Consider the following 72089-nt stretch of genomic DNA (forward strand, 5'->3'; position numbering starts at 1 on the left):
ATACTATCAGAGAGTTTTATGATTTTAGGTCTTTTTTTCTATTAATATTAAGTAACACAGGTGGAGATGTGAAGCCTGGAACAAAAAAATGTGAGGAACTTCTACTGTGCCTGAGGTTTCCTGGAGGTGACATGCCATTTTTATCTTTTCCTTAAAGATATTACCTGGAAGATATAAGGTAAACTTCAGCTATAGTAGGTTCATAAGGAAAAAACAGGTGACTAGGAGATACCTCCAAAAAGAATAATACTGTCCCTTGTGTTTGTCATTTACACTGAGTTGAGAGGCATAAAAAAACAATGACCAGATAGGTGGTGAGACAGGTTTAGAACAAAATATGTTACAGTTCTGGTTTTGGTGCTGGCCAGATGCCATTTTAGGCTAAGTTTCTGTGGAATTTCCCCTGGGGACAGCCCCACTGTGCATTAGAAATATCCCAGTCAAGTGGCCTTCCAAGAGTGGGCATTAAATTGACCACTCAGAATGGCAGAGAGCCATTTGGCTTGAAGAGATACTCCAAACATTTATTATGGTGATTGATGTTTTTAGTAATTGGATAATTTTTCCATTCATTAAATCCAGCAAACCCCTATTATACAGTGATAGGCTTCTAATACTGGTTCTGGTTCTTAACTCTAGGGGGGATTTATTAATTAATTAACTCATTCATTTTTTTAGCTGTGCCGCATGGCACGCAGGGTCTTAGTTCCCTGACCAGGGATTGAACCTGTGCCCATTGTGGTGGAAGCATGGAGTCTTCCAGTGGACTGCCAGGGAGGTCTCATTGTTTCCTTTTCTATGAATTAAGGGAGATGGACCAGACAATCTCTGGCTAACAGCACTGGAAGGGAATTTAAACTCCATTCTCCCACACCATAACAGCCTACTCAATTTGGAGTCCTGAGGCTGTGTATCTCTGTAAGTATTACATACCAACACTCTCATCTACTCTATCCAGGTTCATTTCTTTCTATTATTTATTCCTAGATTATAGTCAGTTTAGGGGGGCTGTACTTTGAGTAAAAAAAAAAAGTTTAACAGGGTGTATTTGTTATTTCATAATATTTCAAAACACACCCTGAACTACAGAAAATTTAGAGAGTGGGAGGAGTGATGAGCTAAGTCAGGATGATTCCAAGTGAGAATGAAGTGTTCAAGTCCTAGGAAACTGTCAACAGGAAAGTTAGAGCCCTAACTCCTCCACTGCTCATTTGTTTACCTCTTGGAAATAGTGATCTAACGATATGCTCAGGCTTGTCTTCAAATTGAGCCTTGAGCTAAGCCAGAGGCTCCTAGTGCTGATCAACTGCTGGGAAGTAACCTTGGTCCTTTTAGTTGTTCAACAGCCTTGCTGAGGCCATCACGTTCAGGACAGTGAAGGGAGGACTCTGGTGTATGCTTGCTAATACCAGCCTACTGTCTGAAAAGTCTGCGTGGGTCCTCACTCACTGTACAACAAAAGGAAGTATGGACAGGCTGGCACATATCTGACACGATTGCAGGGGAAAACAAGCAGGCAAATAGCCTCTTTAGTTATTAAGTAACATATCTGCTTTTCTAAAATTAAAAATATATATTCTCTTAAATGTCAATTTTCACTTTAGTAAATTTAGAAAAAAAGCACTCCATAGTCACCAAAATCCCATTGTCCCTGAAAGACAAAACATAAGACCTTCTTTTGACTTCTGAATTTTTGAATGTGTGTGATAATAGGCCATTTAAAACACCCCTCTTCTGATTTCACAGTTTGCTTAGTACCATTTTCTATGTAGATCTCTTGCCTGCTAACTTCTCTGAGTACAAATCCCTTGGTTTCTTCTGCTGAGGAGGCATCAGGTGTTGCCAGTATGAACACAAATAACCATTTCATCTTCAGCCTAGGCTGAAAACCTAGGGGTAGCCTTTGTAGAGAGTGAGGCTTCTCACCTCCTGCTGCTGCTGCTGCTGCTAAGTCGCTTCAGTTGTGTCCGACTCTGTCTGACCCCATAGATGGCAGCCCACCAGCCTCCGCCATCCCTGGGATTCTCCAGGAAAGAACACTGGAATGGGTTGCCATTTCCTTCTCCAATGCAGGAAAGTGAAATATGAAAGGGAAGTCTCTCAGTCGTGTCCGACTCTTCGAGACCCCATGGACTGCAGCCTACCAGGCTCCTCCGTCCATGGAATTTTCCAGGCAAGAGTACTGGAGTGGGTTGCCATTGCCTTCTCTGTCTCACCTCCTAGCTCTCTCTAAAACTCTACTGAATGCATGTCCTTTTAAGAAATGTCTTCATTTTTTTATTCTCTCCCTCCTCTGAGCTCTGAAATCCTTCATGTGTGCATTCCCCGTGGCACTTACGGCCCCTGTCCTGGAAAAGGAATCTCTCCCCCATGCTTACTTTTGCACTATATATTCCCTGGAGACCCAGCCACCCTAGCTTTTGATTCCCCATGGTTTCCATCACAAGGACCCGCACAGAACTACCTAATAAACATATTCTGAATAAGCACCTGTTTGTTCTTGATTGAATGCTGAAAAAAATGTGTCAGTTTGTTCTTAAGAGAATAGTTCAACCTCAGGGCCAGGCAAATAAAAGGGGTTCTAGGCCATTTCCCACTCTGCACAACATGTTCCCACACCCCTCATCTAAGCCTCACTGTTTTCAACTGGAAGGTTGAGAATTAGAGAAAAACACTTTCCTAGCATTATTCTTGTCCCAGGGGAGCACAACTGCCACCCAAAACAGCACTGGGTGGCATTTATAGCTTCCCAAGTGATGTGGCTTTCCAACCCGGTGGAGGAGGGCTTGTGATGGAGTCTCTCACCCTCGGTCCTTTCTTCAGGGTTGAGTGTGCCAGGGGATAAAGATTTTCTTTTGGACTGACAATGACGACCCAGCATTAGTTGTATTCTAATTTTTTGAACTTTAAAATTTGTATGTAATTTCAGCCTTATGGAGAAATTGTTGAGCAGTATAAAGTTTCATATACCTGTTACCCAAATTCACTAACTGATAGTTCACCCCCCTCCCCAAATATACAGTTCTACCACATATGCACATGTATCTATGCCAATTTCTGTATTTGGATGAATAATCATGAGTTCATGCTAACTTCAATTCCAATCTTAAGAGGTTATTCTAGCCTCACTCCCTTTCCATATTTGTAATTAGCTCACATGAGTATGGTAAAAATTAAAAGATAAACACTTTAAAGGGCTTCTTTGGTGATCCAGTGGTTAAGGATCCACCTTCCAATGCAGGGGATGTGGGTTCGATACCTGGTTGGGGAACTCAGATCCTACGTGCTGCAGGACAACTAGAGAGAAACCTGCATGCCTCAAGTAGTGAGCCCTCAAGCTCTAGAGCCTCTGTTCTGCAACAAGAGAAGCCCTCATGAACCAATGAAGAGCCCTTGCACCACAACGAAGACCCAGCAAAGCCAAAATTTTTCAAAAAGATGCTGCATGCTGCAATGAAAGATTCTGCATGCCCAACCAGAACCGAGGGCAGCCAAACAAATAAATAAAAATAAATATTTTTTAAAAGAAAAATATCTTTAAACAAGACTATAATAGTGTCTGGAGTATTATAGGCATTCTATTAATTTTAGATGAATGAATAAATAAAGAGAAAAGTCATTAGTAAAGAGTTCATTTATTTAAAAAAAAAAAAGGTAGAACTAGTCCCAACTCAAGTGTTTCAAATGAACTATTATAAACATTAATGGGAGCAATTTTGTTCTTAGTTATGAAAGGTTTAAGAGAAATGTTCTTTATAGTACCAGGGATCCAAACAATGGAAGGTTTTCCAAATGATGAGAAGTATACCAAGGTTTCCAGGGCCTGACAGCATGCTCACTCATATAGAAACAATTACAATTTATTTAGTGTTTACTCTGTTCTACATTCTGTTACTGTATTGACTGATTTAGTTCTCACAACAACCTTAAGGGGCATTTTTATTATTGTCCATATTTTATAGATAAGAAAACTGATGAGTAAGAGTTAATCAACTTGCCAAAGATTCCAAGCAACAAAGAAGTTGGAATTCTGTCTGTAGATGTCATGTTCATAACTACTATACTATAAATCTTTCAAACAAATGGATGACATGGGATGATGAACTATAGAATATTCAACCTCCTGAATGTATTACTACCAGCAGTACTTATCTGGTGTAGATTTTTCTGTTACTTAATGCAGTGGATAATTTTGAAATTGATAAAATTAAAAGGCATTTTCACTCAGGAAGGCAGAAGAAAGGCACCTAAGTAGCTGAATGTCTGTCAGGTGTTTCGTTAAATCTAGATGTTTTGATATTTCAACATATTGGACTTCTTGCAAAAGCTGTGCTACACTAAACACAGCTTTTATATGCCAAGCATATTATCTGCAGGGCATATCCACACAAAGATATATGGTACGCACCCAATTATAAACAGTTGCCCTGCCTTGGAGGGCCTTGGAGGTCAGCCAGCCGAAAGACCATTTTCCTGTCATATACGGAGGCCCAGGGAGGTTAAGACCAGTCACACAAAGCTGATGTGTGGGCTCGGTTTCAATGGCGCGCTTTTCATTTCCTCGGGCTACCTAATACATTCGCTTGCATTTTCTATTTGTGTCTGTGTGCTTATTTATGCAAAAGTAAATGGGCCTGCTTCACGTGCTTGGGACGTAAACCACGATAAAACAGAAAAGACGGTCAGGGCCCTGCGTATCTGGCCAACCCTCAGGCCTATCTGGCCAACTCAAGACGAAACAGCAGCCCCAGGTCAGAGGACACGCCAGGCCCGCCCCTGGTGTTCCGCGCTTTCGATTGCGTTGGCCAACGCGCTGTCGCAATCCTCCGTGTGGGCGGTCGGAAATCAGCCACCCGATGACACAGCTCCCCGACTAACTCTGCGGTCCATTTCGGGAAAGAGGGGAAACGCCCCGGGCCGCGGGGCCACTGGGCTGACTAGGAGCCACGGGAAGGGCCCTCGAGGGACAACGCGGTGAAGTCATGGCGCTTAGAACCTGAGCAGTATACCTTCGCGGGCCTCCGGCCTCGCCCCCTCCATCGGACGCAAAGGACGCCCCTCCTGGCCTCAGGGCCCTGGGGGGCGGGGCCGTTTGCTGACAGGACCCCGCGCCGTCCCCATTGGGCCGGAGGATGAGTGACGCGGAGGCCCCGCCTCTCCTCTCCCGGCGCTCCTCCCCGCGTCCTCTGTGTCGCCAGCGCTCAGGGAGCTGACGTGTCGCGGAGAAGGGTTGCGGCTCCTCCCCGCGCGGCAGCCACTCGTCGCGAAGACTGAGGGGCGGGGTGGCCGGGGCCGGCGCTCCCCCTGGCCCCAGCTCCCGGCCCGCCCCGCCGCCCCGGCCCCCCGGATGAAGGTATATATTAGGAGCTGGCGCTGGACGCAGATGAGTGGCCGCGCCGAAGGAGCCAGAGCCGGGCGGAGCTGCGGTCGCGCCGAGAACGGTGAGGGGCGCCCAGCCCAATCGCTGTCTCCTTCTCCCGCCATCCTGGAGTAGACGGCGGGATTCGGGAGCTGGGGCGGTGGGGGGCCGGTGCCGCCACGCACACGCTTCCGAGGCCTCGCGCGCGACGTGGACACGCGGTGCACGTACGTGCACAGAGCCGGCGTCTGGGCACACGCGGAAGATCCCGCCTCACACCCACACCGCCTTCTGTGCCCCGTGGCGCTTCTCAGCCCCGGCTACCTGGCCGGGAGCGCTGGCGTGAGGGGGCCCCAGAAGGGCAGGGTCTGGAATAGGGGGCTTGTCGTGCGGTTGGGTGTGGAGCCTCACCTGGACCTGGACGGGGGCCTTGAATCAGGCCAAGCTTGGGGTGGGATCCTACAGTGGGGAGAAGTCGTTGTAACTGTCCCATGGGAGCGAGTTGGGGTGTCTTGAATATATGAGGGAAAGACTCCGAAAGCGTTGACAGTACAGTAAGGATTCGAGTTACCTGTGGAGGACCTGAGAGTGGAACAAAACCTACTTGAGTGGAACAAAACCTACTTGCCGCTTTTGTTTTAATACTGGTAATGGGAGAGGGTTGAAATTTCTGGCTTTCCCCTGGCTTGGCCAAGCAGAAAGATGGGATTGGAGGGTTTAGAGCACACATGTGCTGAACATATGGTTTCCTGAAGATTTTATTAAGTTTGGCCTGACCCTATGCTATATTTATTTGTACGTGGCTTACGATATCTGAAACCAGGTAATAGTGATTATGATACTATATATATGTTATTACGTAGTGCCTTTAGTTTAAGGTCTTTGTGGTGAAATTAGAAAAATGAAGGCAGTTTCTATTCCTTCACTGTTGCTGGGCTGGCTCCCTTAGCTAAGGCTAACAAAGATTTAATATGCCATGCTGTGGAGTATTTATAGGATTCGATGGTTATGGCCCCTATGTTTTTCTAAAGGTTTGAGAGGTTTACTTACCAATTTGGGAGGCATAATATAGCAGCAGAGAAAGGAGTAGGAAGGAAAGCAGAAAAGGAGCGTGAAGTGCTAGATATCTTTTATTCCTGCCTGCATGTGTTCAGTCGGTCAGACTCTTTGGGACCCCATGGACTGTAGCCCACCAGGCTCTTCTGTCCATGGAATTTTCCAGGCAAGAATACTGGAGTGGGTTGCCATTTCCACCTCCGGGGATTCTTCCCAACCCAGGGATTGAACCTGTGCCTCCTACATTGGCAGGCAGATTTTTCACCCCTGAGCCACCTGGGAAGACCAGATATCTTTTATGCTAGGGTTTAAATTCCAATAAAGGTATATTTACTTCCCTCATAGCTCAGTTGGTAAATCATCTGCCTGCACTGCAGGAGACCCAGGTTCGATTTCTAGGTTGAGAAGATCCCCTGGAGAAGGAAATGGCAAAACACTCCAGTATGCTTGCCTGGAGAATCCCATGGACAGAGGAGCCTGGTGGGCTACAGTCCATGGGGTGCAAGAGTCGGACACAACTTGGTGACTAAACCACCACCAAACCACCACCACCAAAGGTATATTTGGTAATGGTGGACTACTACAAATAATGTCATTGTTATTGATACCGGTGCGTTGGTATGGGCATATCGGAAATTTTGTCATAGTTTATAGATCTTCACCTTTTTCAGACTTTGGTTGTCAAAATAAAAATCCTAATCTAGTCTCTTATTCGCTGCTGCTTACCATTACACACATGCACACACCTCTTATCAGAATCAATGGAGGAATTGCTATGCTTTTTGTGGCATGGAGGTGCTTATATCTGGTTCCTCCTGTGAAGTTCCTCTCCTGCTGTGCTGCACATTTCCTTCCTCTTCCATGATGGCATATGAACTGTTTTGCACAGTGAGTCAGGTATAAGAACATCAAATGTGTCTATATTTCTGAATAAAGAAAGTCCAAATTACTTCTTTTTCTTGCCATCTCTGTTTTACACACACACACATACACGCGTAGACATCTACACAAAGATAACAGAGTCTTTTTTTCTCCTGTGAGGCAATACAGCATGATGGTTAAGAGCATGCAGTTAGGAGTCAGGCTGTCAGGATTTGAGTCCTAACTATCACTCTCCTGGTTTTGGACTGTCGGCAAGTTATCTCTGTGGCTCGGTTTCTTCCTCTGTAAAGTAATCGCAATAACAGGACCTAAGGGTTGTTTTGAGGGTTAAGTGAACAGCTGTCTATAAAGCCGTTAGAACTGTGTTTCTGTATATCTTAGTGTTTGTTGTTATTGCCCCTTCAGGGGACACCCAGATGTAGGTTTTCTTGACCTGAGTTCGTAAATGGTGTTTGATGCTTCATAGTCTTCATCAGGTAGTGAGGATTATTGATCCCACTTCACCGGCAGAAGGGAACAGTGTAAATAAGCAATTTAACTGAGCGGCAGAATTTTGCTCTGAACTACCTTTTACTATTCTTAGAGGAGAAGATAGTTGGCTTTTTCTTTGGTAACTACTTTCCCTCCGTCCTTTACATCTAAGTTAAGTAATTATAATGCAGTGATGATTCTTTACAGTATGTCTCAAATTATCCTTCTCACTTTTATTTCCTCCGCAACAAATCTGGTTCCTCTTTGGTTTTTCATACCTGCAGATGTGTTTTAATTTGTTTTCCTGCTTCTAGTTGTCTCTCCATACAGTCTCTTTTGTGTGATGCTCTTTTCTCTCATGTCTCTGAAGCATGGTGGCCCGGCCCTGTTAATAATCTCTGTTGGCTTCCTGTTACTTCGGTTAGATCTAAATTCCTTTGCTTAGTTTGCAGGGCCCTTCACACGTCAGCCCTACCTTAAATCATTTCCCATCATTCTACACAAAACTTGAACTTGCTTGCCGCTCTCTGTCCTGTTCATGTGTACTTCTCGTGGACACCAGGCTCTGCTTATTTCCTTGTTGTTGTTTTTAGTCACTAAGTCATGTCCAGCTTTTTTGGACCCTGGGTACTGTAGCCCGCCAGGCTCTTCTACCTATGGGATTTCCTATGCAGAATACTGGAGTGGGTTGCCATTTCCTTCTCTAGGGAATCTTCTCAGCCTAGGATTTGAACCCATGTCTCCTGCTTGGCAGGTGGATTTTTACCACTGAGCCACTTGGGAAGCCCACTTATTTCCTAATCTTATCTATATAATCTATGCTCAACCCTTGAGGCACAGCTAGATCATGCTTCCTTTGTGAACGCTTTCTGGATAATGTCTGTCTTCTCTTGCATTTATCTGTATTAGGTAAGTAAACGAAATATTTCCTCATTCTCTTTTTATTGTATGAAATTTAACATTTTGCTGGATTATCATGGAATACTCTTAAAAAGCATTGTCTTATCCCTTGATTGTTTTGTGTATATTGCTTGTCCTTTAGGGTTCAATTCTTAGAAAAGATGGACTTATTTTATTCCTTCTTTGCAGAAGTTGCTTTTGAGATAAAATTGTATTTTTTTATGACTGTAGGTGTTTCTGTCTCCTTGATATTGTTGTATTCTGAATTCTCTGTTTCTGTTCTTAGAGATAAAAGGAGAAAGGTTGAAAATATTAAGCAGTTAGGTATTCTTTCAGTAGTAGTTAGTGGTCAGAGGAGTGTAAAGAGGCAGCTAGAGCCCTGGAATCAGACTACCTATATTCACACCCCAGCTGCACGAGTCAGCTGGGTGCTTTGCTTCTCTGTGCCTTGGTCTTCTCACCTGTAAAGTAATGATAATAGTAGTATTTCTGTCATGTGTGTGTGTGCTCAGTTGCTCAGTCGCGTCCGACTCTTTTGCGACCCCATGGACTTTAGCCTGCCACGCTTCTCTGTCCATGCTGTTTTCCAGACAAGAATACTGGAATGGGCTGACAGTTCCAATTCCAGTACAGGGTAAAACACTTCATTAGGTTAGCATAAAATTTAAGTTATGCCTTTCTTTGTTTTATTTCTTGTTTTCTATCCCAGAAAATATTTATGTTCAGTTTTCAAGTTGGCCAGTGCGCCGGGATAGCCAAGAATAAATCGCTGTATAACAGGCAAAGATAAAGGGCCGTGTGTGTTGTGCTGAGGTGTGCTTAGTTGCTTTAGTGGTGTCTGACTTTTTGTGGCCCCATGGATTGTAGCCTGCCAGGCTCCTCTGTCCGTGGGATTTTCCAGGCAAGAATCCTGGAGTGGGTTGCCATTTTCTTCTGCAGGGGATCTTCCTGACACAGGGATTGAACCTGTGTCTCTTGCGTCTTCTGCATCACCAGGTGGATCCTTTACTACTGCACCACCCTTGGAATAGAGTTGTTGAAAATAAAATGGGACCACGTAAGCAAAGTACTTGGTGCAGTGCCTGATATATAAGAATAATTAACATTGTTTTACAAGTTTGGTCTCTTATGAGTGTGATCATGACGGAAAAGCAAAATTTCCTTAACATCAAGTGTTTAATTATTATTTATTTTAATTTTACTAAAAAAATTTTTTTGGCTGTGTTGTGCTGCTTGCGGGATCTTACTTCCCCAAGTAGGGATTGAACCTGAGCCCCAGCAGTGAAAGCACTGAGTCTTAACCACAAGGGAACTCTCAAGGTTTTTTTTTAATGTACTCATTTTTAGCAGGAAAAATTTCCTTAGGTTTCAGTGTTGGACTTTGACCTGCTGTTGATTCCTTTTCTCTTTCAGGTTTACAGGTGCAGAAATTACACCTCTGTTGTCACAAAACTTGGCTATTAGAGCATTATGAATGTTAATGACCTCAAACTCAGGTTGTCCAAAGCTGGGCAGGAACACCTGCTGGATTTCTGGAATGAGCTGGAGGAGGCCCAACAGGTAGAACTTTATGCGGAGCTCCAGGCCATGAACTTCCAGGAGCTGAACTTATTTTTCCAAAAGGCCATTGAAGGATTTAACCATTCCTCCCAGCCAGAGAAAGTGGATGCACGGATGGAACCTGTTCCTCGAGAGGTGCTGGGCAGTGCCACCAGGGATCAAGATCAGCTGCAGGCCTGGGAAAGTGAAGGTACTGAGCCGGGAAAGATGAGCTGTAAGGTTTTTTATGAGATATACCATTTAATGGATTTAAACCCACTAAAGTAACTTGAGTCACATCACTAATATTTTGACTTCCCTAAGACCTTAAACCAGGTGACGAATCCAGAAGTGACAGATTGTGTGGCCAGGACACTGTGGCTCCTGTTGCCAGTCCCTCCATTCTCTTTTCATTTCTGGCGCCTCAATTCAGTCACTCGGTCGTGTCCGACTCTTTGTGACCCCATGAACCACAGCATGCCTGGCCTGCCTGTCCCTTACCAACTCCTGGAGTTTACCCAGACTCATGTGCCTAGTTCATGGTTTTCTCCTTCAAGTCCAAAATTAACTCCAGTCTCTTTCCTTTCTCATTATCTGTACTACTATTAGATTTCCCTTCCTGGAGCACAAGCTAAATGTTTCAGTTCATGCTGGTTTACTCCAAAAACCTTCCCTAACCCAGCCCTGGCTTGTGTATCTAGTCTTGTCTTTTATGTTTCTCTCTGATTCTACTGCCCCACACATTTCAGGTGGAGCCCGTAATTCATCTTTCTCTGAACATTCTGTTATGCCTTTCCTGCCTTTGCTCGTGCTTGTCCTTAGCTGCGTCTGGCCTTTGCACCTTCTCTATGTGGCTGGATCTCCTTGTGAGGCTGCCCGTCTCCTGGAGCTGTGTAGTGCGGTGGCTCATTCTCCATGGATCATCACAAATAGTGTTTGGTCCATCCCCTTTTTCAGTGTCCCAGGCTGGAGTTATTTGTGCACGCTTTTCTTTCATTCTTTCCTATAAGGGTTGTTTATGTCTGCCTTCATTGTCATAATGTAAACGTTTAAAGAGCAGCCCATGTCCTCGTTTCTATGTATATCCATAGTATTTAGAACAGTATTTTGCAGTTATAACTTGATTGATAAATGTTTCCTGAATTACTCCAGTGCTTTTTCCTCTAAAGAGTATCATAAAATCTGTCCCCATAACGAGTACTAATGAATGCTTTTGAAAATGGTAAAATAACTAAAATTCAGTTTTCCTTTTGGTGGGGTTAAGAACTGTGGTTTTTTTTTTGTTTGACCACTTCCAATTTGCCTTGTAATCTACTACTCTGTAAGTACAAGTGACTAAATGTTGCAGCCCAGCCCTTGAGTATTTGTCCATGCTTCTTGGCATATCTGGACCTTATTTCCTCAGCTGTAGAAAGAACAGGCTGGAGTAATACTTTTCTTTCCTTTTTAAAAATACATTACTGTATGGCAAAAATATTAATAATATCAAAGTAACAGAAATAACTGTAGAGAAGTTGCTGATAATCTTATCATATCTGTGCTTTTATTTTCCCCCATTGCCACCTAGTAGTTAGTAATATACATATTTACTTTTATGGATATGATTTATAGCCTGTATTCACAGTATACTGTGGCTATTTTTATTTTGTCTTTTGCCCTTTGGCACTCTCTGCATCTTCCCAGAAAAGAAACATAACTACCATTATCAAGCTTCTTCTGTACCATTATCTTCATGTCTTTCTCTGGGCTTACAGATTTATTCTTTCTCAAACTGTATTCTAAAGCAGTCTAGGGTTTTGACTGCTGGTGAGACTGTTTCATGTGGGAAGGGCAGGAACAGATGCTAAACAGTAGGTCTCTAACCCCTTCATGTCCCCAGTCCAGGAGCAGTTCTACTTTGACTTATTTTGATACATAAATAAAGCTTGATACCTGAGATTTTATTTAAAAGGGCTTGGAAATTAAAAACATTGAAATAATTGGATGATCTTCAGGGAGGGTCCTTTCAGATTTTAAAATGTTTGTTAGTGTCTAATGTAACTTCTCACTTAGAACAGGGCTCTGCCACTAAGATGTGAGAGGGACTTGCAGGCAGATCCTTCTGAATGGAGGACTGTGGTGACACTCTGACGCTCACTAACTTTGGATTCATTAATCCTTCTCTCCCTCCCTGGGTTTCAGAAAGGCTTCTACTTCAGACCAAAAGCCACACAAGGCCTTTCTTACCCTCTGGTATGCCAGCTGCCTATATTTCTCCTTGTGGTTTTATGGGGTTAAAGTCTTAGAATTAACTCTTTGAAAAGATAAAACTTTGACCTTGTATAATGGGGACCATGAGCAGCAATGAAGACTTCTTATACTTGGAATCTATGTATAATTTAATTCTTCTTATGTTGGAATCTATGGAACAAGCCCAGTGACCTTTCATTTAAATTAAAATCCGGAACGGTTACAAGCAAGTCTAGTATAAGAAAGTACAAAGCAAACTTCCTTTTGGCTTACCGTTAAGGGAGCAATAGTTAATCGTGGCTTCAGCAGTAGGGGTGGAGAAGGAGACTTTGGAACAGACGTTACATCCTTTTCGCTTAGAAACTACCGTATGTGTGCAAAGTGTGTAACAAAATGAAGTTTCTTCAGTAAATTATCTAAGGAAAGAGAGTTCCATTGCAAAGATTAGGATGCTTTATTTCAGACAATAGGAGATTATTGATAATTGTATCAAAGAAACTGGGCCCCAAACCCCGCACCCTTGCTGCCCCTGCCCCATCCCAGTGCCCCAGGAGAGGGAGAGTAAAAGCATTCTACAGTAATTTCAGAGTGTCTGGTGACTACTGACATCAGACATTTTAACACCTAGGCTGGAAAATTTTGCTGAAGGATGAGTACGTAAGTGACCACTGCGGTCCTTACTGAAGAGAGTTCTTGTTTTAATTTAATTCTTGAAGCACAGAAAATGAAAGGTTGAGGAGTCTGAAAAATCTCTATCTTATAAACTCAGATCTTGAAAGAAGTAATTTAGAAGCTTCCATGAGAATATTATTTTAGAAAGGATACTTACTCTGGAAAAATATATTTGCTTAAAAAATTCCATTCTTTATAAAAGCAACCCATGCTTAAACTGAACACAAAGCAATCTTCTAATTTTATGTTATAATAAATTAGTAGTCAGTGTTAGCCTTTTTTTTTGCCTATGAGACATTTAAAAAATTAATTTATATAGCATTGTGGTAGAAAAGTAAATGGGTTGTTTAGAAAAATGTATTAATAACATCATTTCCTCTACATTTTTGAAATCTAGTGCTCTGATATTTCTAATAGATTTGTTTTATTTTAAAAGTCACACATATTTTGGAGAGGTTGGAAAATACTAAGAATTACAAGAGAAAAAAGATAAATCTCTGCTGTCTCACAATCCAGAGATACTTACTAGTAATATTTTATAGTATTTTCTTATATACACACACATACATTAGGTTCATAGTTTATGTATAGTCATGTAGCCTGCTTAAGAATTTGTTATTATGAAGAAATTTCAAGCTTATTTGGAAACAGATATTTGGGGACAAAAAATAGTATAATGAAATTCCACATATATATCACCTTAATTAAATAATTTTCAAAATTCTGCTTCATATATCCTTCTTATTTTTCTCCGCTATAGTATTTTAAGGCAAATTGCAAACATTATGTTATTTTTATCCTCATAAAATTTAGTATGCATCTCTTAAGTACAAGGACATTTTCTTCCCCTAATTACAATGCCATCATTATACCTAATGAAATGTATAATAATCCCCCAGTATCTAAAACCAGTTCAAATAGAGATTTCCCTTGGTCTACTTTTCATTCTTAATATTTTGGGGAAATAGTTAATCTATAAAATAATTGTTTAACCCGTGAAATGTGATTAAAAATGAAACTCTTAGAACACCTCCTCTCTCTTGTGTCGTCTTCCTTTGTTTGCACCAGTTGATTAGCCTATTTACCCCACCGCTTGTCCAGTAGTGCCGGCAGTTTAGACAGAAAATTCTGATGATGCTCTGTTTCAGAAGCACCTGTGCTAGCCTCTTTGTTTCAGGCACATGCCCAAATCAAAGAGTATGTCTGAGAGGAACTAGTCCAAGCAGGAAGTTATCCAGGAAGCAGTTGACCTGGGAGAGGCTGCTGTAAACTCCTCTCTGTTTGCTCTAAGTGTTACTAGGAAAACTGTTCAGACTCTGTTGGGCCCACATGCCTGAGGAGAGAGCTCTACCCGTGTCCTGGAAATTGCTCACTCTGGCTTGATTTCTTTCCTCTTTTCTTTTTAAACCTGTGATTTGATATGTGTTAGGTCCTGACCTCTGTGGGAAGGTAATTAACTCTCGTGTTGTATAATGAAAAGATGGGAAGGATGATATAGTACTGTACTTTCAAGTGTTTTCCCATATTTTTGTGGAAGTTTTGAAATAAACATTCATAATTTCCTAATTGTCACATGGGTTAAGTACGTTTTAAGGCTGTTTATAAAAACAGTCAACATTTTTCAGATAGGTACAGTGCTGCCTGTATAGAATTAACGTCGTGACACATACAGTTTGAAATCATTTGTATTGCCATGTAACTACGAGGCTTACAGAATTTTATTGGCCTACTTAATTTCAAGAAATATTTGGTCTGTCATAAAGCAGATACTAATTTATGCACTACACACTTTTGATAAACAATGCAGTTTTATTGCAGTAACATGGATCAAGTAGATGAATACTTCAGCTCCGCAGGATTTGATATTGTTAACAACAGCTATAGCTGCATTTAGTTCTGGAATTGCAGCTGGCTTTAATACTCTTGGGACTGCTTTCTTTCCTCTTGTTTTTCTCTGTCTGCTCATGAGTCAGATGTATAAACAGGAAGAAGTTAATGCAGACACCTTTTTATCACAAATATTTATGAATTGTGTTATAATTCATTAGAATAGTTGTGGCTAGCTGGAGATGAGTTGTAAATGTAGATCTGCCTGTAAATATACACCTGGCAAGCATGGTGTCAATGCTATTTTTAAGACATAGTGATTATATGGGTTATCAGGTCCTCAGGTAGAAAGAAGAATTAGAGAAAGTATGGAGAAAGAATTGGAGATGTAAAGCAACTATCCTTCAATAAAAAATTACTTAATTAAAAAAATAAATAGATGAAAAAATCAGAGAAAAGAATTGGAGAAAGTGTGGCATTGGAGGGCTTAGGAAACAAACACATGCCATTTATTTGAATGAAGGAAGAGGCCACTACCAGCTGTTGGTTTGCAAAGCTTTAAAACAGAACCATTTGGAAATCTGGAATGAAGCAGTGGTTTAGGGAACTGATTCAAGGAAGAGAAAAGGTTATGCAGTGATAATTTTGATAACTTGTTAGAACCTGGGGAAAGTGCTGATTGACGTTGGGTGGCCATCAGGCGAGCTAGAGCTGAGACGGGGAAGTGACTCTGGAAGTGTGGCTCTTACCTTTTATGGGTAAGGCAGCTGAGAGGAATAATGTAACTTTGGACTGAAGGTAAAAGTGAAAAGTCAGGAAGGATGACTAGAAGCACATTAACAGTTTGTTGTTTAGTTGCTAAGTCAGGTCCGTTTCTTTTGTGACACCATGGACTGTAGCTCTGCAGGCTGCTCTGTCTATATGGATTCTCCAGGCAAGAATACTGGAGTGGGTTACCATTTCCTTCTCCAGGGCATCTTCCTGACCCAGGGATCAAACCTGTATCTCCTACCTTGGCAGGCAGATTCTTTACCACTGAGCCACCAGGGAAGCCACGTTAATAGTACAACAACTTAAAACACATGTGCTCTATAAAGAAAATAGTACAAAAAGAACAAAGATCTTTGTGTCCAGAATATTTATCTGGGACTTTTGGGGAACACATTTAGAAATATTTTTGATTCCAACACCTTTGGTGGTATATGAGGGTTGAGACAGTAGTAGTAGTAATAGTGTTAGTCATTCAGGTGTGTCTGATTCTTTGCGACCCCATGGACTGTAGCCCACCAGGCTCCTCTGTCCACAGGATTCTCCAGGCAAGAATACTGGAGTAGGTAGCCATTTCCGTCTCCAGGGGATCTTCCTGACCCTGGGATGGAACCTGGGTCTCCTGCATTGCAGGCAGATTCTTTACCTAATGAGCCACCAGGGAAGCCTGAGATACTATTGAAAAACTTTTTTTTTTTTTTGGTCTCACTTAATGTGATTAGAAGGAAATGTCTCAGATCTGCTGGGTTAAAATATGAACATATTGTATATGTATTATATCTGTTTTCTAAATTTTGAAGAATTCTACATTCTGAAGTAAGCTTCTGAAATAAATCTAGTTTAGGTAAGGATTTGTGGACCTGTAATTTTAGATAATGCTTTTTGGGTCAGCGACGGCAGAGTTAAATTTATTTCCTAGAAACCATGGTTTCTTTGGTAACTGAAGAAATAACCAAATGGAAAATGGTTTTCAGAACTGCTTTATATGGTTCCCTGCTCCCTTCAGATTGCTTCATCTCAGCCAGTCTTTGTTACATGGTGGTAGTAGGGCCTGTTTAAAGGCAACACAGAGCTGGAATGCTGTTAGAAATTCAGTCTTTGACAAATTTTGCAGAATGTGGGCTCTTGGCCACCTCAGCAGCTTTTCCATGTAGGGTGATGGGTAAGATATTTAAGAAAAGGCAGCGCAACTTCTCATGAATTCAATGGAAGAGAGAAGGAGGGGCAGGAAGGCAATAGGAATGACCGTTATACAGCGCCTAGAAGTTATGGTGCTGTATAGTATATCCGTTAACTGTTTGGGTGTGATAAGAGACTGCTGGAGGCAGTGCAGTGCTGGTGCATAGGCCTTGGAGTCAGGTTCTCATCCTGATTCACACTGTTTAGCTGTGTGACCTTGGGCAAGGTCCTTAACTCATCTGAGCCTATTATGTCTAAAAAGGGGAAAATTATACTTACCTCTTAGATTATAGTTACTGTAATAATTACTGGAGTCTAGCATTACTCTTGATATTTTATTTTCAAACTCTAATGAGGTACAGTGAAATGCTGTGGAGAAAACAAGGACAGTCTCATAATAAGCAAGGAGGAAAGAGAGAAGATTAGTTCTCAGGTAGCTAAGCTCTCTGCTTCATATCAAAGGTGAAAACTATGGAAATATCTAATGTGCTTTTAAATTTTTTGATTGAAAAAATTGCCAGAAAGTTCCTGCATAATATCCGTGGCTATGCTTAGTTACTAGTGAAGGCAGGTTGTAGAATCAGGATAGTTTTGATTTTATATTAGGTTTATTAAGAATATTTCTCTGAGTTCACAGTGTACTAGTATATTAGCTGTAGGAAAGCCTAGGGCTTCCCTGGTGGCTCAGGATGGTAAAGAATCTGTCTGCAGTGCAGGAGACCTGGATTTGATCCCTCTGTTGGGAAGATCCCCTGGAAGAAGGGAATGGCTACCCACTCCAGCATTCTTGCCTGGAAGATTCCATGGACTGAGAAGCCTGGTGGGCTACAGTCTATGGGGTAGCAAAGTGTCAGACATGACTGAGCAACTGACACACACACACAATATATCAAAAACATGTAAGACCAAAAAAACCACACACACACATAAAGCATGAAGTTGGTAATTTAGACAAACAAAAAAAACTGATAAGGGCCACCACTGCCCCCTCTGGCTTGACCTACAGTTATGGATAATGACCTGCCTCATTCACAGAATTTCTGACAAGTTTAATAAAAGTATGAAATTCAGAAAATAGAAGAAAACCTATCAAGCATTGCTTTATCACATTTGACCTTTTACAGGTTTTCTAGCTTCTCAGAGATCCACTCTATATGTTACCTCTTCCCGCAGGTTATTCTACGTTCTGGTGCTGAAACTGTCCACCTTAGAAAGATGAGGGTAGTTCCTAGAAATGGTATATGGCAAGATTTTATTTTTGTTTTGTTTTTTTCAAATCCAAACTGAGAGCCTCTGTCTTTTAATACCATTTTTAGTTTTATTGTTTCACTTGCAGTTTCACAAGAACTCTGTGTTTCGCATCCTTCTGAGCTGCAGTAGATGGCCCATTCACAAAAAAGGCATTGTAAACAATTTTATTGAAGTATAATTACATGCAATAAAATGCACTAGTTTTGTGAGTTTTTAAAAAAGTTATACATCCGTAACACTACCACCACAATCAAAATATAGAACATTTCCATCATCCCACAGAGTGTCCTAATGCCCTTTTGCAGGCATGTTCCCTAAGCTCATTCAGTTGAGTTTGGTTTCATACCCGGTGTCCTGACATCAGAGCCTGGCTTCTTAACCATTGTTCTACACTGCTTCCCCAACTCAGGATTTCTTGTCTTTCCATTTACTGGATGGTAGTCTCTCTAGTATATTTACATGCTAATTGATTAATCAGTTATTATTGATTGATTTGTAGGCTGGAGGTGATTTAATAGCATCATCATTCATCCTGAAGTCTGGGGATCTTCTATCCTTTTTCTTGACCTGCCACAACTAATAAGTTGTCAGGTGCTTGTAAAACGTTTGCAACGTCTCTTGGTCTTTGCCTTCAACCTTATCAGAATAACAATTATTGGATCATTACAGTATATTATTAATTATCTGGTGTTTGGTTGGATTATATAAACTTCATTTTTTAATAATAAAAGTGTTTTTATTAACAATGTAGTCATCCACGATTACTTGTGAATTCCTTGTTCTTATGCCTTATGCAGTTAGGGGGACTCTCTGCAGCTACCTTTGTATGTGTAACCCTAAAGTGTTGAATTATAGAATGATATAAGTGTTTTCTTTTTTAGGACTTTTCCAGATTTCTCAGAACAAAGTGGCAGTTCTTCTTCTAGCTGGTGGGCAGGGGACAAGACTCGGTGTTGCATATCCCAAGGGGATGTATGATGTTGGTTTGCCATCCCATAAGACACTTTTTCAGATTCAAGCAGAGCGTATCCTGAAGCTTCAGCAGTTAGCTGAAAAATATCATGGCAGCAAATGCATCATTCCATGGTAAGATATATCTCATTATGGGAGAGTGTCTGAACATATATTGGCATATAATATTCAAAATGCATATATACTTTATTCATAAGCAGAGGTGTTTCCTGTTACTACAGATTTTCTTGGGAGCTGTACTTTATATGTTAAAATCAATATGTATTATAGCTAGGTGGATAATCACTATAGCCTTAATGAGCAATATATACTTATTTCCAACTTTAACTCCCACCTGAGTACCTTTGGATCCTCAGAGGGTTCTCTCAGTCTGTAAACTTCATACTGATTGGTAGTTTGTCTGTGTACAGAGTTTGATTGAAAATCAGTTTCCCTCTGAAATTTGGAGGTATCGGTCTATTGTTCCAGCATTGCTTTTGAGAGATCTGTTGCCATTCTGATTCTCAGTCTTTTTTTCTCCCTTTTTCCTCTGAACGCATTTGGAGTCTCTTCTTATCTTTAGTAACTGAAATTTCCTGATGATGTATGGATCTGTTTCCAGTCACTGCTGTGGGCACTCAGTGGATTCTCTCACTCTAGAAACTCATGTCCTTAAGTATTGGGTTATCTTGTCCTCCTGAAACCCCACCCTTTTGCCCCCCCCCCCCAAAACAAAACAAAACAAAACAAAACAAACCTGAAAGCCTCACTGATTTCTCTGCTGTGGGCCAAACTTGGATTCTGTCTCTGCTTTTGTGCCAGCTCTCCAGGGCCTATCTCAGCCATTGTTCATCTTCTGAACACCAAGAGATTATGGGAATTCTGCTCTGTTTTTTAAAAGGTTTTGATTTAGCTCTTGAATCTGTTTCTCAGAGCAGCTTTGGAAGTTGTCCTGTTTTGAGGGGGAAACCAGCTGTGTGTTTGAAATCCCTGAAGTAACTAATCTTGTTATTTTAGCCCCAGGCGACTAACAAAGCTCTGCTGGTTTCTCTGTCTTGCCTGGTCCAAGCTCAGATTCCTTACCACTGGCCTTTGCCCCAGATCAGCAAATACCCCCAGGAAAAGGCAGCTGCATATCTGAAGGTCTCCTCTGAAAGATTCTCACTATCTTAAATTTTAAGTTCTAATCCATGTTGCTTTTATGGCTCTCTGATGCCTTTAAAAATAGGCTTTTTATAATTACCTCAGCTTTTCTAGTTCTTAAGAAGGATATTGGCCAGTTGTAAACTGTTTTTTGTGGGTTTTTTTCATCTTGGTTCCCTTGGGGACTTTTGAGGGACATCTGTGTTTTGAGTGGCCAAAATTCTACTTACAAGCCTTAGTCTCCCAACTTTCATGTTGGATTTTCTTCTCTTTCTTTCTCCTCACAACTCAGAGTTTATTTTTCTTACTTGAAACAGTTTAGTCCCTTTTCATTTGAATCATGATGCCCAAAGATTTTGTGCCCAGAGTTCAAATATCCAGGATAATTTGTTAATCAGGCAGATACTGACTGTCCTGGGAAATTTTATAGTTTTCTTCATTTTTTTCATTTAACAGGTATTAAGTGAGTACCTGCCTTTAGGTACTGGGAATATATCAGTAACCAAAACAGATAAAAATCCCTACTCACACATAGTTTACATTTCAGTAAGTAAGGGCAAAAGCTATTGTAGTCGATAATTACAATTTTAGATAGAATTTTTTTCTCTTTTACTACATTGGCATGGGTTGGATTTTTGTGACAACAGAGTGTATACTTATACTTTTATGATTGTAAATAAAGGGTGAGCAGAGCCCAGATGTCATTTCAAAATTTTAGTAAAAAGAACCGTAAGAGGTAATTAGAATGTCTTGCATTTATGCCTTTATCCCTTTTATTAGAATAGGAGAGATGTTGACTTCGACTATACTTTTCACAGTTCTGAAATGTTTTCTTGAGCCTCTGTTGCAGGTTCTCTGTTACAGGAAGTGTGTTTTAATATTGTGTTACAGAGTTATTTTACAGCTCAAGCAGCAGAACTTTATTAAAACAGGCAGCAGATAGTATACTCCGGAGACATGGGAGCGGGCCAGCCCCCAAGGAGAGGCCACAGATTTATTTTCTACATAAGGATTAATGAAGTTGCTAGAGGAAATTCCCGTTGGGTAGCAACCAATGCTGCCTTATTCAGGAAAGGGATGAAGGAAATGAAAGCAATAAACAGTGCTCTCAAAAATTTTCTTTGTCTTAGGAAATAAACTTTATTGTGCCCTAATTCACATAGCATTATTGCTTAGAAGATCTGCTTTTCTCTTGCAAGGTATATAATGACCAGTGGCAGAACAATGGAATCTACAAAGGAATTCTTCACAAAGCACAAGTACTTTGGTTTAAAGAAAGAGAATGTAATCTTTTTCCAGCAGGGAATGCTGCCTGCTATGAGTTTTGATGGGAAAATTATTTTGGAAGAGAAGAATAAGGTTTCTATGGCTCCAGGTTTGTAACTGTGCTTACTTAATGGTGAATAGAAATATACTTAACACAGTTCATTGACTTTTTTTGTTTTTGGAGTATGGTTGATTTACATAGTGTAGCTCATTAAGTTTTGATTTTTTTCACTACGGTGATTTTGATGTCAAAAATTAATATTTTGCTTAACATAATTAAATTTGTCAGTGATTTTAAAAAATGGAAATGCCCATGGGTGAAATGAATATGCTTTTATACTTCCTGTGCTCTTGACAGCAATTTGAGCGTCATTCAGAGTACTTATTCTCTTTACTCAGTATTTTATGTACAGTATTGTTCATAGCCTCATTACTTATCATAGTGAAAAATTGGAAACCATCTGCTGTTTAAAAAATGAGGCTAGATTATTGTTTATCTGTAGCATTCATTCTTAAACAGTATTAAAACAATCATTTGTAGATATCAAATGACGAAGTGAAATAGTTGTAGTAGGTTAAGTAAGAGAATGGAAAATACAGAACTCACAGATTCTCATCTGTGTGACTCACTTCTTGGAGAAAAGGGTGAAAGGAAATAAAAAATAGTATTTACAGTGATGCTCTGCAGATGTAGACTTTTATTTCATCTCTCTCTTTTTTTTTTTAACCTCTACTTAATTCTTTTTAATTAATGGAAGAGTTTACTATTTTTAGCTTAGTTTTGTGAAATTGTCCAATTTTTTTGTCAACATTTAGGCTGTAACTGAGGTTGTTATGGAAGAAGTATATTAAAACAGCACTAAAAATAGATGGAGAAAGAAGAGGCTTTGACCTGTATTTAATTTAATTCACCATAGACCTTCATATTAATTTGCTTTCTTAACAAATCATTTGGTATAGATGGTCATATATTTTTATTATTGAGGTGGATGAAATTGGCAGTGTTGGGGATGTAAATACAGAGCTAATTTGAATCATGCAAATAAAACTTGAAATATTATAAAATAACCATTGCCTGATAAAGAATTTTATGTTTCACTGTGTATTATGGGCCAGATTGTTAAAAGGACTGAGTTAAAAGTATGTTCTTAAGGATTGCCTAGTCTTATATTAATAATGTTATTCTCTGTATACTTACGGCAAATTATCTTTGAAATCACATAGTATAACTGTTTGACCTCTGAATCCTTACTTATGGATACTCAGTTTTTGTTGGCCTTGTTATGTAAAACTGGTTTTTAGAGATCTTCTGCCCTGTTTAGAAACACTGAACTATATTTGACTTACCTTCATAATGAGTTTTGATTTGCTACTAACAGGCAATTTTTTTTTTTTTCCCCCGAGATGGGAATGGTGGTCTTTATCGGGCTCTTGCAGCCCAGAATATTGTGGAGGATATGGAACAAAGAGGCATTTGGAGCATTCATGTCTATTGTGTTGACAACATATTAGTAAAAGTGGCAGACCCACGGTTTATTGGATTTTGCATTCAGAAAGGAGCAGACTGTGGAGCAAAGGTAATGCCTTTCTCAACTATAATGAGGCTTTATGTGGTCTTTCTCTTGTCAGTATATATGTTCCAGGAGTCAAGCTAGACTTTTTAGGGTGATGTGGATATTTTAGAACCATTCATCTACAGTAGCTGAATTGTCCCATACCTACTTTTTCTTTAATTTGCAGCATTTGATTCTATAAATAATGGTGTATACTTAGTTTATCACAAGTAAGAGTTTACAATGTGTGAGGATGATTTGTAAGTACCTGGAAAAGTGAGTGGTCATCACTGGGTCTGGGATGGACTTAATAATATCAAGTTGTTGGATTCATTAATATCAAGTTTCTTCCTATGGCAAAGTTAATGGAGTAGTAAGTAAAAGAAATATGGTAGAAATAGCACATGAAGACTTCAGCAAGGCACTTGACAAGGTAACTCATGATAGTCTTGTGCATAAAGATGGAAATATGCAGACTGGGGGAAGGGAAGTTGCAGACATTAAATAACTGCTTGAGTGACCACAAACATACTGATACTGAAATAGAGGGAGGTTTGTAATGCCATATAACAAGACTGTCCTTGCCATAGTAATTTTTAGCATTTTTTTCTTAGTTGCATAGATGATAATATAAGAGACTTGACTTTGTGACATGAAGGGCCTTAATAATACTTTTGGAAGATTTTAAAATGCTAATGTAAATATTACTTTCCTGGAAATCTGTAAAGGTATCAGGTCTCACTGAATTAAAGTATAACACAATCCTGATCAAAGTCCCAAAGAGACTATACCGTGGACATTTGAAAAAATTATTGTAAAGTTTAGAAGAAACATGTAAAGACGACCAGGAAAATGTTGAAAAAATGATAATTAGGAAGGAAGAGCATTAACAATCTATCAGCTATTAAAATGGGTTGTAAATAAAAAGTAACTAGGAGTGTAGTGCTGAAACAAGAATAGAATGACAGAATAATGGAACAGATAATCAGAAATGAACTCACATATATATAAGAATGTACTGTATACAAAGGTGGCATTTCAAATCGCTGGAGGGAGATTAATGGGAAACTGGCTTAAAACTAAGATGTCTCCCTCAGAGCTCATATCAAAATCGATTTCAAGTGGATTACAAAGTGAAAAAACATAGAAGAAAGTTAAAAATAATTTTATTTATTTACTGCAGTTAGTTGATTTACAGTATTGTTGGAATAATTTTATAATCAACATGAAGGGGGAACCTTTCTGCCAAAAGCAAAAGTCAAGTATAGGTTTCTGACAAAAGCAAATTAAGTTACATATAAATTTTAAATATATGAATTTAAAAAGAAGTGCTGCCCTGTTGGTGGGAATGTAAATTGATACAGCTACTATGGAAGACGGTATGGAGATTTCTTTAAAAACTATGAATAAAACCACCATATGACCCAGCGATCCCATTCCTAGGCATATACCCTGAGGAAACCAAATTGAAAATGACACGTGCATCCCATTGTTCATTGAAGCACCATTTACAATAGCTAGAGCATGGAAGCAACCTAGATGTCCATCAACAGATGAATGGATAAAGAAACTGTGGTACATATACACAGTGGAGTATTACTCAGCCATAAAAAGGAACACCTTTGAGTCAAGTCTAGTGAGGTGGATGAACCTAGAACTTATTATGCAGAGTGAAGTAGGTCAGAAAAAGAAAGATAAATATTGTATTCTAACGCATATATACGGAATTTAGAAAAATGGTTCTGCAGAATTTACTTACAGGGCAGCAGTGGAGAAACAGACATAGAGAATAGACTTATGGACATGGGGAGAGGGGAGGAGAGGGTGAGACGTATGGAAAGTGTAACACAGAAACTTACATTACCATATGTAAAATAGATGGCCAACGGGAATTTGCTGTATGGCTCAGGAAAGTCAGACAGGGCTCTGTATCAATCTAGAGGGGTGGGATGGGGCAAGAGATGGGAGGGAGGTTCATAAGGGAGGGATATATGTATACCTATGGCTGATTCATGTTGAGGTTTGACAGAAAATAGCAAAATTCTGTAAAGCAATTATCCTTCAATAAAAAAAAATAAAACAGAAAAAAAGAAGTGCTGCCATAAGAGATGTATCTTTGTTTGGAGATTTTCTGTTATAAAGATACCATTTCAAAATTAATCTACAAATCTAATGCAAAGTCATAGAAGCTAAAGTCTTAAATTTACCAGTATAAGTTTTGAGAGATTAAACTGAGAGACCTAATAAGACTTCTCCTAACTCTCAAAATAAAGGGTTTAGTTCACTGATTGAAGATGTCTGTCCCTTTCAGTACTTTATGAGTATCTGTGCCCTACTGTAAACAGCTATTGAACTGTAATAGTGTGTTGAATTGTACTCGCTGAGGTTTGCTCCACCTCGGAAGATTCTAGGTTTGGCTTTCAGTCCTCCTGCCTGGTCTGGGGTGGGGCTCAGCTCTGAGTGGTTTCAGGGTTCTCTCCACTTTGGAGAGCAGAAGGGGGAAGATCAGAAACTGACTCAGCTGTGCCCTGCTAGGGGCGCCCGCTGGTGACTGACAGCAGCCCACAGTTCCTTCAGAACCGCTCTCCCCTCCCCTAACAGGAATAGTAGGTTAACTTTTTAAAGCTACTCAGCTTTGAAAAGCAAAACAAAACTGTATTTCTGACTTTGTTCCACTTGGTGTCACTCTTCTTTCTAAGATAGAAGCTTAAAATTTTACTGCTCTGAGCTTCAGCATGTGCGTGCTCAGTCGCTCAGTCATGTCTGACTCTTTGTGACCCCATGGTCTGTAGCCTGCCAGTCTCCTCTGTTCATGGAATTTTCCAGGCAAGAGTACTGGAGTGGGTTGCCATTTCCTTCTCCGACTCAGCTTCAGAATCAATTTAAATTCTAAATGATTAGAGAATGCTGAACCTGGGAGGGACCTCAGAGATCATCTGGTCAACCCCTTTGATCTAGAAATGAGTTCAAGTACTTAATAAGTTCCAGGCTCTAGGTCCATCATCACATTAGCAGAGGCAGAATTAGAAATGTTTCCCAACTCTTAGTTTTAGTATTATATCACTTTAATAAATCAGTTCTTTAATTATGTTTTTGCTGGCAGCTCAAAAACCTTTGAATTGGTCTGCTAACTTTTTTGAGTATTCTAATCATACAGGGATGTAAATATAACCATTCTCTCTTTACTGCCAGTGGGTCCTCTAGGACAAATCCGTTCTCAGTCTTCCTGCCTGTTCTGTGTCTAGCATATAATCTAGTGGTCTCTCAAGGAATGAATAAATAAATATTCAGATGCAGCTGAGATATTAAGAGAATGGTAATTTAAAAAATTTGAGATGTTAGAAACCATTTATTTAATCTGTCCTCCACCCTTTTAATTTAAAAAATCATAGATGTTAAAATATACTTTAAAAAACACCTAAATTAGGGAGTGATTCATAAAGGGTAGTAGAATTCTTTGCAGAGAATTCTTTTTAGTTCTTATTTAATAGTCTCCTGCCTTGGGGAATGAAGTATTTTTAATGAAGTGAGAGCCTTGAGAAAAGACTTAGTGGAGTGGTTTACAAAGGTCCATGGCTGAGAGAGTAGGAATGATTGTTAATTTTGTAAAACACTTATAGTAACTTTGAGGTTAAAGTTATTATTTTGAGCTCAGCTTTTCAGGATTTAACTTGTCGGAAGTCAAGAGACCTCTTAATTCTATGCTGCATATCTTTTCTGTAGAATATAACTGACTTCCAACTTCATGTACTTTACAAATGCCTTCTTTTGTAATCTAGACTTTTACAGTATTTGGAGGTTCATGTTGTTATAAAAGCAAACCTTTCACTGGCGGATTAACACTTGGAAAGTAAAGTATGAATATGCTTATCTTTATTTTCCATGGCTGGTCAGGAGTAGGGTTATATAGAAGTGATTGGAAAACTAACCTCATGTGTGTGTGTGTGTGTTTTAATATGGATAGGCGGAATCTGTCCTAGATGCCCTGTCTACTGAGATACCCACTGTATAGAATGTAAAGTGGGAGGTGGTGATGGCTTGATAGACTGGAATTGGAAATAGGCCCATGATTGGTTTAAATCCTTTTGCTGTATGTTTCTCTCAGTTTTATCCACCTCTGTGGTAGAAGGATCCTTTTCATTGAATGCCGTGCTTCTTTCAGGGTGGCAGACAGTGGAACTGCACCGCAGGCCTGCGTGCGCAGTAGCCCAGCCTCACTGGGCCGCACTCAGCGCCTGTGTCTCTAATTGCAGTGTAAACGAAGCGCTCAACAGTGACTCCAGTTGTCTGCAAGGGACTGACTGGCTGTATTTATTTTATGAAATCAGTTGCTGAAGAAAAGCTTTAATTTCGTTGGTATAATTTCATGTATACTTTGGATAGACTTCAAGTTGGGGACAGTTTTTTCAAAATACTCTGGAGTATGCTGAATTGTTAATAGAACAAGGCAAAACAAATATTTTCAAATCTTCTAATTGTTTGATTCTTTTGCTGGATATTCATCTCGTCTGAGGCTTGAGTTTTCTATTAGTGCATTACATAGGGTTCCTTTATAATTGTATTCTAAACACTTAATTTAAGTCAGTGATACGTAAATAGGGTGGTCGGGTATCAGAATCACCTGTGAGGTTTTTTAAAAAAATTAAATACTCTTATGTTTTCCCTCTGATTTTGACTAAACACTTTTCTCTCAGCTCCCTCACCATCCTAGAGCCTTTGCTAGATTATCAAATCACTGGTTTTCAGACTTTAAAAAGCATAGAATCTCTTACTTCAATAAAACCAAGCCTGCAAGACATAAATGGGAGTGGACTTTTCTGATTCAAGTTGGAGTGGGAACCCTGTGACCTGCCTGCTCTAACCCTGCTGCCATCTAGCCAAGTGCCTGAAAAATAAGGAATTTGCTATATTCATGAATGAAAATGAAAGCAACACCGTTTTCAAATGAAATAATGACTTGTGCAGTATAAAATGAGAGGCAAAATGCCCTACTTCTTTTGTCTTGTGAATCTCAGAGAGATTTTGTTTCATTTATTCTCAAAGTAGTTGAGTATGACTGAGGATCAATTCAATAGTGAAAATATATTAGATGCGGGGATGTAGTTATTCACAGTCCAGTGTGATTTCTTCTGGGCCCTATGTGTGTGATGGAATTTCTTCTCTGCAGTTTAGTTAGTTGATAAGTAGGAGGGAGATAATTTACCTCTTTCTATTTGAAAAGTAGTCTATCAAATATATAGATGATTATCTAAAGATTCCTCTTGATTTTATACCTTAAAGATAAAGTAAGCAGAACTGTAAACACGATCTTGGAAAATGACAAATCTCCAGCGTAGCGCCTGATCAGATTTCTTTCTCTACGGTTTTCTTCCTTTGGTGGATAGGTGGTGGAGAAAACAAACCCTACAGAACCAGTTGGAGTGGTTTGCAGAGTGGATGGCGTATACCAGGTGGTGGAATATAGTGAGATTTCTCTGGCAACAGCTCAGAAACGAAGCTCAGATGGACGACTGCTGTTCAACGCTGGGAACATTGCCAACCATTTCTTCACTGTACCATTTCTGAGAGATGTTGTCAAGTATGGGCAAGATGGGGGCTTTTAAAAACTTTATTTATTGTTAATCAAAAGCTAAGTCACCTGAGAAGTAGGAAGAAACTTCAAATCCATAATTCATCTTCCTTCCTGAGGATTTCCTTTATCAGATAGAAGTTTACTTGACACTGCGGTTGTTTTTAGTAAGCTATCTCACCAGGTGCAAACTTGTAGCAGCCCGTTCTCCCTGTGCGTTAACTGGAGTCCAAAGCACTTCTGCCTGTTCTTCTCCTTCCCTCTAGCTGTGCTCAGTTCTGGTGAAGTAATGAGTAAGAAAGGCAGCACCCCCTCTCTCTATCACAACTGGAAACCTCAAAAAACACACATATCTGCCCTATCTCTACGGAATCAGAATTTCTGAAGGTCTATGTAGACATCTGTATTTTTTAAAAAGCTGCCCACGCAATTTAATTTAACTGGTTCTCTGACTAGCATTTAGGAACTAGTAGATTGGAAAGTAAAGGAAAAAGAGCTTGAGACCAAGCATGGAAATCAGCATAGTGGTGTCAACTAATAATAAAGAGTTGTTTTAGCCCACCAGATTTTTAAATGAAGGACATCCTCAATATCTGATTCTTTACTTGATTGCTTTTTGGACATTCAAGATGACTGCCTACTGTTTAAAAAGTTACTAAGCTTTACCTTACAATTTCAGCTCCAGTTCCACAATATTTCCTGCTGTGCTTTTTGTAGCTGTGTTACTAATTCACCCGTAGTAACTATAAATACTCATCTTTTCATCTAACACTTGACAGGATCCCAATTGGGAAAATTGGGGCTGAGAGTGGAACATTTTTATATAAGACATGGAAATTATGGGAGAGATGTTGTTATGAGTTGTGTGCATGTGTATTTTTTTATTGTAGAGATCATCATTTGATTTTGTAAAGAAATGAATAGGGAAATCTGTTTATTTAATATTTAAATATGAACTGAAATTTAATGAATGCCCTTCCCTTTGAAAGCCTTAGTACTTGTTGATGCCTTAGCTCCTGAGTGTGATTATCAGATTCTCTGGCATTTTAAATTTGGAAGGTGACTGTCTTTTTTTTTCCTCCACAGTATTTATGAACCTCAGTTGCAGCACCATGTGGCTCAAAAGAAGATTCCGTTTGTGGATTCCCAGGGACAGCTAGTTAAGCCAGACAAACCAAATGGAATAAAGATGGAAAAATTTGTCTTTGATATCTTCCAGTTTGCAAAGTATGTTTCGAATAGCATCAGTAGGATTAAGTATGTCTTGAGATGTTGCTTTTTGCTCTTCTAGGCAGGACACTGTTTTCAGAAAACAGTTGACAGCAGGTGTGTCAGCATGGTGTTTCGACTGTGAGTATATAGTTTAGCTTCATTATTATTCTCTAGTATGAAACCACCAATGCAAGAATATGGTTTGAGTTGCCCATGAGTGCTTTTTAAAATTTTTCAATTATTGTATTATCTGGCTGTCCTGAAAAATTGTTAAAGTCTCTTACTTTGGCTGAGAGACAAACAAGGTTGAGATAGAGAATTGGCCCATTTTGTGGTTAGGAGGCCTTTACTGGCCTATGAGTAAATGTTTCAGTGAGAATGTATTTAACTTATAATTGCTCTCTGTTCTCTTGATTAAAGATCACATTAACTTGAGTTGATGTTTGTGTTATATATATATTGTTGGGGAAGGAAATAATTTCTCATTTTGTGTGGAGAAGATAATTCCAAATTTATTTCATCCAAGGATGAACATTATTTCTTTCAGCATTCATTTGAAATTGCATTAAGAGAGACTGTAATTGAAGACCAAAGGCTTAGCTATGCGGAGAAAAGTCAGAAGCTGTGTATGCAGTTTTACTTCATAATAAAGCAGTGTTTGTATGGTTTCACTCTAGGAAGTTTGTGGTATATGAAGTATTACGGGAAGATGAGTTTTCCCCGCTGAAGAATGCAGACAGTCAGAATGGGAAGGACAACCCTACTACTGCAAGGCATGCTTTGATGTCCCTCCATCATTGCTGGGTCCTCAATGCAGGGGGCCACTTCATAGATGAAAATGGCTCTCGCCTCCCAGCAATTCCCCGGTAGGTTGATGTCTTTGCTTCTTTGTGTGGCTGCCTCCTGTACTTGTCCTCTTGGGCTTCTTTCTCCTCTATCTCGGATGTATTCCTAGAACTTTTAAAAGAGCTAAGTATTGTTGTGGCAGTTGATGATGTGAAGTAATGAAGGCTTGGCCCCTTACAGAGAGAGCAGTAGCTTTGCTTCCCCTGAAAGAGGAACCTTCTAAAGCTTTTGTTTTTTGGATGCCCCTCTACCGTATCAGTGAAATGACTCCTACTAAAGAATGGTCAGAAGGTAGTTCTTTTGCTCTGCCACAGGATTAAAGACCATCAGCAGCCACTATGCCACAGGGAAAGAGGATTGATTATTGCTGCCCATATATCTGTGGCCTCAAGTGTTATCTACGAACCCCCCACTCCAAAAGACCCGGCACCCACAGGCTGCCTCTGAGACATACGCACACTTCAGTTCTCCTTGTGGCACTTTCAGATTGCAGAGGGAGGTGCCAGGAAGGGATGTGCATGCTACTTACAGTCACTGATACTCAAACTGTTGAAATGTTTAGGATTTTAGAAGTTAAAAAAAAAAGATCCTTGGAGCTATTCAAATATGAGATAAAGTGCTTTTCAGCTGTCTTATATTTTATGATAAAACCTCCCTTGATACTTAGAATTCCCCCTTTGTAAATCATTTGATGTTTCTATGTTTTTGTCAAAAACGTTTTGCCATAAAATTTATAATTCTTAAGGGATAAAAAGACTATGCACAAAGTGCTAGAATGCCTTGTTAATGTTTGAACATTGGGTATTGGAACTTACTGGGTTTAACTGTTTTTATTAAGAAGGAGCAGTGGTAGACTGTCTCAGTCCAAGGCCACTTTCAGGCTCTGTCTTGTCAACAAGCTAGCTCTGTGGCATGTCAGATGGTCCTCATGCTTCATCTTTGACCATTGACGTTTTTTGTTGTTGTTGTGGGTTTTTTTGTTTGTTTGTTTTTCCCCCTCAGATCTCCTTTGCCAAGTTCATAATTTACCGTGAATACATGCCTTTCAGTCAAGTATATTTTGCAGTTCCACTTCATTTTTGTTGTTTGGTTTGTTTCCATTCCCATTAATGCTTATTTATTCCTACATAGCAGTGCTACACATGGAAAGTCAGAGGCCATCACAGCTGATGTCAATCACAAGTAAATATACCAGCCTGCCTGCAGTGCATGGTGGTGGGGCTGTGCTTCCCTCCATACTAACTGGCGTTGTAGTTTAGTGCTCTCTGCCTTTTGGTGGTCTGGGGGTGAAGGGTTGAAGCTGTGGTGGGGTTATTGCTTACTTGGTGGCAGGTCTCTGTCTGGATGGCACTAACTCAGAATCTCAGTGCATGCTGGAAAGGGGAGCATGCTTTTCTAAAGACTCTCACCATAGGTTTTTGAGCCTGTACTGACAAGTTTACAAGTGAAAGATAAAATCTAGAGCAGGTCACAGGACAGGAAGAACAAATGTGAGCCCAAGTACCCTTTTTAGCATAAGCATCAGCTGGATAAAAATGATATTCTATGGATGTGTCTTACTGAATTAGATATCTGCTCTCAGTACAAAGGCTAACTGTTCCTGACATATTGGATGGCTCTTAATGTGGAAAAACTGTTCTTTTGATTTAGTTTCATAGTAACCGCTCCATTTTTGGTATCTGTGTTTATTTTAGTCAGTTATTATCCTGCTCCTAAAGAAAGTACCTTTCTGTCTTAACGGTTGATAATTTTTAGCTAGCAGTAGCATGTACCCTTTCTTATTTGGGTACTGACAAAGTTTGAAAAAGCCATTATCTTTATAGCCAAAGAGACAGCTTGATATTCTTATTACACTTAGAAAGTTATTTGGTTTAGTTTGAATTTAAAATTTTTAGGATAATTTAGGACATGTGTACAGAGCCAAGGATCTGGAGATGGCATTTATCTCAGAAATAGAGTAGCAGGGATGTCTGTTTTGTTGGTATGTTTTTTCCTGCCTGTGCCACTCATCCTGACCCTGCAGAGACAAGTCCCTGTGAGTGGCAGGTGTTTCCGGGATGCGGCCCTGGACATAAGGAAGTAGACTCAAAGCTGGCTAGTTCTTAGGGCAGCTGTAGGTGACTGTTGCCCCTTGTGCCATGGCAGCTGGGACAGAGAGCCTTTTGTCATTTTCTGTCCCATCCATCATGTTTAATATGTAGAAGCAAGCTGCTTTTACAATTTGACAAAATTAAGTTTTGATCCTGAATTTCCTTTTCATTGAAACACAGCTTTCAGTCTGTTAAGTGAGATAGCTTCTTAAGGATACAACTGAAAACAGCAGGGAGCGATCCCAGCTAAGATACAAAGTGTTTTAAACGTTATTTAATTCTTGTTTGAGTTCTTTATTTCACACTCCCTCACCCTCATTTACTTCATTTGTAGTCATTTCTTGAATAGTTAAACTGAAATCAAAGTTTGGCCCCAAATGAGATCATGGACTTAAGAATAGGTCTTCCTAAATTCTTAGCACTAAAGGATACTCTCAGAGAATAGAAAAAGATTATTTAAAAATGAGAGATGAAAGGGAAGTATTTTTTTATAAAAGTGGGAAGAAGCAGCTTGGAAGTATTCTGAAAGAAGGGAAGGCAGGATGCTAAATTTTGACAAAATGACATTATTTTTATTTATCACCTTACACCTGCTCAGCAGTGTTAGCTACCAAAAGGATGCTTGACTAAAGAATAGGGGACAACTAATTTGCCTGAGATTTTACATTTGGTAATGGTAGCTCCTGTCTTTTCTGCTCTCTGGCACCCAGCTTGCTTAGTTTTGTGGGGGATATCTGTGATATGGAAGGGAAGTTATATTCAAGTTGTTTACGTGTTCCTTGGGTTCAGAAACACCTTCAGTTAATTACTGGCACACCAAATCCTTTAGGGGTTCAGGTGGGACTGGGCTATATACATCTTATCAATGGAATGGGCCCTCATTTTCCCATCTGGTTTTATGTGACTCCAAGCTGTCCCCAGAGGGTCTGGACCAGACCTCTTGAGCTCTTTTGATAAAATCTGACACACATCTACATCTCAGGCTGCGGAGACAAATACTCCATTTCTTAATTCATCTTTTACTTGAATTAGTCTCCCATCTGTCTGCCCTCATAGTTCATTTGTTCATTCAGTCAACAAGCATTTGCAGGCCTGCACACAGACCTTCAGGTACTGAAATCCCAGGGGCTGAAGGAGCGTACATAAGAGAAATTAGTCATTTCTTACAGCCTCCTGGGAGAGTCAAGATGCACATACATTAAAGTAAGTAAATCATCAGACCGTGATGTTGTTTATGTGTTAAATGTGTGGTATAAATAGTAATTACCCTAGGAGCATGTGACTTATCACATATCTAATAAATTTATTTATTTGTTTTTATAAATAAATGAATGAGAACAATCACTGTACAATGCAGTGGTCAAAGGAAAGTTGGGGCTCGAGTTAAGTCTTGGAGGGTAGGTATGATTTGGATAGTTAAAGGGACCATAGTTGAGAATGACTTGCAATAATCTAAAGTGCCTGTGTCTAGCCTGGCTTGACTGGGAAGTAGCAGGCAAGTGAGTTGGAGTAGGGTATAGAGTGCCTGGAAGGCTCACTAAATGGTTGTTTGGAGAAAGATTGGGTGTGGCTGACCTCAGAAGGTCTCTGATTTTATTGACCCCACCAAACCCTCAGACTTACATATTTGGTGAAACAAAGGGGAGCTAATGGTTTGAGGCTGCAAAAGGCTAGATTTTTTGTGTGCTCTGTATCTTACTGGTAAAATTCTCAAAATGGTGAAAAATCTCGAGGTTAGTGACTTTAAACATACTAAAAGCACTCTTAATTGACTTTTGTGTTACGTAATTTAGGAACTCAGTATTGCGAGTGGATGTAAATGTTAGAGTGTGATCTAGAGGAAGCAAGTGGTGATTTCAGCTTTGCCATCACTGGGGTGCAGTGAAGGGACTTTGGTAAAAAGTAACAGTGAAGCTCCCTGAAACATTGAATAAGTCAGCTCAGCTAATCTAGGAGATGTGGGCTGTACTGGGAGATAATCTAACTGACCTTTTAGTCCAATTAGAATTTTCCGCAGTGAAGGAAATGTTCTATATCTGTGCTCTCCAGTTTGGTAGTCACTAGCTGTTCATGGCTACTGAGCACTTGAAATGCGGTTATTATGAATGAGAGACTGAATTTTGAATTAATTTTTAAAATTTTAATTAATCCAAGTTTAAATAACAGTATGTGGCTAGTGGTCATTGTATTGGACAGGGTAGCTTTAGAATGCTGGTCAACATTTGCACCTAACGTGAGGTTGTGAAAAGGATTAAAATGAAATTCAAAGGATTCAAATTATCTAGCTGTGAGCTTGGAATGCAGTGTGTGCTCAAGAAATAGTCCTTTCTTTATGGAATTAAAATGTGGAAATTATAAAAAATAGTGTGTACATTAAGGGATAAGTGTATCAAGGTTGGTGAAGCACTGTGACGAGCCACTGGTGATGACTGGCATGTATCCCAGGTAGTGCCCTTTGAACTACAATGAGTCTGTATTAACTTACTCCCCAAGAAATTTAGCGATCATGAGGGTAGGAGCTACTCTAATTGTTTAGGACAATTTTGTTACCTGCAGGCTTCTCAGAGGGAAGTTATAATCTGTATTTTCACTCTGGCAAGCAACATGGGAAGCAAAATCTTCAACATGTCTGATTTTTTTCTTAGCTTGAAGGATGCCAATGATGTGCCAATCCAGTGTGAAATCTCTCCTCTTATCTCCTATGCTGGAGAAGTAAGTCTGCTTTGTTCTTTTCCCTATTCTTTTAAAAGTAGGATTGTGATATTGTTTTATGTTGAAGTAGAGTTGTCCTTGGGCTTCCATGGTAGCTCAGCTGATAAAGAATCCACCTACAATGCAGGAGACCTGGGTTTGATCCCTGGGTTGGGAAGATCCCCTGGAGGAGGGCATGGCAACCCACTGCAGTATTCTTGCGTGGAGAAAGCCATGGACAGAGGAGCCTGGTGGGCTACAGTCCTTGGGGTCCCAAAGAGTTGGACATGACTGAGCAACTAAGCACAGCACAGCACAGAGTTGTCCTTGGAGAAGATACAGCATTTTCTAGTGGGCGTCCCCTGAGGAACTCCTCCTGAGAATGAGAAACCTCTTGGAAAATTCCTGGTATGGCTTTGTATCAGTGGCTTAGTTGCCATGAACAGAATGTTCAATGTTTAGTTCATTTTACCTGTACATCAAAATGCAGTGGTCTTTTAAAAATAAGCCTTGCTTTTTAGGTAAATCTTCTGGCTTTTTTCAGTGCAATATAATTTAAAAAAAAAATATTTTTCAGTGGGTCTACTTTGTTCATACGCTTAGTACTTTCACTTTTAAGACCAGGGGATGTAGCGGTCCTTTTTAATATGTACAGGGTTTTGTTTTTGTTTTTGTTTCTGGAGATCCTTGTCAGCTTGCTTAGTTCTAGCATCAGAAATAGCCACCTTGCTTAGAATGTTAACTGTTGGGTGATGATTATAGGAAGAATGACTGTCATCTTATTAACTTTAAATATTATGTTATAATCAGAACATTTTCCCCTCTTTTTGTTGTTTGTTTTATGCTTCCATAATAGGCCATTAAACCCAGGTTTAAAAGTAAACTAAATAGAGTTTTTTATTGACTTTTAAATTTTTGTATCTCAGTCCAGCTTTTAGCATTCATGCTTTACGTCATTATTACAGCCTCTAAGTCCAGCACTGCGTGACCTGTGTTGATCGGTTTTCTAACTATGTTTTTATTTCGACCCTTCTTTTAGGGACTAGAAAGTTATGTGGCAGATAAAGAATTTCATGCACCTTTAATCATTGATGAGAATGGAGTCCATGAGCTGGTGAAGAATGGTATATGAGCCAGATACTAAATAAGTTCCACCACAATAAGAATAGCTTTTATTTTTGATAGACTGACTGTGAACCCACAGGACCTCTCCTGGAATACTCATGTTTGAATATACACAGGCTTTCATTTTGCTTGTTGAACTCTTGTAACTACTACATACTTCATAAGATCCAGATGACTGAACTTCAGAAAGCATTTTTATGATTCACAGCTGATTGAAGGTCTTATTTATATTTTTCAATTGTATTTTTTTTCCAAGCTAAGGAAAACATTGGCCATCTTGGAAATTTCTTACAACATAAGTATAGTCAGGGTGTTCAACATCACTTTACTTGGAGCTGGAAGCATTTGTTTTGAACTTGTACATAGTAATAATATGTCATTGTACATGTCAAAAGGTTTCTATGGTACTAAAAGTTTGTTTTATTTTATCAAAAATTAAATTTTTTTAAGAAAACAATTGGACAGTAAAATAAACTTTTCTTCTTGTCTCAAGTGTCATTTGTACTGTGAAGAAATTATTCCATTGGGAAAATATGAAACTTTGGAGAAACTTTGAGATAATACAAGAAAAACCAAATTAATATTTCTGTGACTACAGTCTTCCAGCTTTTTATTGATTATCTAACTTTTGACTTTATCCTCCTATCACTTTATAATAGTAGGAGATGGCTTCGCCCTTCTCCAGGACATATTTGGCAGTGTCCTAGACATTTTTTGTTATCATAACTGAGAGGGTGGAGTGGTAGTACTGGCCTCTAATGAATAGAGATCAGGAATATTCCTACTCATCTTACAATGCACAGGACAACCCCCTATAAACAAGAATTAATCTTGCTCAAACTGTAAAGGTTGAAAAACCTTGTTTCATATCACTGCTTTATTCTCTTTTGCTCAAATATTTGGTGACACTTGGAATTTTAAAAGATTGTAATTTTTGCATTTCCTCAGCAAGTTAATCATGAACATCCAGGTTTTTGGTATGTTTGTTTACTTTCAGCTAGAGGATTAAAGGGCTTCCATGGTGGCTTAGCATCTGCCTGCAATGAGGGAGACCTGGGTTCAATCCCTGGGTTGGGAAGATCCCCTGGAGGAGGGCATGGCAATCCCCTGGAGGAGGGCATGGCAACCCACTCCAGTGTTCTTGCCAGGAGAATCCCCATGTGCAGAGGAGCCTGGTGGGCTACAGTCCATGGGGTTGCAAAGAGTTGGACATGACTGAGCTGTCGACTAAGCACAGAGGATTAAAAAGAGAAAGATGGTTCTTTAAACATAGGCCATAGGTCACTGGATATTAGTAAGGGTCCTCTATGTCTAAAATGTAGTTTGCATAAAAATATTGAGCTTTATAAATGCATTTTATATAGCCTTTAAGTATTGACCAAAAGCATAAAAATTGATAACTGGATAAATGAAAAAATTTTTAAATTATGTCTAGAGAAGAGATTAATAAATTTCATTTTCTGTTGATAAGATATCACAAGACAGAATGTCATGGATGATCCTCTGTTCTCTAGAGGTACAAAGTTTAAGGATCCCTTTTTTCCTTTGGTTCAGCTCAATTCAGTCACTCAGTCGTGTCCGACTGTTTGCGACCCCATGGACTGAGCACCCCAGGCCTCCCTGTCCGTCAACTCCCAGAGCTTGTTCAAACTCATGTCCGTTAAGTCAGTGATGCCATCTAACTATCTCATCTTCTGTTGTCCCCTTCTCTTCCCGCCTTCAATCTTTCCCAGCATCAGGGTCTTTTCAAATGAGTCAGTTCTTCGCATCAGGTGGCCAAAGTATTGGAGTTCTAGCTTCAGGCATCAGTCCTTCCAATGAATATTCAGGACTTATCTCCTTTAGGATGGACTGGTTGGATCTCCTTGCAGTCCAAGGGACTCTCAAGAGTCTTCTGCAACACCACAGTTGAAAAGCATCAGTTCTTCGGCCCTCAGCTTTCTTCACAGTCCACCTCTCACATCCATACATGACTACTGGAAAACCATAACTTTGACTAGATGGACCTTCGTTGGCAAAGTAATGTCTCTACTTTTTAATGAGCTGTCTAGGTTGGTCATAACTTTTCTTCCAAGGAGTAAGCGTCTTTTAATTTCATGGCTGCAGTCACCATCTGCAGTGATTTTGGAGCCCCCCAAAATAAAGTCTGACACTGTTTCTACTGTTTCCCCATCTATTCCCCATGAAGTGATGGGACCAGATGCCATGATCTTAGTTTTCTGAATGTTGAGTTTTAAGCCAAGTTTTTCATTCTCCTCTTTCACTTTCATCAAAAGGCTCTTTAGTTCTTGGCTTTCTGCAATAAGGGTGGTATCATCTGCATATCTGAGGTTATTGTTATTTTTCCCGGTAATCTTAATTCCAGCTTGTGCTTCATCCAGTCCAGCATTTCTTATGATGTATTCTGCATATAAGTTGAATAAGTAGGGTGACTATATACAACCTTGATGTACTCCTTTCCCGATTTGGAACCAGTCTGTTGTTCCATGTCCAGTTCTAGCTGTTGCTTCTTGACCTGCATACAGATTTCTCAGGAGGCAGGTCAAGTGGTCTGGTATTCCTATCTCTTTCAGAATTTTCCACAGTTTGTTGTGATCCACACAGTCAAAGGCTTTGGCATAGTCAATAAAGCAGAAGTTTTTCTGGAACTCTTGCTTTTTCAGTGATCCAACAGATGTTGGCAATTTGATCTCTGGTTCCTCTGCCTTTTCTAAATCCGGCTTGAACATCTGGAAGTTCACTGTTCACGTACGGTTGAAGCCTGGCTTTGAGAATTTTGAGCATTACTTTGCTAGCATGTGAGACAAGTGCAATTGTGTGGTAGTTTGAGCATTCTTTGGCATTGCCTTTCTTTGTGATTGGAATGAAAACTGACCTTTTCCAGTCCTGTGGCCACTGCTGAGTTTTCCAAATTTGCTGGCATATTGTGTGGCACTTTCACAGCATCATGTTTCAGGATTTGAAATAGCTCAACTGGAATTCCATCACCTCTACTAGCTTTATTCATAGGGCTGCTTCCTAAGGCCCACTTGACTTCACATTCCAGGATGTCTGGCTCTAGGTGAGTGATCGTACCATTGTGATTATCTGAGTCATGAAGATCTTTTTTGTACAGTTCTGTGTATTCTTGTCACCTCTTCTTAAATCTTCTGCTTCTGTTAGGTCCATACCATTTCTGTCCTTCATTGAGCTCATCTTTGCATGAAAAGTTCCCTTGGTATCTCTGATTTTCTTGAAGAGATCTCTAGTCTTTCCCATTCTACTGTTCTATTTCTTTGCGTTAATCACTGAGGAAGGCTTTCTTATCTCTCCTTGCCATCCTTTGGAACTCTGCATTCAAATGGGTATATCTTTCCTTTTCTCCTTTGCCGTTCACTTCTCTTCTTTTCATAGCTGTTTGTAAGGCCTCCTTAGACAACCATTTTGACTTTTTTGCATTTCTTTTTCTTGGAAATGATCTTGACCACTTCCTCCTATACAGTGTCACACACCTCCATCCATAGTTTTTCAGGCAGTCTATCAGAGCTAATCCCTTAAATCTATTTGTCACTTCCACTGTATAGTCGTAAGGGATTTGATTTAGGTCATACCTGAATGGTCTAGTGGTTTTTCCTTTAAACTGTATGATATTTATATCTATTAATAGTGTTTGTGCTAAAGGTTAAATAGTGTGTTTCGCATATTTTCTGTTTCATTTCAAAATAATAGCTCAATTTTGCTGTTGTTATCCATTCCATTTCTCAAAAGGATATAGGATTTGAGTTCTTCATCAGAGCTCTAAACTGGATTTTTGAGGACAGATCTATAGAGTCTTTAGCCTCTGAATGGTATATGCTTGCTTTTCCTTTTTCTGAACTGTCATCTCCTATTTCCTGTCTCCCTATCTTAAGATCGTATACTAATAGTGCTGGGCAGGGGAGCTCTGACAGTGTGGGGTCGTGGCAGTGGTTTCACTATAGAGGAGCAATGGTTGGGCAACACTGGATGTAAGGCTAAAGAGTTTGAGAGCCTCTGAGCCATGAAATCATAAGGTAATAGCATGGTATACCTTCATGAGTCCTTGTCAAGTCATTGTTCTAATTCAGCAAATACAGAACCAGGTAAAATGTTTATTAAAATATGAATTGGAATCACTTGGCAACAGCATTGTAGAATTTATGTGAGAGTGAATAACCACTGAATTTGGTCAAAATCACCCTTACTATGTGTTAATAACTTTGCTGATAGTCACAAATGAACATCTAAGGCCAACTGAGTGTGTTATTTGAATACTTGATTTTTTTCTTCATTTCCTTCTTGCTTCTCAAAATCGATTCAGTTTTGATGTCTAAAAAGGAATTACTAGTGAAGAACATAGGAAGGGGAGCAAAAGGAATTCCATTTTCAATTTTTAGCCCTTCTACTCCTGGAAGTTTTGGCTGTTGCTGGTAACATGTGATTTCATTTCTAACCCTAACTTACTATCTCCAGCATTTTCTGTTGGTGATTCATCATGGTACGGTAAGATCTCGATTATTCAGGTAAAAAGAGGCAAGGAAGAATCATGCATAACCCAGGAGAGTGACTAAAACACAGGTCATTCAGTTGGCTTGGAAATCTGTTTCTGCTCAGACTGAGACTGATGCTTTTACAATTCATGGCCCTCTTTAGAGCTCCAATTTAGGAAAAGCATGTTGGGAAGTGATGAATGAATGAGTCAGCCAATAAAGGTTGAGTGCCTGTCACGTGTCCGGCACCACTAGGGGATAGAAAGTGTAACATAGGGTCTTCTTACAAAGCTTGAATGCAGCTTAAAGAGATAAAAATTAACCCACTTAACACAATAGGAAGATACTCTAGTACTAAAATACTCAGAATGAAAAAGTCCAGTAACAGTTAAAGGTCATTATGACCTGGAGTTTGGTGTGGCAGAACTCCCCAACAAACCTCATCATTTTGAGAATAGAGCTATTTCCTTCTCAAATTGGGATCAGAGATTTGTGTTCTAAAAAGAGGTACTTCAATCATTTCAACATGTGTAATGAAAAATCAGTGAGGTTTTTAGTGTTGGAATCCTGTTTTGCTCCTAGTAAGCACTCAAGTAAGTTAACTCTGACTTATTAATTTTAATTACCTTAAAATGCAAATGATTCAGAAATGGATTATTAAAGGGATATTGTTATTATGGGAAGAAGGAGTCACTGGCCTTGTTAGGTTGTCAGGTTATGCCCAAGTTAAGGGTTAATAAGAAAATCTGACAGTGATTTTCTCAGTGTAGTCCCCTGATCAGGTCCATCCGTTTCCAGTACCCCTGGAAACTTGTTTGCAATGCAAATTCTGAGACCTGCCGTAGTACACGTTTGTGGATGGGGCCCAGAAATTTGTGTTCTAGCAAGCCCTCCAGGTGATTCTGCTGCACACCTAGAGAATAACTACTGTAAGAGAATTCAGAGCAGCTAATCAAAAGTTCACAGATAGTACCATAAAGAACATAAATTAGGGAGAGAAACAGAGAGGTCAGTGTTCCTAGAGCAAGAATAGTTGATCTAGAATAATTAAGCCAGAAGCCAAATAGATATATCCTTTGTGAGCTTTATTCTTTAAAATGCCAAGGGAATGTACTGATACTGGTAGAAGAATGGAGGATGGAATTTGTAAGACCTGATCAGGACAATTATAATTGTTAGAATAGTGGTTTCCAAGTCCCGTGGAGTCTCTGAATTACTTGGAGAGCCTTAAAAAAACATACTCCAGTCCTAGAGATTATGATTCTGTCTGGTGGAAGGCTTGGGTGACTGGTTATAAAAAGCATTTGACGATTGTAAAGGGCAGCTAGAAGTGAGAATCACTGACTTGGAGATGTGTACTTAGTGCAGAAATCAACAACCAGGGGTGAGATGGGAAAAGTTTGAATGTGTTCTGGCTTTGGAAAAATAGACAAGGGGTGGGGCGAAGAGTGAGAAAGTTTTCACTGGAACAGCACAGACAGAATGGGCAGGTGGGACTCAGATGCAAGTGCTCTGGAGGGGATTTGATTTTGCAGATACCTCACACTGCTAGAATGGAACCACCCGAAATAGTGCTCTTCCTAAATTTTATCGCTCATTGACAGCATTTCCCAAAACAAGGAATGGTAGGGGACAAGGGAAAGTTATTTCATAATTTGGTTAAAAAATATGTTTCAGGCTGAATGAAAAGTAAAATAATGTGTTACGGTGATGGCATAATGGGTGGGCATTTTTTTCTATATTGCATAAATTTTTGGATAATGAATTATTAGTAGTTATGAAGGCTCAAGGGTTAAATAAACCACGGGTATCCACATTAACTAGTTAGGTACAGCTGTGAGAAAACTAGGAGGTAAAATTGGCTGTGGAAAACTTGGGGGGATGTAACCGTACTTTCAGATAATAGAATGTTGACAGTGTAGAATTGTCATGTAAAACAACATGGTCTTCATATGCTACCAGCAAGATAATGCTCAAAATCCTTCAAGCTGGGCTTCAACAATATGTAAAAAAGAATTTCCAGATGTACAAGTTGGATTTAGAAAAGACAGAAACCACAAATCAAATTGCCAGCATCCATTGGATCATAGAAAAAGCAAGGAACTCCAGAAAACATCTGCTGCATTGACTGCACTAAAGCCTTTGTATGGATCACAAATTGGGAAATTCTTAGAGATGGGAATACCAGACCGCCTTACCTGTCTCCTGAGAAACCTGTATGCAGGACAAGAAACAATAGTTAGAACCAGACATGGAACAATAGACTGGTTCAGAATTGGGAAAGGAGTACATCAAAGTTGTATATTGTCACCCTGTGTATTTAACTTATATGCAAAGTACATCATGTAAAATGCCAGGCTGGATGAAGCACAAGCTGGAATCAAGTTTGCTGGGAGAAATATCAGTAAGATATACAGATGACACCACCCTTACGGCAGAAGTGAAGAGAAGCTAAAGAGCCTCTTGCTGAAAGTGAAAGAGGAGAGTGAAAAAGTTGGCTTAAAACTCAACATTCAGAAAACTAAGATCATGGCATCCAGTCCTATCACTTCATGGCAAATAGATGGGGAAACAGTGACAGATTTTCTTGGGCTCAAAAATCACTGCAGATGGTGACTTCAGCCAGGAGATTAAAAGACACTTGATCCTTGGAAGAAAAGCTATGACAAACCTAGACAGTGTTTTAAGAAGTAGAGACATCACTTTGAGGACAAAGGTCCATGTAGTCAAAGCTATGGTTTTTCCAGTAGTCATGTATGGATGTGAGAGTTGAACTATAAAGAAGATTGAGGGCTGAAGAATTGATACTTTTGAATTGCGGTGCTGGAGAATACTCTTGAGAGTCCCTTGTAGAGCAAGGAGATCAAATCGGTCATTCCTAAAGGAAATCAACCCTGAATATTCATTGAAAAGACTGATGCTGAAGCTGAAGCTCCAATACTTTGGCCACTTGATGTGAAGAATTGACTCATTGTAAAAGACCCTGATGCTGGGAATGATTGAGGGCAGGAGGAGAAGGGGGCAACAGAGGATGAGATGGTTGGATGGCATCACTGACTCAAATGGACCTGAGTTTGAGCAAATTCTGGGAAATAGTGCAGGGCAAGGAAGCCTGAAGTGCTGCAGTCCATGGGGTTACAGAGTAAGATAGGACTTAGCAACTGAACAACTGAGCTTTGGCATTACTTGGAACTTCTTTGGAAAATGATAATGTTTTAATTCAGAAGGGTATATGAAGCAAATTTGCTGTAAGAATTCTGGGTAACACACTTGGAGTTAAAACCTTTCTGCGAGAGGCTTAATCTGAGTCCTCTGATGTAATACATGAATTGAGTGTTTTGTTATGGCCTCTTAAAGAGGATAGGCCTAGTAGGCTAGCCAAAAGCTCAGTGAGTCAGTGGTGACACCAAAGATGTTTATATAGACATACTGTTTTCAAAGTTCTGCACAAAATGAGGACAGTGTAAGAACGGGAAGTCTATCATTATAACTTCATGACTCATTGTTTCCACATTGCTTTCTTATTTCTATCTCAGTGATTCTACTGCTCAGGAAATGTTCCTTTGCAGATTTTGTTCTGGTGGACAAAGTTTTTTTTTTTTTTTTTTAATTGACAAAATGATGTGTAGAACTCTTCATGTATATATATTATATGGTAAAATATATAATATAGTTGGTATGAATAAGATTATAAGGAGACTTGATAGACTTCCTTTTATAGTTTAAAATTTCTCCTAATTTGAGGAAATTAAATCTCATGAACATAAAAAGTAATTAAGTAATGATGACTATGCCCAGCACCTTATAATGGTGCTTACCTGTGAGCCAGGCATTGTGTTAAGCATGTTATGTACACTGTCTCATGTAATCCTTATTACTTTCCTATGAGATGAGAACTCTTATGTTCAGTCCTTAAGGAAACTGAGGCTTAGAAGTTAAGTAAACTGTTTAAGATTATATGATTAGTAAGAAGCAAAGCTGGAAAGTGAACCCAGAGTCTGAATCCAGAGACCTCCTCTTTTTGTTAATATTTTTCTTTAAAATTTTCAAACATACCCAGTAGTAGAGAACAGAATAATGACAGCCTGTTCCTTAGTTTCTAACAACTAACATTGGCTATACTGTTTCATTTAATGCCCACCTCCCAAGCCTCCAGGGAATTACTTTAAAAGTAATTCTACATGTTGGATGTAATACTTCAGATTATATCTAATAGAGAGATTTCTATTATATATATGTATATATATATGTGTGTGTGTCTGTGTGTATAATCAATCTATTATATATGGGCTTCCCTGGTGGCTCCAACAGCAGAGAGTCTGCCTGCAATGCAGGAGACTCAGGTTCAATTCCTGGATTGGGAAGATCCCCTGGAGAAGGGAATGGTTACCCATTCCAGTATTCTTGCCTGGAGAATTCCATGGACAGAGGATCCTGGCGGGCTGTATTCTGTGGAGTCGCAAAGAGTCTGACACCACTGAGTGACTAACACTTTGATATATATGTGTGTGTGTCTATAACCCCATACCTTAAAAATAATTATTTAATATCATCTGCTATCAGTGGGATGTTTATATCCTCTCAGGATTCATATTTTGAAAGCTAACCCTCAATATGATAATATCAGGAAATGAGGCCTTTAGGAGGTGATTAGGTCATGAAGATGTAGTCCTCATGAATAGGATTAGTGCCTTTATAAAAGAGACCCCAGAGATTTTCCTTGCCCCTTCCATACTGTGAGGATACAGTGAAAAAAGGATAGCCATTCATCTATGAACCAGTAAATGGGAACTCACCAGACACCAAATCTGCCAGCACTTTGATCTTGGACTTCCCAACCTTCAGAAATGTGAAAAAGAAATTTCTATTGTTTATAAGTCACACAGTCAATGGTATTTTTGTCATAGTAGCCTGAACAGACTAAGATGTTATCTAATATCCAGCCAATGTTCAGATTTTCCCAACTATCACATATACATCTTTCTAATATCAAAAAGCACAGATGTTACTTTGTCAACAAAAGTCTGTCTAGTCGAGGCTATGGTTTTTCCAGTGGTCATGTATGGATGTGAGAGATGGACTGTGAAGAAAACTGAACACCGAAGAATTGATGCTTTTGAACTGTGGTGCTGGAGAAGACTTTTGAGAGTCCCTTGGACTGCGAGGAGATCCAACCAGTCCATCCTAAAGGAGATCAGTCCTGGGTGTTCATTGGTAGGACTGATGTTGAAGCTGAAACTCCAATACTTTGGCCACCTGATGCAAAGAGCTGACTCATTTGAAAAGACCCTGATGTTAGGAAAGATTGAGGGCAGGAGGAGAATGGGACGACAGAAGATGAGATGGTTGGATGGCATCACCAACTCAGTGGACATGAGTTTGGATAAACTCTGGGAGTTAGTGATGGACAGGGAGGCCTGGCGTGCTGCAGTTCATGGGGTCGACACAACTGAGCGACTGAACTGAACTGAATATTGATGTATCTGAATCAAGTTTTGTTTTTTTTTTTTAAATTTTAATTGGAGACTAATTACTTTACAATATTGTGGTGGTTTTTGCCATACCTTGACATGAATCAGCCATGGGTGTACATGCGTCCCCTTTCCTGAACCCCCTCCCACCTTCCTCCCCATCCCATCCCTTTGGATCATCCCAGTGCACCAGCCCTGAGTACCCTGTCTCATGCATCCAACCTGGACTGGCGATCTGTTTTACATATGAATATATATGTTTCAATGCTATTCTCTCAAATCATCCTACCCTAGCCTTCTCCCATAGAGTCTAAAAGTCTGTTCTTTACATCTGTGTCTCTTTTGCTGTCTTGCATATAGGCTCATTGTTACTATCTTTCTAAATTCCATATATATGCGTTAATATTACTGTATTTGTGTTTTTCTTTCTGACTTACTTTGCTCTGTATAATAGGCTCCAGTTTCATCCACCTCATTAGAACTGCTGAATCAGGTTCTTTGTTAAGACATTTAAATGGTTTTTAACCTATCCATGTCCTCCTTTTTAAAAAATATTTGTTGGAAAAAAACCAGTAATTTTTTCATTGTCACTTTGTAGATTTTGGAATTCATGTTCATGGTACTCTTTAACATTTTCCTCTGTCTTCCTTATTTCCCAAAAACTGTTGTTGAATCTGAGGTTTGATCAGATTCAGGCTCTCCTCTTTTCTTTTGATGAAAAATACTTTGTAGGTGGTTCTGCATTTATTTAATGTGTTAGCAGATATTGACGACAGTTTCCTAGAGCCATTATTTCATTAAGGGATGAAAAACGGCAATTTTATTAGTATTTCTTTTGTATTTATTAGCAAGATTATTTGTAAAGAAACATTGTCATCAATTATTTGATTAGTTACAACAAAAGCAGTTGTAACTGCTTTTTCCTTTACTAGTTTCCAGAATGAGTTATATCTTAGCAAAACTCCCAAGGTAATCAATGAAGTCCTCTCCAACTCTGAATATCATTATCAATTCATGGGTTTAAAAAAAATACTTGATGTGTTTCCATCCATTACATTCATTATTAGTTTTGGGCAGTGAGACCCTTTGAATTGTCTCCTATGTTCTTCTGACATAACTCATAACATTCTTTTGTATTGATAGCTTCTTTGCTTTCTGGTATCACAAGATGTCTCAGGACAAAATTAATTATTTCTAGCCCTACTCTAGACAAATTTTTTAAAAAATACCACTTTAGATGTTTTATAAAATATGTTTACTAACTCATTTATTGTGACACATTTGTTTTCCTGACTTTAATTCGGAAAAATCCTTGTAACGAAAATTTAGGTTTGTAAGTCTAAGTTTACCTGTGGAATCAAGCCTATACTCTTGATCCGAGGGATGAGATTACATCCTAGAAAGATTGGATCCTCTCTGGGATGAGAGTGTAACTGTTGAGTAGAGTCAAGAGATGGGCCAGGAGTCAGATTCCTGGGAGCTGTGGCAGCTGCACTCTCTCTGCATGTCCCTAGGAGCTGTGACGCACCTAATACAAGTTAAATCTGTATGATTCCTACAGACGCCACTGAGGTCACCTTCAAATGAGATTGCAGGCTCTTTAAATAAGGCACCCAGTGGTGCCTAGCAGTGGGAAAAGGGTCCAACCTATCAAAGGAAGCCTTTTCTTCAAGAAGTCTTTTTCCTTTTAATAAGAAATGATCTCTAGATACTATAGGCCCTAGTAGTACTTATTGCTAGAGGCACTGAGCTAGAAAATATATTTTGTTTGTTATGAAAAAAATATAATTACACTGATAATTCCAAATTTTAAAAAACCAGGTACTTTTTAGACTCTGTGTCTCTTAAGCTGAATATCTTTCTTCCTAACAATCAATGTAATTATTTATTTTCATTATATTACTATTATGGTTAATTTTATGTGTCAACTTGTCTGGGCCATGCATGGTGCCCAGTTATTTGGTCAAGCATTATTTTGGAAGCTATCAATACAAAAGAATGTTATGAGTTATGTCAGAAGAACATAGGAGACAATTCAAAGGGTCTCACTGCCCAAAACTAATAATGAATGTAATGGATGGAAACACATCAAGTATTTTTTTTAAACCCATGAATTCATAATGATATTCAGAGTTGGAGAGGACTTGGACTAAATACAATTCTTATGCAGCCTAACAACGTTTAAAAGCAAGACTGGAGTGGGTCAAACTGTCTCCATATAAAGATGTCTGTATTATTTTTTATTGCTGCCTAACAAAAACATATATATTTTCTTAGACTTTCTGAGGATTTGGAACTTAGAATTTAGCTGGATGGTTCTGGGTAAGGTTCTCGCAACAGGTTGCAATCAGTCCATCATCTAAGATCAAAATTATCTGAAGTCTTGACTAAGGCTGGGGAATCTGATGCTAAACTCATTCATGTGGCCATTGGCAAGAGTCCTCAGTTCCTTTGCTCTGGGGCCTCTCCTGGAGGGCTGGTTATAACATGGAAACTGGCTTTCCTCAGCACGAGTGATCCAAGCAAGAGAGAGCAAGCAAGATGGAAGCCACAGCTTCTGAAAGGTAATCTCAGGAATGAAATAGCAACATTTAAAGAATACTATGCTGGTCATTTATTGTGCAGTATGGGAAGGGGCTGTTTAAAGGTAGGAGAGATCATTGGGGGCCATCTTAGAGGCTGACTGCCATGAACATAGATATAAAATTCTTAACAATATTTTAGCAAATTGAATCCAATGATATATAAAATGGATAATGTATTATAACTGAGGTTTATCTTGGGAATTCGTGATTGGTTTAACATTTGAAAATTAATCGATGTGATTCACCATATTGGCCTAAAAAAGACAAATTATAGACGGTAGTTCAGCTGGTAAATGCTGTCCTTGTTAGTATAGTGGTGAGTTTCCCCGCCTGTCACGCAGGAGACTGGGTTCAATTCCCCAACAGGGAGGCAACATGCTCTTTGGTCTTCCCTCGTGGTTCAGCTGGTAAAGCATCCGCCTGTAAAGCAGGAGGCCTCGGTTTGATCCCTGGGTTGAGCAGACTCCCCTGGAGAAGGGAAAGGCTACCCACTCCAGTATTCTGGCCTGGAGAATTCCATGGAGTCTCAAAGAGTCAGACACGACTGAGGGACTTTCACTTTACAGCTGGTAAAGAATTTGCCTGTGATGCAGGAGACCTCAGTTTGATCCCTAGGTTAAAAAGATCCTCTGGAGAAGGGATAGGCTACCCACTCCAGTTTTCTTGGGCTTCTCTGGTGTCTCAGATGGTAAAAAATAAGCCTGCAATGCGGGAGACCTTGGTTCCATCCCTGGGTTGGGAACATCCCCTGGAGAAGGGAACAGCAACCTACTCCAGTATTCTTGGTGTAGCCCGGTGGGCTACAGTCCATGGGATCCCAAAGAGCCTGACAGGACTGAACCACTTTTCACTTTCATAGATTAAGAAAATGCATTTCACAAAATATAACATCTTTTCCTGATAAAAAGTGTGACGGCACTAGGTAGGAATAGAAAGGGTAAGTGCGTTAAACGTCATGTATGTAGAATCAAGAGTTTAATATGGCAATGGTGAAAGATTATATATCCCAAATCAGGAAAAAGGCAGTGTGTTAGTCATGGCCACCTCAATGTTGTATGGAAGTTTTAGCCAGTATGATAAGGCAAGAAAAAGATATAGAAGGCACCCAGATTGGAAAGGGCAAAACAAACCTGTGTTTGTAGATGACATGACCATCTACCAAGAAAATCCTATGGGATCTATGTAAAAGTCATTAGAACTAATACATTGGTTTATTCTTCAACGTTATACCTCAGGAAGAAAAAGTAAATATCTTTCTCCCTATGTGTTTTCAAGTTTTAAAATATATTTAAAAATAATTAATTGATCAAAGAGAAAGTTTAAACAACCTACCTAAAACTCCATAACTTAGTAGAATGGTAGGGAGTCTATCTGACTCTAAAATCCCTGTTTTCCATTACTAATCTATCTGCTGCCTGCCATGCCTTCTCCTAAACCCAACAACATTCTAAAAAATGCTATATGCACTCACTATATTTTGAAAGAGAAAAGGAATGTAATCGTTGTGTGTTGCAATTCTTAAGCTGCCTGAGTTGAGGAGGAATGGAAAAAAAATAATAGTGAAGGGAGAGCAGTTTCTCTCAGTGAAGTTCACAATTAGCAGTTCACGAGAAAGGCTACTTGGTTAAGAGACTGATTTGGCCTGCAATTTCAAAGGAGGAAGGATCTCAAGCACAAGATACAATATGATCAGGACCGGATGGCTACTGCCAGGGCCATGCTCAAGTCAACGTGAAACAAGGGGAATCACGACAAGATTATGCAACACAAGGCCTGAGCCAGTTAATGTTCTTGAGTCTACACTGTGATTCCTCTTCATAGGAAAATGTGTATGTGTGTGTGTATGTGTGTAGTTTCAGGGAATAGCAAAGAGCGGTTATGGGAATAACTAATCAACATTCGAGAGTAGAATTGGGCTATATTTAGATAAGTGTAGTTGTTTCAGTGGAAAAGTTTTTCTCATACTTTCCCCCTCCCTCTCTGATATTCTCAGCACACATCTATCCACTGCTTATAAAAGGCATACTGAGGGGCAGTGCATTCGGCAGGCTGAACCTGGCACTGTGTGGATTGTCTGAGTAGAGAAAAAGGCCACAGGACACTAATTTCTATTCAACCCCATTTAGTGAGCCACTGGAACATGGAATAGGAATCTTGATAGCTTGCTTCTGGGGAGTAAGGAGAAAAAAGCACAAACTGCAATTGGGCCTTGGACCCCTGCAGAGAACAAAGTTGTAAGACGAACTGCTTTGCTTATTGGCCTGTTCTTGGTCAGAGATGAAAATATCCAAATGGTGATCAAATTAAAGGCTCAATACTCTCAACTAACAGCTATTAGGAAAAAGCTTTTTTTTTTTTTTTTGCCTCCCTCTATCCTTGTATCCATATTTAATTGGCCTCCAACAATAACCCTCTCAGGGACTTGTTTCTGGAGATCTTTGGAGTCCTCCGGATATAGCAGCAGCCTTTGGTCCCCTTTGCTTGTCCTACCTCAACCTGCCTTGGTGTCAGGGGGCTGCGTAAGCAGAACTTGAGGGTAATGATGAGGTCATATCTGAAGTCCTAGAGCAGAATGTATTTGCTTAAGCGAATTTTTATGGCTTGATTTTTCACTTATTTTCTAACTGAATTATAGGCTAGTTCCTGTGACTAAGCTACTTCCCTGGGGGCATTGTCCTGGCTAGCTTTGGTTACTGGAAACCTCCCAGCCTTCCTGGGGGGCTTACCTGGTAGCTCAAATGGTAAGAGTCTGCCTGCTGTGCGGGAGACCTGGGTTTGATCCCTGGATCAGGAAGATCCCCTGGAGAAGGAAATGGCAACCCACTCCAGTATTCTTGTCTGGAAAAAATTCTCTTTCTTTCTTTAGCCTTCCTGGTAGGGTTATTTCCGTGCAGTAGAGGGCAGCATTTTCAAATGCTTAGCCATTAGGTGAAAGGTGGGAACTTGACGTTTGAGAGTACTGGGATATGTATATGTATCTCAGAACGCCAGCATAAATATTTCATAAGCCCTCTTCCCACTCCGGATCAAGATTTCAGGAGGAGTCCTACCACGCCCAGACCCACACAGACATGTCACTTTCGGTACAACTTTCATCACAAAAGACCTGAGATTACTGACATGAGTACTTCACTTACAGAGAACGGAGGGCCAAAAAGGAATGCCTCCCTCAAAGTCACATAGCTTGTTAGTGACAACGTTCAGACTAGATTCTAGGTCTGTGCTGGAGTTAGGATTTGGGGGCATGAATTTACTGAGAGCAATTAAAGGTCTGAAGTGAAGTGAAGTGAAAGTTGCTCAGTTCTGTCCAACTCTTTGCGACCCCATGGACTATACAGTCCATGGCATTCTCCAGGCCAGAATACTGGAGTGGGTAGCCTTTTCCTTCTCCAGGGTATCTTCCCAACCCAGGGATCAAACCCAGGAATCAAACCCAGGTCTCCCGCGTTGCAGACAGATTCTTTACCAACTGAGCTATCAGGGAAACCTAGATGTGGATAAAATGCTAGAGAGTAAGACAGGGAAGGGCAGGGTAGAATGGGACCCTGGACCCAAATAGTACCAACAGTATGGATTAAAGAAATTAGTAAAAAATTTTTATTTTTGCATGCTTTCTCTAGATTTCACTCCAACAAAAGCCCTTTCGCAAAAAGTATCTGATAAATTTATTAATACTAAAATGATGCTTCACAGACTAAATTTGTTACTTGTTTTGGGTTTAGAAAATTAAATAATAGTTAAAGGATAAAACAATACGAATCCTCTGCCCCACATCTATTCAACTTCCCCTCAGTCCTGTTCTGTAGAAGTAACCACTTTAAACTCTTGTAGCTTTTTCTTCTGAAATTTACTTCCATATTTCCATATATGGATCTTCCTCAGCTTGCAATGCAGCTATGTCCCATCTCAGTTGAAAATATAAGTCTAAGTCCATGTAATACAACTAATCTACTGAATATCATAGCTTAATGTTACCTACTTTAAACGTGCTCAAAGCACTTACATTAGCCTGCAGTTGGGTAAAGTCATCTAATTCAAAGCCTGTTTTATGTAGTCAAATGTCGAGTATCTCACGTAATTTATTGAATACTATACTGAAAATGGAAACAGAATGGTTGTTGGGGTACAGATTGGTTGTAAGTGTATCAGTTGTTTACCTTCGTGATTGTGTGACTGACTGGGAGCTATGGCTGCTGTTGCCTCCCAATATCACAGTTCAGTTCAGTTCAGTTCAGTTGCTCAGTAGTGTCTGACTCGTTGCAACCCCATGAATAGCAGCATGCCAGGCCTCCCTGTCCATCACCAACTCCTGGGGTTCACCCAGACTCACGTCCATCGAGTCAGTTGATGCCATCCAGCCATCTCATCCTCTGTCGTCCCCTTCTCCTCCTGCCCCCAATCCCTCCCAGCATCAGAGTCTTTTCCAATGAGTCAACTCTTCGCATGAGGTGGCCAAAGTACTGGAGTTTCAGCTTTAGCATCATTCCTTCCAAAGAAATCCCAGGGCTGATCTCCTTCAGAATGGACTGGTTGGATCTCCTTGCAGTCCAAGGGACTCTCAAGAGTCTTCTCCAACACCACAGTTCAAAAGCATCAATTCTTTGGCGCTCAGCCTTCTTCACAGTCCAACTCTCACATCCATACATGACCACAGGAAAAATCATAGCCTTGACTAGACGAACCTTTGTTGGCAAAGTAACGCCTCTGCTTTTTATCATAAGAGAGTATTATATCCCACGTTGCTAGCTGGGAAAAAAAATCAAAATTCCAGATTCAAAGTATGATTTCTACTGAATGCATATTGCTTTTGTACCTTCTAAATTTTGAAAAATTTTAAGTTGAATTAAAGTCAAGGACCATCTGCATATGTGTATGTACGTGTGTATATATATACACTCTGATTTATTGATTTATCAATTTTAGATGTTGTCTATTAACCTCCTATTTTAGTAGATGAGTTTTCTAACACCTTCTTTTAGCTATCTCTCCTTCATCCTCTTAATGTCCTTCTAGTGTTACATCACAGCATTTGGTCAAATCAATATTAGCGTTTATAGTATCATGATGGTATAAACATGTCCTGCAATTGTTCCAAGTAGTGTGTGCTGTGATTATGCTTTCTTTTATACATAACTTTTTATAAACCTAGGGTCAATAATTTCCTTTTTTCCATTTGCTTTTCTTTTGTTTACCTACTGCTATTTTATCCAAATGCTCTGAAAGATCTGTCAAATGCAAAGCAATAGTATTGTTAAAATTCTCAAACACTTCAGAACTCCCTTCCACTTCCTCACCTGAATCGGTTGTTTTCTAAGCCTGTTTCATGGCTTTTGTCCAGGTTCTTTCTTTTGTACCTTTTCTATGTTGGAGTGTCTATTTTCATGTTTTCTTCACTGGCTTACTCCCTTGCAATGGTACAGAACATACTCCAATAACTTCCTAAAAAACGGTGTATGACAGGTAAATTTTATGAGTTCTTCCATACTTTAAAATATTTTTGTTTACTGCCGTACTTGATAGATTAATTTGGTTGGGTACTATTTTCTACATTAAAAAATATTTTCTTTCAGATTTGGGAGGCATTGACTTATTGTCTTCTGGTTTCCAGTACTGCTAATTTATTATTTGTTCATTTATTGGCCATGCTTCATGACATGTGGGATCTTAGTTCCCCTACCAAGAATCAAACCTGTGCTCCCTGCAATGAAAGTTTTCATTCTTAATCACTGGCCCACCAGGGAAGACCCTGGCTTTAAGTACTGCTGCTGAGAAATCTGATGGAACACTGATTCTCAGACTAGATCCCTGTATGTATTGTTTATAAGCTTTGAGAATCTTTTATCTCTATTGTTCTGATTTCATGCTAAATTCCTGTCATTGATTTTTTGACCTCTTGAGAGTGCTTTCAGACTTGAGATTCCTGTCTTTCACTTTTAGATCTTTTGCCCTATTTCTTTGATAATCTCCTCTCCTTCAATCTCCTTCTTTTTCATTTTCTGAAACTCCAATGAGATAGGAGACCTGAAGAATTTATCCTCTAATTTCTCATATTGTCCAATCTATTTTCTTTTCTTTTTATTCTGTTTTATGGGAATTTCCTTATATTTAGCCTCTAGCTCCCCTTTTCCTTAATTTTTTATGTTGTCTATCATATTTATTTAATTTCTAAAAGCTCTTCCTTAATCAGTTATGCTTCTTAAATATATATATATATATCCTCCTGCTCTTGTTTTCTGTGTAGTGTCATTCCTCTACTCTGTTCCCTAAAAACATCTTGAAGTTTTTAAATTTTGTCTCTATTACTCTCTTTTCTGCATTATGTATGTTTTTTTCCAAATCACCTTCATTTTGGTTTATTTTAGTATATTCATGTCAGAAGTTTTCCTCTAACATTCATATATAGTAATAAATATACTTTTAAATTTATAAATATATTCATATTTAAGAGTAGTTCTAAAAAGAAATAGGAAACTCTGTGTACACAGTGAGGCTCAGGTTCGTGTAAACTTGACTCTAGGGTCCTGATGGGTTTTACCTGGCAATTTGGATGGTTCAGGATGTACAAACAACTTCTCCAAGCTCACTCTGTTTTCAAACCTCTGCCTTCTGCTGCACTATGCTCTGCCATGGAACTCATTCAAGATTGGGAAAGGACTATGTTAAGGCTTTATGTTGTCATCCTGCTTATGTAATTTATATGCAGAGTAAATCACGTGAAATGCATGACTGAATGAAATGAATGACTCAGAAGCTGGAATCAAGGTTGCTGGGAGAAATATCAACAACCTCAGATATGCAGATGATACCACTTTAATGGCAGAAAGTGAAGAGAAGCTAAAGAGCCTCTTGATGAAGGTGAAAGAGGAGAGTGAAAAAACTGGCTTAAAACTCAACATTCAAAAAACGAAAATTATGGCATCTAGTCCCATCACTTCATGGGAAATAGATGGGGAAAAAGTGGAAACAATGACAGATTTTCTTTTCTTGAGCTCCAAAATCACTGCAGACAGTGACTGCAGCCACAAAGTTAAAAGATGCTAGGTCCTTGGAAGAAAAGCTATGGCAAACCTAGACAGTGTATTAAAAAGCAGAGACATCACTTTGTTGACAAAGGTCCGTCTAGTCAAAGCTATGGTTTTTCCAGTAATCATGTATGGATGTGAGAGTTAGATCATAAAGAAGGCTGAGTGCCAAAGAATTGATACTTTCAAATTGTGGTGCTAGAGAAGACTCTTGAGAGTCCCTTGGACTGCAAGGGGATCAAACCAGTCAATCCTAATGGAAATCAACACTGAATATTCTTTGGAAGAACTGATGCTAAAGCTGAAGCTCCAATACTTTGGCCACCTGATGTGAAGAGCCTACTCATTCGAAAAGACCCTATTGATAGGAAAGATTGAGGGCAAGAGAAGAAGGGGGCAGCAGAGGATGAGATGGTTAGATAGCATAACTGACTCAATGGATATGAGTTTGAGCAAACTCCAGGAAGGACAGGGAAGGATGAGGAAGCCTGACATGCTGCAGTCCATGGGGTTGCAAAGAGTCAAACACAACTTAGCAACTGAACACCACCAACAACATTGCTGGCCTTATCAAATGAATATAAAGTGGCCCCATCTCTTCTATATTTTTCAGGAAGTTGAGAAAAATTGATGTAAATTCTTCTTCACATGTTTGGTAGAATTCAGCAGTGAAATCATCTGGGTCTGGGCTTTTCCCTTTGTGTAGTTTTTTGATTATCAATTTAGTTTCCTTTATTATTTTGGATCTCGTCAGACTTTCTACTTGTTCGTCCAGTTCTTGTATTTTGTGTTTTACTAAGAAATTGACAATTTCATCTACATTTCCAATTTGTTGGCATACAAGTGTTTATAGTATTCTTTTATAATCTTTTAAAATTATTTTTGTAAGATCAATAATAAAGTCCTTCTTTCATCTCTGATTTTGGTAATTTGAGTCCTCTCTCTTTTCTCTTGGTCAGGCTAGCAAAAAGTTTGTCAATTTTGTTGATCTTTTCAAAGAACCAATGCTTGTTTTTCTTTGATTTTCTCTCTTATTTTTCTAATCTCTATTTTACTTCTATCTGCTCTAATCTTTATTTTTTGTTTGCTTTGGGCTTAGCTTTCTTTCATTTTTCTAATTTGTTAATTAGAAAGAAGTTAGAAATCAGGTTATTTATTTTCAATATTTTTAGTATATACATTTATAGTTAAAAATTCTTTTTAATGTTTTTCTGTCCTTTCACTATAGTCTATGTGTTTGAATCTAAAGTGGGTCTTTTGTAGGTATTATGTTCATATACACACAAATATACATATATACATTTTAATTTTGGTGTTTTGGTTGGATGCTTAATTAATTTATGTTTGATATTATTACTAATGATGTAAGTTTTGCATCTGCCATTTTGTTATTGTTTTCTATTTGCCTTGTATCTTTCTTTCTGCTCTGTTCCTTTATTAATACCTTCTTTTGTGGGTTAAATAGATATTTTTTTTCCTCTTAAAAATTTTAAATTTTATCTCAAGAATTAATATAAATACATTATTACAATGATAGATAATTCTACTTAGAAGTATTACCTTCTCTTAAGTACAGTACTAGCATTCCATAACATAATGACCAAGAGAGCTAAAATCTCTGAGATTTTTCAAGCTTCATTTCTTTGGAAAAGAAAAAAAACATTGTCAGGTAATTATTACCCATTGTGATACATGCCTTAGCTGCATCATCTAAGTTTTTGACATACTGTGTTTTCACTTTATTAATCTCCCAGTATTTTTTATTTTCTTGGGATTTCTTGTTTGACCCATGGATTACTTAGCCATTTGTTTAATTTTCACAATTTTCACACTATATGAATGTTCCCAAATTTCCTTCTGTTACTGATTTCGAATTGAATTCCACTGTGGTCAGAGAACATACTTTGAATGATTTCAATATTTTTTAATTTGGTAAAGCTCATTTTATGCCAACATATAGTCCGTGGGAGAATATTCTGTGGGCACTTGAGAAGAATGTGTATTTTGCTTTTGTTGGGTAAAGTGCTCTGTAGATGTCTGTTAGATCTGGGTGCTTTATATTGTTGTTCAGTCTTCTCTTTCCTTGTCAGTCTTCTGCCTGGTTGTTCTGCCCATTATTGAAGGTGGAAAATTGAAGTCTCCAACTATTATTGGTCAATTACCTATTTTACCCTTGAAGTCTGCCAGTTTGCACTTTATGTTTTTTTTGGCTCTGTTGTTAAGTGCATATTTGTTGTTTATAATTATGATGTATTCCTAGAGGATTGATCTTTTTATCATTATAAAATGGATTTCACCTCTAGTAACACTTTTTTTTTTATTTCAAAATCTACTTTTTCTGATATTAGTAAAATTACTCCAGCTCTCTTTTTGTAATTGTTTGCATGGTATATCTTTTTCTGTCCTTTAACTTTATGTGTGTGTTCAACTCTAAAGTGAATCTCTGGTAGGTAATGTATTATACACAAACACCAATATACATATGGTTAATCTTGGCCTTTTGACCGGATATTTAATCCATTTACATTTAATGTAATTACTAATAATGCAGGATTTAGTCTGCCATTTTGTTATTGCTTTCTATTTGGCTTATGTCTTTTTTACCCTCTATTTCCAGCATCAGGGTCTTTTCAAATGAGTCAGCTCTTTGCATCAGGTGGCCAAAGTATTGGAGTTTCAGCTTCAACATCAGTCCTTCCAATGAACACCCAGGACTGATCTCCTTTAGGAGGGACTGGTTTGATCTCCTTGCAGTCCAAGGGACTCTCAAGAATCTTCTCTAACACCATGGTTCAAAAGCATCAATTCACACACAACAAAATACTACTCAGCCTTAGAAAAGGTGAAATCTTGCCATTTGTGATAATATAGATAGGGTTGGAGGATATTTGCTAGGTGAAATAAGTCAGATGGAGAAAGACTATAAGCAAGGTGAAAAGGCAGCCTTCAGAATGGGAGAAAATAATAGCAAATGAAGCAACTGACAAACAACTAATCTCAAAAATATACAAGCAACTCCTACAGCTCAATTCCAGAAAAATAAATGACCCAATCAAAAAATGGGCCAAAGAACTAAATAGACATTTCTCCAAAGAAGACATACAGATGACTAACAAACACGTGAAAAGATGCTCAACATCACTCATTATCAGAGAAATGCAAATCAAAACCACTATGAGGTACCATTTCATGCCAGTCAGAATGGCTGCGATTCAAAAAATCTACAAGCAATAAATGCTGGAGAGGGTGTGGAGAAAAGGGAACCCTCTTACACTGTTGGTGGGAATGCAAACTAGTACAGCCACTATGGAGAACAGTGTGGAGATTCCTTAAAAAACTGGAAATAGAACTGCCTTTTGATCCAGCAATCCCACTGCTGGGCATACACACTGAGGAAACCAGAAGGGAAAGAGACACGTGTACCCCAATGTTCATTGCAGCACTGTTTATAATAGCCAGGACATGGAAGCAACCTAGATGTCCATCAGCAGATGAATGGATAAGAAAGCTGTGGTACATATACACAATGGAGTATTACTCAGCCATTAAAAAGAATACATTTGAATCAGTTCTAATGAGGTGGATGAAACTGGAGCCTATTATACAGAGTGAAGTAAGCCAGAAAGAAAAACACCAATACAGTACACTAACACGTATATATGGAATTTAGAAAGATGCTAACAATAACCCTGTATATGAGACAGCAAAAGAGACACTGATGTATAGAACAGTCTTATGGACTCTGTGGGAGAGGGAGACGGTGGGAAGATTTGGGAGAATGACATTGAAACATGTATAATATCATGTATGAAACAAGTCACCAGTCCAGGTTCGGTGCACGATACTGGATGCTTGGGGCTGGTGCACTAGGACGACCCAGAGGGATGGTATGGGGAAGGAGGGAGGAGGGTTCAGGATGGGGAACACATGTATACCTGTGGCGGATTCATTTCAATATTTGGCAAAACCAATAGAATATTGTAAAGTTTAAAAAAAAAAAAGCAAGCAAGCAAGCACACAGATTCAGAGAAGAGAGCAGTGGTTACCAGAGGGGAAGGAGGATGGAGAAGGGAAATGTATAAAGGGGATCAACTCTATGGTGACCAGCAGAAGCTAAACTTTTCCTGTGAGCATGCTGTCGTGTATACAGAAGTCAAATTGCAATGTTGCACACATAAAACTTATATGATGTTATAAATTAATGTCACCTCAATAAAAAGCTACCAATTTAATTTTAGTAATATACAAAAATTAGTAGCCAGTATTGCTCTGCTCCTAGCCAACACCTTTCTGCTGTGATTATCTATGCAAATTATATTGTTATACATTATAAGTCCATCAACACATTTTTATAATTCTTGCTTATGTAGTTATCTTAGGTCAACTAGAAGAAAAAATGTTTAAAACAAAATACATTTATACTGTTTTTCCATATAATTTTGTGGTTACTTTTATCGGTCCTTTTAATTTCTTCATGTAGATTTGAGATTCTGTCTCTAATTCTTTCATTTGAGCCTAAAGTACTCCCTTTAGTATTTCTTTCAGAGAATGTATGCTAGCAATGAGTTCTTTCAGTTTTAAAAATAACTGGTAATATCTTAATTTCTTTTTCATTTTTGAAGGATAGTTTTATAGTACATAAAATTCTCGATTGGCATTCTTTTTGTTTCAGTACTTTGAATATGTTATCCTACTGCCTTCTGATCCCTGTGGTGTCTCATAATATCTGATGAGGAATCAGCATTTAATCTTAATTTGGATCTCGTGTCATGATGAATCAATTTGCTCTCAATGCTTTCAAAACTCTGTTTTCAATAGTCTGACTATAATGTATGTAGGTATAGTTCTTTTACAGGGTTTTCCAGATGGTGCAGTAGTAAAAGAATCCACTTGCCAATGCAGGAGATGCAGGAGACAAAGGTTTGATCCCTGAGTTGGGAAGATCTCCTGGAGGAGGAGATGGCAACCCACTCCAGTACTCTTGCCTGGAGAATACCATGGACAGAGGAGTCTGGCAGGCTACAGTCCATAGGATTGCAGAGTTGGCCACAACTGAGTGATGGTGAATGCAAGCATAGAACTTTTACATTTATTCTCCTTGGAGTTTATTGATCTTGGATATATAGATTAATTTTTGTCATAAAATTTGGTATGTTCTTGGGTATTATTTGCTCATATAGTCTTTTTAAAATTTTTATTGGAATATAGTTGGTTGTTCATTTATTCTTCTTGTCCTTTTCTTCCAGGATTCCCATTATGCATATATTGGTACATTTAGTAGTGTCCCACAGGTCTCTGCGGTTTTGTTCCTTTTTCTTTATTATTTTTCTTTATAATTATCAGGCTAAGTAACCACAATTGATCTCTTTTCAAGTTTGCTGATTCTTACTTCAGCCAGGTTGATCTTCTGTTGAACCCCTCTAATGAATTTTTGACTTCAGTTACTGTACTTTTCAACTCCAAAATTTCTATTTAGTTATTTTTGTAACTTCTATCTCTTTATTTATACTATTAGGTGAAATGTTGTTCTCATACTTTTAATTTGTTTGATATGGCTTTCTTAAATTTTTAGAAAAATATTTACAATAGGTGATTTAAGGTCTTTGAGTTCAACATTTGGTTTTCCTCAAGGACAGTTTTTATTGATTGCCTTTTTCTCCTGTGGGCCATAGTTTCCTCATTGTGCGCATATGTCTCTTTTTTTAACCGAACAATTCAAATGTAATAATGTGGCAACCTAGAAATCAGGTCCTTCTCTCTCAGCAGGGCTTGTTGCATTTTTGCTGTTACTCTTTGTTTGGTTAGTGGCTTTTCTTGACTAATTCTGTACTCTTTGCATGTGTGGCCACTGGAATCTTTGCTACATTTTTAGAGGTCAGTTATTGATTAGACAGAGATTTCCTTAAATATTTTGAACAAAAAGTCTCCCACTCTTTGATGAGGAACTGTGTCTTGGACACATCTTAAGTCCATTGACTAGCAGTTTACACTTCTTTAGTCTTCAGTTCCTACTTGTGCAGAGCCTGGATGTTGGTCAGAGGTGAGAATTTGGGTCTTTTTCAGATCTTTCCTTTGCATGCTTCCAGATTTACACATGTATGTGGCCTTCCAGGAACAGGTTGAGGCTTTTCAAAGTCCATTACAGGCACAGGATATCCAGATTTTTCTTTTAAGTTTTTTGGCCAGCTTCTTGTTTCTCTTAGCTAGTATTTCTGCATCATATCACTGCAATGTTAAACCATTGCCACTGATTGTTTTTGACTAAGGTCTTAGGGATGGAGTTTTCTTACTGATCGAGATCTGAGTCAGATCAGGCCCTATGAATGGAATTTTTCCAGGGAGTTATCAGGCAGATAAAATAGTGAGTTTTCTCAGGATTTTGCCTTTTGAAGAGCTTTAAACCCTTCTGTCCCTTCTAGTGGCTACTAGTGTACTGTTTTTTCACACATATCATGATTTTGAAGCTGCTGTGTTTTTTAAAGTTCACCACAAAACTGAGCAGAAGGGGATGAGAACATAGCAAGTTAAAACTCTACAAAGCTCACTCTTCTTACCCAGTTTCAGCCATTTTTCTCCAATAAGTCCTCCTCATATTGTTGCAAACCTTTGATTAATTTCCAGTTTTGAAAAAGTTGGTTTTGACAATTTTTTTCAGTGTTTTGTTTCTCTATTGGAGTAGATTTTTAAAGACGCTTACTCCAGCACTCAGAAAGTGCTTCCCCTTTTCCTAATACTTGCATGCAAACCCAGATGTAAGGAGATGCAAATACATGTAAATAGATTATCTTGAAATGGCTAAATTGATTTTTAAATAATTGAACCTCTGTATTATTATTCATCCTGTAAGATACTGGCCTCAACACATCTCACACAGGCAAATTATCTTATAATCATGTCTCAAGGTTTGTGAGTATAACCTTAAAACCTGGAGCTTTAACTTAAAAGAGAAAACATCTCGTAACTGATCTAGTGACTTTGATTTTTGGAGAGAATACAAACTGGTGGATGGCAATGCATCTATATGCTTTATTTTTAAAGGATACCCTTTAGAAGATAAAAATGTTTTCTTCCTTGACAGTTCCCTTAAATATGTACAAACATTGTCCTTAACACTCATTTTTATAAGTGAACAAACTGAAGTATTAAATTTTATGGTTCAGACCAGAATAATTTATAACCTATTGTTGGCTAAGAACCATAAATCTTTGAGCCTTTGTTCATCTTACTTGGTTTAAGTGAATGAACTAAAAAAGATTTAATGAGTAGTAAAGTTGGACCCAGAACTTTTCTACACTATTATAAGAATGCAAGAGATGAGACCCCTGTGTCTGCTGTCATGAAAAAAAATCTCCCAACACATTGCTTTTCTTACTTCCCATACTCTTGAGAAGAGTCTCTGTAGTAAAAATCTGTTTAACACATGGAGGAAAACTCTACCTAGTATTTACAAATAAACCCTTGACTGAAAGCATAATGAAAATATCAATTTTCAGTTGGCAGATGAAATGAAAGTTCTATTTTAGACATTTTTTTCAAGTGTGCAACTGAAATTACAATGGTAGTTTCACATTTCTATAATCTATTTTTTCTTTTTTTATATTGGGTCTGTTTAGGTCCCCAAACCCAGAACAGCAATTTTATTTTTGTTTGATTCTTCTTTTCTCTGAAAACTGCAAATTAAGTCCCTTTATATTATTCCAAAAACAGGCTTCCTTTCTTTTCTCCATCCCTGGTTTCTCAAATAATTGCTCCTTTGTGAAGAACCGAACAATAGCAAACCACTGGTAATCTGTTGCTGGTTTAAGTCCTATATTTAGCTAGCAAGTTGTTTAATCGGAAACACAATTTGACCTATTGGGTAACCAAATTTTGTTTAATATGTTTGAGAATAATATATCTCTATTTCGGACTAAGACATTCTCATCTAGTTTTCCATAGACAATAGAGACTTTTTAGTACAAAATAGGATATACCAAAATTATATCATTCGATAAAATTTGAAAGTAGAAAATTAAAAGTTTAACCAATATTTTATTTTTATCATTCCACAAGATTTTTGTGTGGTTGCTTTTTATCTCTTTTTTTTTTTTTCACTTTCTTTGAGACATCATTATCAAATGTACATTTTTGGATATAATTATGATTATATAATATTGTGTTTCAGATCTGGATATTTGTGGGTTGTTCTTAGAGCCACTGTCTTTTAAACTAATTTCCAAATAGAAATAAAATTCTGGAGGATTGAAACTGAGAGATAAGAGGCCAGTTCAATGCAGCTGGTCCTCAGTAACCTTCACACCTTAAGTTCTCTGAGTCTCCCTCTTATTCTACTGGTAAATCACTTCAGAACTTTACAGCATTTTCTGTGAAATGGCTGCTCTACACTGGCCTGGGAGTCAAGATCCTTAGATCCTCAGTTTGCCTTGTTATTAACCAGGGTGACCTCGAGGCCCAGTTGTTTGTTTTTTTCTGAGCCTCAGATTTCTTCATCTATAGAATGGAACGGAGTGTGCGGCAGGGAAAAGCACTGGGTTCAATGTGCTTTTTTCTGTGACAAGTACATTTTTCTGTGACTCAAAAGACACATTTCTAGTTATGTAATAAAAGCCTTAATTATCCAGTATCTTTGACTTTTCCCAATTTCATTGATAGCCATCTTCTTTCTATATATTTATATATGTGCAGTTTGTGTGTATATGTATGTGTGTATTTCTGTCTTCTCTGTTCTAGCTAGTTAACGTTTATGGAATGGTTACTATGAGACAGATACTGTTGTGACTGCTTTACATGGATTAGCTCATCGAAGCTATGTATCCTGGAAATGGGGCTTTGAGAGTTTAAATAACTTGTTTAAAATCACCCTGATAGCAAGCAGCTGAATTCAAGCTACTTGGGAGGAGAGGGGCTGTGCCAGTAAGGGGTATCAATACTGAAGCTCCACTGCAAATATGACTCTGTGGGAGGGGTTCCTGAGGAGACTCATGGACCCCAGTTAATCGTTATGCTTTGTAACCATGTAGAGGACCTTTCTTTTCTTTCCTTGGAAAATTTCTGGCAGAGACACTGAAAGCTTATTGTAATATTTAGGAAAATAACCATTATAGTTTCCAGGTGGGAGCACTAAACTCTTGAGAAGAAATTAAGGCACTGTGATGAACTTAGATCTGGGTAGGGTTGAAGGAAATGATAGATGGGAACCTTGAATGATCAGAGACAACTAAAGGAATTGGTCAAGCTTGCATTTAAGAGTAATAATTATAAAGGTAACATAAATGGTATAATAATTGTAAAAATGCCCAATATTAACTGAGGAATTGTGGCACCATTACAGACTCTCAAAGTCTTGAAGTACCGACTCAGTTATACCTATTAACATTTCCACAGAATAGATACTATTAACATGCCCATTTTATAGATGAGAATACTGAAGCACAGAAAATCTAGTTCATGGGTAGAATGGCTTCCTCTTAAGCTGCACAGAATCCTAGAATGGAAGCTTTCCTTTCTCGTTGTGAGAATTTTGGTAATTCTTGACCCGATTCTATGGTTAATAAGTGACAGAGCAGAGAAAGGGAGATGAGTCAAGGGGAAGAGAGTTTTAGCTAAGCAGAAGGTATAAGTTCTAGAGATCTAGTAATATGAATATAATTGGCAGTATTGTATAGTATACTTGAAATTTGCTCAAAGTTATATCTTAAGTATTCTTACCAGACACAAAAAGAGTAACTTTGTGAAGTGATGAATATATTAATTAGTTGATTGTGGTGATTCTTTCACAATGTATGTGTATATCAAAACATCATATCATATACCCTAAGTATGCATATTTTAAAATCAGTTATACCTGATAACAAACCTAGATAGTGTATTAAAAAGAAAAGACATCACTTTGCCAACAAAGTCAAAGCTATGTTTTTTCCAGTAGTCATGTATGGATGTGAGAGTTGGACCTTAAAGAAGGCTTGAGTCCTGAGGAATTGATGCCTTGATGAGTTGTGGTGTTGGAGAAGACTCTTGAGAGTGCCTTGGACTGCAAGGAGATAAAACTAGTCAATCCTAAAGGAAATCAACCCTGAATATTCATTGGAAGGAGTGATGCTGAAGCTGAAGCTCTAATACTTGGGCAACCTGATGTGAAGAGCCAACTCAATGTAAAAGACCCTGATGCTGGGAAAGATTGAAGGCAAAAGGAGAAGAGGATGGCAGAGAATGAGGTGGTTAGATAGCATCACTGACTCAGTGGGCATGAATCTGAACAAACTCCAGGAGATAGTGAAGGACAGCAAAGCCTGATGTGCTGCAGTCCCATGGGGTCACAAAGACTTGGACATAGTGACTGAACAGCAACAACCTTAATAAAGATGAGGGAGGTGGCAGAACTTGGGTTAAAACACTGTAATTCTCAGGGATCAGCCCAGTCACCCGATGGGAGCATACTCAGGACTTCTCAGAAGCCATACCCAGTTACATCCCTGGTAAAAAGGCCTGCCACTATGGACCTGACTGCAAATCCAGCAACAGCTGTGAGACCTGGCTCCAACCCTGCTTGACCACAATTCTGGAGGTAGTCCCATTTGTCCAGGAACCCAGCAGGAAAAGATCTCCAAAAACCAATCTGTAAAGATAGGAAAAGTTGTCTGCTTTTTCAGATAAACAGACACTAATGCAAGACTACATGGTTCATAAAGAATTAGGCAAACACCACCACCAAAGGATACCAATAAACTCCAGTAACCAACCCTAGAGAATGGAGAGCCATGAACTGCTAACAAAGTATTGAAAATAATCATGAGCTATAAGAGCTCACAAGCTACAATGAGCTACAAGAGAACACAAACAACTAAACAAAGCCAGGAAAACAATACATGAACAAAATGAAAAGTTTAGAAAAATAGAGACTGTAAAAAAGACTGAAAAGAAATCCTGGAGCTGAATAATAACTAAACCAAAAATTCAATAGAGAGCTTCATCAATAGATTTGATTATGCAGAAGAAAGAATCAGCAAGCTCAAAGATAAGTAAATTGAAACAACCAATTAGAGGAAGAAAAAGAATAAAAAGGAGGGAAGAAAGCCTACATGATCTATGAGACAAAAGGATAAAAAACTAATATATGCATTATAGGAATCCCAGAAGGAACAGAGAATAAAGAAGTGGCAGAAAGCTTCTTTAAAGAAATAATGTCAAAAAACTTTCTGTATTTGCACAGGGCAATGAACATCCAGATTCATGATGACCAAAGAATCCCAAAGACTGGACATCAAGGTCTTCACTGAGACATATTATAATCAAATTCTCAAAAGTCAAAGACAAAGAAAAATTTGAAAGCAGCAAAAGAAAAACAACTCATCACATAAAAGGGGACTCCATAAGACTTAACAGTAGATTTTTCAGCAGAATTTTGGTTGCTTTCTTGAAAAGATAAAGTTGAGGATTCTTCAGTTTAGATGAAGACTCTAATAAGATAGTAAAGGAAAGAGGCTATCTTACAACTGATGATGCAGAAATAAAAAGACAGAAATAAGGGACTATCTATGGGCTATTGAATTGGATAATCTAAAAGAAATAGAAAATTTTAACAGGCCATTAATCAGTTTAGTTCAGTCACTCAGTCATGTCTAACTCTTGTTGACCCCATGGACTGCAGCATGCCAGACTTCCTGTCCATCACCAACTCCTGGAGCTTGCTGAAACTCATGTCCATTGAGGCAGTGATGCCATCCAACCATCTCATCCTCTGTCATCCCCTTCTCCTCCTGCCTTCAATCTTTTCCAGCATCAGGGTCTTTTCCAATGAATCAGTTCTTCAATTAGGTGGCCAAAATATTGGAGTTTCAGCTTCAATATCAGTCCTTCCAATGAATATTCAGTACTGATTTCCTTTATGATTGACTGGTTTGATCTCCTTGCAGTCAAGGGAGTCTCAAGAGTCTTCTCCAACACAACATTCAACAGTATCAATTCTTCAGCATTCAACCTTCTTTATGGTCCAACTCTCACATCCATACATGACTACTGGAAAAACCAAAGCTATGACTAAATGGACCTTGGTCAACAAAGTGATGTCTCTGTTTTTTAATATGCTGTCTAGGTTTGTCATGGCTTTTCTTCCAAGGAGGAAGTGTCTTTTAATTCCATGGCTGCAGTCATCATCTGAAGTGATTTTGGAGCCCAAGAAAACAAAAGTCTGTCACTGCTTCCATTGTTTCCCCATCTATTTGCCATGAAGTGATGGGACCAGATGCCATGATCTTCACTTTTTGAATGTTGAGTTTCATGCCAGCTTTTTCACTCTCCTCTTTCACCTTCATCAAGAGGCTCTTTAGTTCCTGTTCATTCTCTGACATAAGGGTGGTATCATCTGCATATCTGAGGTTACTGATATTTCTCCCGGCGAACTTGATTCCAGCTTGTGCTTCATCCAGACTGGCACTTCACATGATGTACTCTGAATATAGGTTAAATAAGCAGCATGACAATATACAGCTCTGTGCAGTAGCTTGAACATTCTTTGGCATTGCCTTTCTTGGGATTGGAATGAAAACTGACCTTTTCCCATCCTGTGGCCACTGCTAAGTTTTCCAAATTTGCTGGCATATTGAGTGCAGCACTTTCACAGCATCATCTTTAAGGATTTGAAATAGCTCAGCTGAAATTCCATCACCTCCACTAGCTTTGTTCATAGTGATGCTTCCTAAGACCCACTTGACTTTGCATTCCAGGATGTCTGGCTCTATGTGAGTGATCACACATTCTGACTACCTGGTTTATTAAGATCTTTTTTTTGTACAATTGTTCTGTGTATTCTTGCCACCTCTTCTTAATATCTTCTGCTTCTGTTAGGTCCATTTCTGTCCTTTATTGAGCCCATCTTTGCATGAAATGTTCCCTTGGTATCTCTAAGTCTCTTGAAGAGATCTGTAGTCTTTACTATTCTATCGTTTTCCTCTATTTCTTTGCATTGTTCACTTAGAAAGGCTTTTTTTTTTTTTTTTTAATCTCTCCTTGCTATTCTTTGGAACTCTCCATTCAGATGGATGTATCTCTCCTTTTCTCCTTTGCCTTTTGCTTCTCTTCTTTTCTCAGCTATATGTAAGGCCTCCTCAGACAACCATTTTATCTTTTTGTATTTCTTTTTCTTGAGGATTGTTTTGATCACCGCCTCCTATACAATGTTACTAACCTCTGTCCATAGTTCTTCAAGCACTTTATCAGATCTAATCCCTTGAATCTATTTGTCCTTTCCACTGTATAATCATAAAGGATTTGATTTAAGTCATAGCTGAATGGTCTAGTGGTTTTCTCAACTTTCTTCAATTTAAGCCTGAATTTCACAATAAGGAGTTCAAAATGAAGTACGTTTTGAAGAACAAAATGAAGTAGGGCAAAGGCTAACAGAGTTTTATCAAGAGAATGCACTGATCATAGCAAAAACCCTCTTCCAATAACTTAAGAGAATACTCTATGCTTGGACATCACCACATGGTCAATACTGAAATCAGACTGATTATATTCTTTGCAGCCAAAGATGAGAGGCTCTATATAGTCAGCAAAAACAAGACCAGGATCTAACTATGGCTCAGATCATGAACTCCTTATTGCAAAATTTAGACCATTAATGAGTAACGAGATTGAATCAGCAGTCAAAAACCTCCCAACATAGAAAAGTCTAAGACTGGTGAATTCTACCAAAGATTTAAAGAAGAGTCAACATCAACTTTTCTCAAACTCTTCCAAAAAAAAAAAGAAAAAGAGAGACCATTTCCAAACTCATTTTATAAAGCTGGGATTACCCTCATACCAAAGCCGAACAGGGACACTACAGGAAAAGAAAATTACAAGACAATATCCCTGAAGAACATAGATAGAAAAATACCCAATAAAATACTAGTAAACCAAATTCAGTAGCACATTAACATAATCATGTGGGATTTATTCCTGGGATGCAGGGCTGGTTCACCATCTTCAAATCAGTAAATGTGATACACCGAATTAATAGCTTAAAGTTTAAAAGTCATATGATCATCTCAGTAGGTGCAGAAAAAACTTTTTCAAAATTCAACATTCTTTCATAATAAAAAAAAAAAAAACTCTCCAAACCTTAGGTATAGAAGGAATGTATCTCAGCATAATAAAAGTCATGACTTCCCTGGTGTTGCAGTGGATAAAAATCCACCTGCCAATTCAGGGGACAAGGGTTTGCTCCCTGGTCCAGGAAGATCACACATGTGGAGAAGCAGCTAAGCCTATGTGCCACAATTACTGAGCCTGTGCACTGCATCTGCTGAGCTTGTTGCTGCAATTACTAAAGCCTGTGTGCCCAGAGCCTGTGCTCTATAGCAAGAGATGTCACTGCAATGAGAAGCCCATACACCCCAATGAAGAGAGCCCCCACTTGCTGCAACTAGAGAAAGCCTGTGCACAGCAACAAAGACACAGTGTAGCCATGAATAAAGAAAGAAAGGAAAAATAAAGGTCATTGAGACAAGACTACAGCTAACTCAACACTGAAAAGCTGAAAGTTTTATCTGTAAAATCAGGAGCAAGATAAGAATGCCCACACTTGCCACTTCTACTAAATATAGTACTAGAAGTCTTAGCCAGAGCAGTTAGGTAAGAAAAAGAAATGAAGCATCCAAATTGGAAAGGAAGGAAAATTGTCTGTTTGCAGATGATATAATTCTATATATATAAACCTTAAAGACTCTACTAATAAACTGTTAGAACTAATAAATGAGTTCAGTAAAGCTGCTGAATACATAATCAATGTACAAAAATCAGTTATGTTTCTATATACTAAAAACAAATTATCCCCCAAATAAATTAAAAATCCCATTTAAAACAGCATCAGAAATAGTAGAACACTTAGACATATATTTCCTCCTCCATCCATAGGATTTTCCAGGCAAGAGTACTGGAGTGGGTTGCTATTTCCTTCTCCAGGGGGTCTTCCCAACCCAGGGATCGAACCCAGGTCTCCCACATTGTAGGCAGACTCTTTTACCATCTGAGCCACCAGGGAAGTCTAGAAATATATTAATAATATATTAATATTTAACTGAGGAAGTGAAAGATCTGTATACTGAAAACTACCAAAGATTGACGAAAGAGGTTGAAAAAGACACAAATATATGGAAAGATATTCTGTGCTCATGGAATGGAAAAATTAATATTGTTAAAATGTTCATACTACCTAAATCAATCTATAGTTTCAATGCAATCCATGTCAAAATTCCAATGGCGTTTTTCATAGAGATAGAAAAAACAATTCTAAAATTTATATGGAACCACAAAAGACTCTGAATAGCCAAAGAAATCTTGAGCAAGAAGAACAAAGCTGGAGTCATCACACTTCCTGATTTCAAGCTATATTACAAAGCTATAGTAAGCAAAACAGTATCATATCGACTTAAGAATAGATACATAGATGTTTGGAAGAAAATAGAGAGCCCAGAAATGTTGGTGTTGTTTAGTTGCTGAGTCATCTTAGTATCTCCTGTGCCCAGTGGATTCTTTACCACTGGGCACATGGGAAACCCAACCCAGAAATAAACCCATGGATATATAGTCCACTGATTTTTGACACCACCCTATGGCAGAAAGTGAAGAGGAACTAAAAAGCCTCTTGATGAAAGTGAAAGTAGAGAGTGAAAAAGTTGGCTTAAAGCTCAACATTCAGAAAACGAAGATCATGGCATCCGGTCCCATCACTTCATGGGAAATAGATGGGGAAACAGTGTCAGACTTTATTTTTTGGGGCTCCAAAATCACTGCAGATGGTGACTGCAGCCATGAAATTAAAAGATGCTTACTCATTGGAAGGAAAGTTATGACCAACCTAGGTAGCATATTCAAAAGCAGAGACATTACTTTGCCAACAAAGGTTCGTCTAATCAAGGCTATGGTTTTTCCTGTGCTCATGTATGGATGTGAGAGTTGGACTGT

The 72089-nt window shown here is 38.7% G+C and overlaps 1 protein-coding gene across 4 annotated transcripts; it reads left to right on the forward strand.

The window, feature by feature from the left end:
• Window positions 1-4843: 4843 nt before the first annotated feature.
• Window positions 4844-37072, forward strand: UAP1 (UDP-N-acetylglucosamine pyrophosphorylase 1). Of its 4 annotated transcripts, none has more exons than XM_005890486.3 (11): window positions 4845-5441; window positions 10082-10418; window positions 19015-19219; window positions 21427-21602; window positions 22898-23070; window positions 28431-28624; window positions 29702-29842; window positions 30505-30693; window positions 31808-31855; window positions 35409-35475; window positions 36494-37072. In XM_005890486.3, the coding sequence occupies exons 2-11, from the start codon at window positions 10139-10141 to the stop codon at window positions 36584-36586; spliced, it is 1566 nt and encodes a 521-aa protein (XP_005890548.1). In that variant the 5' UTR covers window positions 4845-5441; window positions 10082-10138; the 3' UTR covers window positions 36587-37072. The 4 variants fall into 4 exon arrangements, with proteins under 4 accessions (XP_070222777.1, XP_005890548.1, XP_005890547.1 ...); XM_005890485.3 differs by having other exon boundaries at window positions 4846-5441; window positions 31805-31855; XM_005890487.3 differs by lacking the exon at window positions 31808-31855 and having other exon boundaries at window positions 4846-5441.
• The last annotated feature ends 35017 nt before the right edge of the window (window positions 37073-72089 follow it).

The sequence above is a fragment of the Bos mutus genome, chromosome 3 (genome assembly GCF_027580195.1).
Source record: "Bos mutus isolate GX-2022 chromosome 3, NWIPB_WYAK_1.1, whole genome shotgun sequence".
Lineage (NCBI taxonomy): Eukaryota > Metazoa > Chordata > Mammalia > Artiodactyla > Bovidae > Bos > Bos mutus.

What these genes read in the sequence shown, in the direction of transcription:
- UAP1 (XM_005890485.3), top strand. Translation starts at nt 10,139, where the DNA reads ATGAATGTTAATGACCTCAAACTCAGGTTGTCCAAAGCTGGGCAGGAA. An exon ending in GCAGGCCTGGGAAAGTGAAG is followed by an intron (nt 10,419 to 19,014) that starts GTACTGAGCCGG and finishes TTTCTTTTTTAG; the next exon opens with GACTTTTCCAGATTTCTCAG. An exon ending in AGCAAATGCATCATTCCATG is followed by an intron (nt 19,220 to 21,426) that starts GTAAGATATATC and finishes TTCTCTTGCAAG; the next exon opens with GTATATAATGACCAGTGGCA.